At 41.3% G+C, this 72089-nt stretch overlaps 1 long non-coding RNA gene across 3 annotated transcripts; it reads left to right on the top strand.

Moving 5' to 3' along the window:
* The first annotated feature begins 23841 nt into the window (after positions 1-23841).
* LOC128071607 (uncharacterized) lies at positions 23842-64168 on the top strand. Of its 3 annotated transcripts, none has more exons than XR_008201901.1 (5): positions 23842-23973; positions 25198-25295; positions 54148-54288; positions 54646-54845; positions 60879-64168. It is a non-coding gene; the product is annotated as an uncharacterized LOC128071607 (long non-coding RNA). The 3 variants fall into 3 exon arrangements; XR_008201900.1 differs by having other exon boundaries at positions 54408-54845; XR_008201899.1 differs by having other exon boundaries at positions 54148-54845.
* Positions 64169-72089: the final 7921 nt, after the last annotated feature.

The raw sequence follows: 72089 nt of genomic DNA, 5'->3' as shown, positions 1-72089 counted from the left end.
ATGTCCCTGTTTCTTTTTTTGCATTTCCCAGCCAGTGAACTTAGGGCTGTGAGCAAAATCATTCCAATGGGTGGGCTTGCTTTTGCCCAAGGCTGGGGTAAACCAAAAAGTTTTATGTCCCTCATACATTCTTATGTACTACACGGCCTCTATCACCTCCTATGGTAAGTAAGAGGCTGGATTGGGCTGGGCCATCTCAACTGGCAGATCCCAGAGTGTTGACTAAGGAGGAGACTTGTGCTGTATGTCTATCCCAATGCTTGAATGTTCTGCCAACTACTGCTTTCAGCATTGTTTTTAGCACTCCAAAATATAAATTGACTTTTCAAGAAGCTGATGCATCATAGAGTATATGATATATCCACTCAGTGCCATGCTCTTTGGCCCAGGTACTTATGAGGGTATTTTTAAAATGAATTCCTTTATCGTAAGGTTTGCTATTCTACCCTTTTTTTTTTGGAGGTATGTGGTACAGGGTGTGTTTCCAGACATCAGGTGTTTTATTCCACCATTGCAAGCCCACTACGCTTTCCATGGCAGATTTGAGGCAGTGTGATAGAATCCACCTCCAGGCCTCCCCATATTTATATTTCATCCATTGTCCCCCATACCAGAGGCTTCATGGGCTTGGCTTGCTTAATTGAAGCACCAGTTTGACATTCACCGATAACGTGTGCAATAGTGTCTATGGTCATGCCCATGCCCTTGATCCTGAGCCCATCCGTATGTTGCACATCTTCCTTGATGGCTTCTGGTGTCATGAGGCCACTGAGCTAGAAATAGCTTTCTGTTACGTTGCTGGTGCAGATCTAGAGCATGGGACAGTCGCCACACCTTGTGGACAGTTTCACATTTGAAAGCCTTTCTTTGGAGCTGTTTACTTTCAAACAGAAAGGCCTAGGAATGTTTCCTGGCTGAAGACTGGCTGGTGCACCACTGCTGAAGATCACCACTCCCTGACTCCAAGACAGTGCTGGATCAAAGAGTGGTTAACTGCTTTGCTTTGGTGTCACTAGGAAAAATTCTGCTCCAAGAAGCTTGCTTGATCATCTTTATTCCAAAAAGTGACAGAGAAGAGTCCTCAGCTTTAATTCAATAATGGGAGAGTCCACTGGCATACAATAAAATGCTTTATACAGCTTCTTGGTGGAATGTTAGATGAAGCTGCCGTTGACACGAGAAGCAAAGACCATGCTCAGCTAGAAGAATAGCCAAAATCAAGAATTACCATAGGCATTGAAGATCTTTCATGCAAGTCAAGCCCACATCTGAAGGCTCTTCTCAATGCCACGTTCTCAGCACTCTGCCCTGTTTTTTCCATCCTCACAGCAGTCCTCTCTGCCCAACTCACAGGCAGAAAAAAATTGGTGAGCTCTTCTGCTTAGGTGCAAGCAAGCAGACGCCACGTGTGGGAAAAGCGAGAAATGTGTGCTCCTGTGGAAGTACAGAGAAGTGGGCTGCACGAGATACCCACTAGCAGACCAACCCCACGGCAGCATGACAAATGGCAGCAGACACTGTCCTCTTTCATCACCACCAAAAGTGCAGAGGAGATCCATAGTTAATGTGTTTCCCAGATCCGTTGCCTAAATGAACATGTCTAAGCCAAAGAGAAGGTTGCCCAGGAACTAACAGAAGTGACTGATCTAGCTTTGGCCTGCTTGGTTTATGTTCCCACTCAGTCCTTGATTTTCCACACAGGAACTTCTTGGTCGGTTTGGGCCATCTCTGAATTTAGTTGACAGACACATGAGTTTTGTGCATCAGTTCCAACTGATGAACTTGAGAAACTTAAGAAAACCTCAGGGTCTTCTGGAGACGAGGTCCAGGTGCACTCAGCGACCCTCTGAGTGAGGCCTCTTATGAGGCCCTATCTGGAGTACTGCGTCCAGGTCTGAGACCCACAGTACAACAAAGACACAGAATTCTTGGGAAGAGTCCATAGGAGGGCCACTAAGATGATCAGAGGGCTGGAGCTTTCTCTCCCATGAAGAAAAGTTGAGGTAACTGGGATTGTTTAACATGGAGGCTCTAGAGAGACCTCAGTGTGTCCTTGTAGTACTTGAAGGGAGCATATAAACAGGAGGGGAAATGGCTGCTTAGAAGGGTGGATAGTGACAGGACAAGGGGGAATGGTTTCAATCTAAGACAGGGGAGATTTAGATTAGATATTAGGAGGAAGGTTTTCACTTACACGGTGGTGACGCACTGGAAGAGGTTGCCCAGAGAGATTGTGGATGCCCCATCCCTGGAGGCATTCAAGGCCAGGCTGGATGTGGCCCTGGGCAGCCCGGTCTGGTGGTTGGTGACCCTGCACATAGCAGGGGGCTGAAACTAGATGATCTTTGAGGTCTTTTTCAACCCAGGCCATTCTGTGATTCTGAGATTCTAGAACAATTCAAAACTAATTGGGGTAACAGCTGCCTCTGAGACAGCTTAATCTTAAATGGTAGAAGACATCTGGACCAGTTCTGCAGTCCCAAGTGCCTGGAAATTGTGACATGGAGCGTCATTGCAACCTGGCTCAAATTAAATCACTACTGTTGAATATGCAGCTTATCAACAATGGTTCTAAAACCTTGGGCTTACAAGTCTTCCAGTTAACACAGTCACAAACAGACCCACTCTGCTATCCCCAGTTCATACCACATCTCCTCTGTCATTTCAGCTGGCAATTCAAATAAATATTCATTATTTTACCAAGGACTTGCCTCAAGTCAAATAATTACAAAAATTATTCTCACTGTACGTTTTTTTTTTTGGTAAATTATGAAATATTTAACATGGTTCTGTAACACTGGAATTGAAATAACTGCACTTGCATATAGTGTGGTATTGGAGATCTTTTAGAGTGCCTGTGAATAAATTGAGGGCCCTGGAACGGTGGAAGAGAGTATATGCTAAAAACCTGAGTTTCCTGTTACAGAAATATCATGACAATACAGAAGTGAACTTTGACATCAGCAGAAATGTATGGAAGGTATGGCATGAATCTCTTGTACAACTTGGAGACCCTTGTGACACAGAAGCAAATCCTAAAATATGATACCTAACAAAACCTCAAGAGCATGTGGCAGTTATTACCAGCTAGTTCAGTTAGAAGAGAAGCTGGGGGGGAAAACAAGGCACAGGAGATCTTGCCATTTGATGTCACTCAGGGCAAAGCATCACACTTGCACAGTTTCTGCTGTGTAACACCGGAATTAACTGTGTTTGGCCAACACAGTATCACTGACCAGAACAAATCCAGTTTATGAGATTATTGCATTATATTGTTCCTAGCATACTTCTTCAGCCTTCACAGTACTTTACGAGTGTGTGCCCATTTTGGAATTTGCCTCCATATGAATGAAGAGAGAACCTCTCCAGACAGAATGTCTTAACCCTCGTTAAGTCCATGTTCACTTTTTTTGATCATCTTCTTCTCTTTATTTGCCCAGAAATGCTTTCCATTATGGCTTGCTCAGATTTTTCCTAGGGACACAAAAAAGCCTGACCTATGTGTAGTTTCTCAGATCTTTCTTTTTACTGTTTCATAGATGAACATATTGTTACTTTTTTCCTACTTGTCTGGTTCTCTGACCTGCATGATCTGTCGTAGATGATGTCAGCCAAATTTTTACCTCTCTCAGCTGCATTACCTCAGGTCTCATAAACTTGTAAATACTGAGATTGTAATGATGGTCCCTAGCTCAGCCCATCTTTACTGTTGGTAAGAATTGTGTATCCACATATCCCATTCTTCTAAAATTTCTGATAAATTGTGCTTTGATTAAGTGAGCATTTCCTCGAATCTTTTTGTCCAAATATAGCTTTTCATTTTTACTTTTATTTTATTTTGATTGTGGTTATATATTTCCCTTGTTAGAGATGACTTCTCTACCATTTGACACAAGTACAATGCAGCTGCAAATAAAAATACTTTTTTTCCCATATAGATGTCATTAAAATATTTTTTGTAGGTGAATGAATTCAGGTTCTGCACCAACAATGCAGAACCTGATTCAAACTACCAAAAAATCTCAGAGGAAATCCTAAATCGTTAAGTGAATAGATAGAATAAAAGCCAGTATTATTCATCATTGTTTGAAGCACTATTTGTTGCTCAAAAGTGAAATTCAGTGGAGAACGAAACAAAGCAAAACACACGAAGTAGTGCATTCTGCCAGAGGTGCGTGTGAGCTTTCAGTGCGTACGGATGATTACATGGCTTCAGCGACACTCGCAGAAAGGCAAGGCATCAAGTACCGATAGCTGTGGAAGATGTGCCACCTGGTGGAAAAACAGCAGCAGCTCAGGGGGCAGACAGCTCTTCAGAAGCGATGTGGAAAACCTTTTGAAAGCTTTTTAAAATCGCGGGTTCTGACACGGAAGCAGGCAAAACACAAACCAGTGAACAGAGGAGGAGAAGAGGGAACACAGTCACTGATGTTGCCGTGTGTAGCTCACACAGATAATGTGGCAAAAGCAGCAGTCTTCAGCTTTCAGGCCTGACTCCTGACTTCAGGCAAAATTTCCCTTGAAGTGAGTGGAAGTTCTAGCTGAATGAAAAGTCTGATTTAACGTGAGTTTGGCCTCACTGTACCCTTGCAGAGCAACACATTGCATTCAGGAAGGATATGCAAGTTCCAGCACTAAACCAATGACAAAGCTGATTTTGAAATGGTTTTAATGATAGAAAATCTGCATACCAATTGACTCATTTGCGTATACGAATGCTTGGAACAATACCAGAGAAATATGTAGAAAGTCTGTAATGCTCTATGACAATAGCTTCCAAGTATGCTGACCTTTGGTAAATGAAACAAACAGAAAGTACAGTACTCTTTTGATGAGGCATTAATGAAAGATTAAGAACGGATACAGCTGCATCACACGAGCACTTTGTTAGATGTACTATTTTCCCTCCATGCCTTTTCCATAATTACAAAAGAAGCACTCTGCAAGGCCATCAACAAGCATATGGTGTACATGTTTCCATTTGGCTGCAAGCAGGCTGTACAGAGCAGCACAACGTGGCCTGACCCCAGGGGTGCAGGGGAGGCCATGCCCAGAATGGGCAGTGCTGTAGCTGTGGGTGCTCCTGTGCTGTGCTCAGGGCATCCTAGCTGGGAATGAGGGAGAAGTCAGGATGGCAAGCGGTCCTGTACGCCTCTGTGGGTAAGACATCAGAAATACATCCCAGCCAACCACATTGCTGTCATGCACTAAAGTAGGGTACACAGGAGACACGAATACAAAACCTAGGGAAAAAAAAAAAACAAACAGTAAGTGAATGGAAAGAACATGAACACTCATACAAATACTGTGTCATCAGGGCTGTGATGCTGCTTTTAACAGTTGCAGAGAGCTGGAGGGGTTTGTTGGCTGTACTGCAGCCTTACTATGTGCAAAGCAATCTTCTAATGTAGAGCTGACCCCATCCATTCAAAAGATGCCAGCTGTTTGAAGTAGTCCCCAAATCCTCACTGGGTGAGCAGTAACTGTACATTTTTGTTCTTACCCCATTGTGTTCCCTTGCTATCCAATTCCAGAGCAGGGAGGCATGGTATGTATCTATGAAAAAATAAACTATGTGTTTTTTTCCTTTTTTTATATCATTGTATTATGTTTCTTGTAAGATTATTTGTAAAAAATGTGTTCTGCAAAATAGAAGCTGTTAATATGCCCAGAGACTTTCTATTTTAATGAAATAACTTTAAAAAGTTCAGTTCAGACACAACTGATCTTTTTCTTGACTCTTCCCACTGCCGCAGACCCAAGATAAGATACCATGGAGCCTGGGAAAAGATTGCCTTTTCTGTTTGTTTGTTTGTTTCTTCTGCAAAGGCAGATTGTCCGGTTGGATCCTGGGTGTGGATCCGGAGTATACAATCCATACTAAGAATAATTAATCCAACTTTTCGGCTTAGTATTTAGTGCTTCTGATTCCATCTCTTGTTCTTGTTTGTAAAAGACTACTAAGGGTCACACTAGCATTTCCACGTTGCTGTACTAAAAGTGGATAAAACACAAGCTTTGAATATCTCATAGTTCTGCGGTCTTTGAGGCCAAGCAAGTTAACTTGCCTCCTCTCCTGTCTGAAGAATCTTGAAAAAGATTGCTTGGATGGTGTGGTCAGCCTCTCATTTTCATTTATTTTTAATGCAGGTTATTTCAGTGATCTTCCTTGGAACTAATCCAAGCTAGCAAAGATGTTGGCACAGGTACATGTGACTGCAGCAAAGAGATGGGAACAAAAAGGTGTGTATCTTAAAAGTATATTATTTTACAATTAGTTTTGATGGAATTGTAGAATCACAGAATGATTTGGGTTGAAAGGGGCCTTAAAGGTCTTCTAGTTCCGGCCCTCAGTCATGGACAGGGCTGCAACCCATTAGCTCAGGCTGCTCGGGGCCCCATCCAGCCTGGCCTTGAATGTCTCCAGGGATCATAGCTTCTCTCTGCAGCCTGTGCCATTGTCTCACCTCTTTCATAATAATTTCTTTCTTTCTACTATCTAATCTAAATCTACTCTCTCCTAGTTTAAAGACATTAGCCCTTCTCCTATCACTGCGCCTCTCTTCACATTTCCTGTGTGCCCCATTTAGACTGGAAAGCTCTTCTTCTCTAGTCTCAATAACCCCAGCTGCAGTGTGTGATGAACAGACCTGACGGCTTCTTAAAGCACCTTCCAGAGCAACACATACATTTTGAAAACAACTTCCTCCCAGTCCCTAGTTATTACACTAAATCCAAATTATTTAGTTATATGTTCAGTGCTTATCCTGGTAATTGTTGAGAAAATCAGATGGTTGCAGTCAACATAAACTCATCCAGAGCTTCTAAGAATTTCAAGTTCTCAACTGAGTTCTCAACTGAGCAAGTAGCAAAAGGTGACAAAATGTACATTTTCATCAAGTGTTGTAGGTTGAAGTGCTTTATAACTACCTATCTAACTAATAGCATCAACAACAGTAATAATAATAATGAATTATAGTCTGTATCTACAAGTTTGTGGCAGAAAAATCTTCTATGAGACAGTGTCAATTCTAAGATACTGTTATCCTTGAGGTGTGCGCTGGGTGAAGTTATAAGAAGTAACTATTTGGGGGCTATCTCCTACTTTTTCAGGGTCTTGGGTTGGTTGGTTGGTTGGTTGGTTGGTCATTTTTTTTGATTCTTCACTTGCATCATCTGCTTTTCAATTCTAACACCATCTCTGTACAGATCCATAGTTCTGTACAAGGAAACAAAAATGCAAAATCAAAAGGCAGTAAGTATCTGTCATTTTTATGAAAAAGAGAAAAAAACTACCTGAGCTGTCTCTTTTGATCCTTGTTTTCATTCCTGTAGAGATGGTAAAAGTGGAATAGAATCAGGTCCAACTCTGTTTTGCAGGCCACCAGATCATTTTAACTTCATTCATGAATCTGTCATGCTTTCCACTTCCTTCCTTCCCTCTTTCCTTTCCTTCTTCCTCCCTTCCCTCCTTCTTTCCCTCTTTCCTCTTCTTCCTATTTCCTTCCTTCCCTCCCTCCTTTCTTTCCACCCTCCCTCTCCAAAGATACTTTGTCTAATAAGGTTTTTAGCACATTAACAGGTCTTTGGTAAGAGGTGTGTACGGTGCTATCAGAATAATACTGGATAATCCATCCCACAGAGAGTTTATAGTCTAAGAAAAATGACTACTAGAAACAGTAGAAGTGTAATTTCTGATCTCGACTCAGTGATGGGATTAATTTAAAAATATCTCGTCACTGAATCCACTGGAAAACTGGAATTGGAGATTGTATAATTGTATACATCCAGAATAAAGATTCTGCAAATTGCAAATTTGGGGAGTCAAAAGAGGTGAAAGGTAGAAGTCATATAAACCTAACATATCAGAGCTTTATTAAGAGGAAATGTAGGATTAGTCACACCAATAGTGAAGACTGATCCTGAACATCCTTGGTCAGTGTTTGTAAAAATCCTGTATTTTACAAGGCAGTATTTTAGAAGAGCATGCAGAAAATCTCAGAACACACTTTTGCCTTAAAAATGGGAAACAAATTCTGACCATACATTTCGTATGTCTCACTAGCTGGAATGCATAACTGAGAAAGAAAGTTTTCTGCAATGTAGACTACCTTTGTTCTTTACAGATGCCTCCATCTGGGCTGTCTTTTGGAAATTGGTATCCCCTTTTTTTTTTTAAACAGCCTGCCTAATGAAAACTGGACTGATTTTCTTCCTCACTTTGAAACCCTCTGAAATACATAAATTGCCATACTGGCTCAGCCCCAGTCTTGGTTTATTGCAGTGGTCTGTGCTTGCATACTCCAAAGGAATCGTGGAAATGCAGCAGATATGGAATGTCATTCTGTGCACTAAAACAGGACCTAGGATACTCAAGCTGTTCATGAGAAATGTTTGTTTCTCCTATTCTTAGAGAGCTCCAGCAGTAGAAATGCTACAGTGCAGTGATTTACACCCTTCCAGTATTTTGCCATTGGATTATAACGTTTATTGGCTTCAATCTCTGGAGCAGAATAATCTGCAGGGGTTCTCTTCCCTCACTTGGGGGATTTTCAAGCCAGCTGGGGATTTCCAAGTAATTCAAGCAGGAAGGCAGCCCTGAAGGTCAGTAAATTATAGCTGTTGAATGTCCAGACAAGAAGAGACAGTGAATTGCATAGTTGGAGGTAAATGGAAAAGAGAAGGATGGAAGTGATTGATTACAATAGATGGTGAACGGAGACTGCTGTGACTGAAACCAAAGGCTTTGGATTCCCACGTTTCTTTCTAAGCCATCCCACACTTGTTTCAAGTCCACCAAAGAGAAGCAAACTAAAGCTGTATGGACGTGGATCTGGACATGCTCATGCATTTTGGTAAAAGTGAGTGTGCTACTCTTAGATACAATTTATGATCCTCTAATTCATGTAGGAATTAGGAAGAAGGCTAGGAGAAAGTGTCTAATGTCACAGAGAGTAAAAGTTTGTTAAAGCTCAAACATTTTTTTCATAGAAAGCCTTATTAAAGATAACTTGCATTACAGATTGCTGATCTATTTAACTTTGAAAGTATACTTAGTTATATAAAGAGACATGCAATTTGGCAATAGATACTGCATATAACATAATCACTTGTTTTAAAACACAAATGATGCTGACTATTATAATGTGAACTGTTTTCCAGATGAAAAGAATTAAAGGGATATAATTGGAGAAGTACGCAACAGTGGCTAATATGCTATTATTTGCAAAGAGATATTACAACTTATAATCTTCTTTCATGGGTTTGTGTTGTTAGTGTTTAATCAGGCGAGTGAGTTTATTCAGGTGTTAAACCATTCTATTAGCAAGGAAAATTGCACTATTATTTACTGGGCTGCTTGTAATATATTGTTGGATTTTTTAGTTTCTGTTTCTCATCTTTGTGCCATTTATTTAATTGTCCTTTCTACTTTTGCCTTGTAGAAAGGCTTGTAAAGTGTCACTAGGGCAGATTAGTTATGTCAAATTTCAGAGTGTTTTTTCAGATGTTCTGTGAATTAACCTTGTTTGCTATCTTTTTTTATTGGAAGGCATCACGGCTACAAACTTCCATCTTTGATTTTTATCAGCTTTCCACTGACATCCCCAGTCATCTCCAGCACTCAGTAACGATGACAGAGTCAGAGAAGAATTGGTAAAGAAGTGCTTTCTCCAGAGCCCAGGTATCAGGAAATTTGTAGTGATGAGGCTGGGCCAAGTCAAGCCAGAAGGTCAGCCTACAAGTCAGGGTCTAAGTATGTTCAGCAGCAGTGTGGTGGGGCAGAAGCTGGACTCTAGTGCAGACTGGGGATGAACTCATGGGGTTTCTAAATGTAGAGCCTCAGTCTCGTGCTTGAAGGTAAGTGGTGAGTTTCCACAGCTGCCTGAGAACTGTGCTATGTGCAGACATAGAAGGTCATTAGACAGCCTGCAGTTCTGAGCAGCCTTCCCATCTCCTTGGAAGAAAGGTGGTGGGCTTATGGACCTGGTTCATCATCATGCATGTTCACATTTTAATTCCTAACACAAATGAGAGAACATACTCATTATTTACTAGCATGCAATAAAATAATTGAAAACACTAAGTTTTAAAAAAGATGTACAATACACATTATAGAAGGGAAAGAACATGTTCCTCTCCATTATTCTAGTAAAGGAAGAAATGTAGAGGCCTGGCTGTGGATTGATCATGTGTGGGTGGAATAGCTGGCAGAGCAATCTGGCTGTGGAGTTAATCTACTTTGTGGTGTGTTTTGAAGACAGTCTTGCATAGAGAAGTTCAGGGAAAGCTGTCAAGAAAGGGCAAGATTCAGCGTACTGTTACACACAGTTTTAATGACCCATAACCTTACAGGGGGATACTGCTAGATAAAGCATCTGCTGTGGTACCCATCAAAATGCTGCAGTGTGCATTAGGTTAGTGAACATCTCTGACCAAGAGATCATCGCTGTCCTTGTTTTAGGTTTTCTCTTGTATAGGAAGGATGCATTTCATCCAAAGTGAAGCCATTAGTATTTAATTACCAGACACTACTCAGAAGACAGATAGTTATTTTTCCTTCTAGTGTTTCTTCTATTTTCTTCTAGTATTATTCAGCTTGGCTGTAAAAAAAAAAAGTCTTCTCCAAAATAGTGGTCAGGTGCTGGAACAGGCTGCCCAGGGAGGTGGTTGAGTCACCGTCTCTGGAAGTATTCAAGAAACATTTAGATGTTGTACTAAAGGACATGGTTTAGTGGGGAAATATTAGTGGTAGGTGGGTGGTTGGACTGGATGACACTGAAGGTCTTTTCTAACCGTGGCGATCCTATGATTTTATGATTCTATACTTACAGTTGGAAACAGCAATTCCTCATTAGGATTACATCCACTGCTGTTAGCAGGAAAATCAGAAGGGAAAATCCACAGGATATGAACAATAGAAAAAGCAGTCTGGATACAAGAGCAGACAAACTGTCTGCACATATTATAGAAATGAGAATAGCCCTTTTCTATGAAAAAGAAAAGCAGTGCTATACCATACAGTTAACCTGACAACATGAAATTAGAGTATAAAATGATTACCAGTCATTTAGCTCACTTTTGTCACCTTTAAAGATGTCACAGAATCTCCCATTCTAGTTCTGTACGTAGAAATGCAGCCAGTATGGACTTCATTCTGAAATAAACTGGCAAACTGGATTAAAAGGACCAAGTGTAATGGAAGATGAAAAAGATCTTGATAAATTAAATATAGGTATATTCAGTCACATAGAGTAAAATGAATTTTCATTTAGAAAAGGGAATTCTCAGTGAAGTCAGTGAAAAGACTCCTGTTGCTTTTTGTCAAGTGAGAAATTCACTCAAAATTATTGAATATTTGTTAGGAACTCTTGCAAATGTGAGATTTTAGGGCTTACTCTTGCAAAGTGTTGAAACATTTGTGAAGATTCAGTGAGTACATCAATGAACGGATCCTCTTGTTTACATTTTAAAACATGTTGCAGAGCACTTTTTTAGAGCTGGCTTAAAATCTTTGTTAAATGCATTCTTTCCAACAGAGAACAGATCTGTATTATTTCCTCGGACGTCATGATTTCAGATCAGATGATTTTGTACAGATTTAAAAAAAAAAAACAAAACAGCAGATGAGCAGGATCACATAGTTTGGGGATAGGGCTCAGTAGGTTAAGTCAGGATATCCTAACACAGGGCCTTGGGTTATAAAATCATAGAATCAAAGAATATTCCGAGTTGGAAGGGACCCATAGGAACTCCTAGCTCCACACAGGACCTCCCAAAAACAAGACCACAATGGTATCTGCTTCTTTGTTTTGCCTGTGTGGCTCCTTTGAGAAGGGAGGTGATGAGAAAAGAACTTTCCTTCCAAACTTGCTCACAAGGTGAAAAAGTCTAGTATGCTCCTTGTGAACATTTTTAGCGAATATGTTTAGACCATAATGCAGACAGTCCTCCAAGTCTATGGATGTTGGCTCTTGATTTTTATATGGAAGGGCAATAAGACTTTGAAACAGGTAAGAAGCTATTGGTAGAAGTTCAGCTAGTTGGCAAAGCAAGTGTTTTAGCAGTCAGAGTATAACAATCTTGAAAATGAACTCTTACGAATTTCAAACTTGTCTTTGCTGATAGCATCCCATCCTCCACATATACTTTGCTAGGAACATCCACTGAAATGCAAACATTTCTAGAAACTACAGGCATTGTCCTTTATAAACTTTACACTCCTTTGCTACACCTTATTTCTATCAAATGTGATCCTAATTGTCTGATGTTTAATGCCATCCATCAAACCAATTTTTAATTCCTCACATAGTGTTTCAAGAACTCTGATCCCTAATTTAATTAATGAGTCATTGTTTTCTACAATATTAACTGCATCTATTCCTCTTCTTTTTTTTTTTTTAACAAGAGCAAATTGTTTTCTGTCTCTGAAAATAAGTAGCGCGAATTGGTTGTGATGCTCAAAAGTTTTGCTTTTAAGGCACTCTATCCTCCCCTTCTCTACCCTTAGGCAATGAGCTACATGCGACCCCCTTTAAAACCTGCAAAGCTCTCACTTGGACAGAGCCTGCTACAAACTATTCTACCTGCAGGCTTTCTTTTATGTAATGACATTAAAGTCTGTCTCATCCCGCTTGGTGTGTTGCAAATAAGGTGAATCTTTGGAATCCCATGGAATAGGGCGCTCCCTGCTCTCCAGAGGTCATCAGACCAGTGGAGTCAGACAGTGATCCAGAGGGATAGTGCAAGACAATGTATTCAGTGTTCTAAGTACAACTAATCAGCTACTTTGAGGCAGAACTAGGCAATTTTCTAAGAATAGTTAGTAAGCATCATGAAAAATAGTACTAGCCATAGATGTTATTTCCTTATCAACTACTTCAAAGCAAATTTAGGAAATGGCTACTTGAAGAAAAGTAAGTGAAAAGAGATTGAGAGAAAAGAGGAGAGGAGAAAGAAACAGAGAAAGAGAGATTTCAAGGATGAGATATTTCATCAATCCTGGATCCAACACTGTTCTGAGTCTGGAGTCTCAATCCAAATGTAAACGTATATGTTCACCATTATATAGTCTCACTGTGCTGAGACTGCCCTTTGGGGTAGCAGTCCACTTGTGTATTCAGGAGTTTTCTAACAAGGGTCTTTGTCATGCCCTTCCTTCCTTTTCTGATGTTTATCATCTGTGAGGAGCCATGAGAGGAAGTGAAGAAAAACATTCTATCACTTTGTCTTTTCAGAGTGATGTTCAACAGATCTTCCAGCTTCCATCTTGAGTCCTTGAGGCTCTATTCCATAAGGCTCCATTCTGTCAAGTTGTTTGAGTCAACGAGTTTGTTGTAAGGCTCAGAGAAGCTTCCAGTGACATCTGATACTTTTACATCACAGCTCATTAATTCATGCCTGTGAAGCACTTTGAAACCCTACATACATTTACTTAATATTTTTTCTTTTTTACATTTCACCATTCCTAACTCACTTGAGTATCAATTTAGAGGATTTTTCTCTTTGTAATCTGAAATTGATCTTCTCAAAGATTGACAAGCTTTCTACTGTTCACATCATGTCTCTTCAGTTTTGGTTTAACTTTGATATTCACTGCAACACACTGCAGAAGTGTGACCTCAACAAAGTCAGTGGGATCCATGATCCAATCCAGAGAACATCACCTCAATAAAACCTAAACTAATGCATGTGCAAGAAAGATGTTAGGATGTTGTGTGAAGAGATAGGAATTAACTTCCCCACAGTGGATTCCTATCAGCCTTCTTGCCTTTGCTTGATCAGTCTCTTACTCCAGCACTGCATGATGCTGGTCAAACTCCACTAGCTGTGATTTGCCATCTGCAGTATAGCAGCTGAAGTAATTTATGAGCAGTATGGCTGAGTTCCTTGTAACAGTAAAACCAGGATTAGGCTTAATTTCATCAAGAAGTTGTGGCTTTTTTTAACCCAGTTGCCTTATCTATGTCTCACCACCAGGGTGAAAGTGGTGAGATGACAGAGTACACTGTGCTTAACTCTTACCCTTTTACCACGCAGAGATTGGATGCAGTGGAGGTGGATGAGGGATTACAGATCACATGATTCACACCATTACTTCTCAAGAGGCTGTGTGCCCCAGCTTCTGAAGAGCTTTGATCAGTTTCTTTAACTCTTAAACCAGGTAAGGAAAACTCATACTGGCTCTTCATGACAGCTTATTGATTTGGGATGAGGTAATAATAAAGTTCCCAATAAGTGCAACATGCCAGAATGCCTCAGAGTCCTTTAGTACTTGTTGGCTCTGAGGTAAACAGACCTTTTTTGTCACTATGAGGAGCAGTGGGGTAGGGAGTACTGGTGACACAGAGTAGGCCTTTTGGAGAGTGACCGCTCTGCTGCCTGTTGGCTGTGAACCTCCAGCATCACAGCACAGCAACCCTGAGGTCCCTTCACTAGAACCAGGACATGTAAGTTCTATGCAGTGGAAATAAAATTCGCCCTATTCTCCATTGAAAGATGATATTGTATGTCTTTGAAGTTGATTTTATGACTTGGTGGCCTAACAAACTCACGTGATTGAGTAGGTATCATTTCTCTAAATCACTTTTAACAGATGTTGTCATGAATCGATGCTGATCTCACCAGCTTGATCCCATTACAGCACATAAAGCATGCATTCAGTGACCGACTTAGTTATGGAGTCACCATTTAGTCCAGAGGTTAAATGCAAAGTTGTATTACATGTAGAGTATTGCAAAAATAATCCCAGGCTTTTACTTTTGATTTTCATTCTATTGATTTGCACCAGGTAAATTTAATTCCAAATCATACAGATGGCTGAGATAGTCATTCAATTTTGTCATTGTAGTGAAGAAACCATTAGGAAAATGGAGAAGTAAAGGTCACAGTAATTTCTTCTGGAATGAAGAATGAAGAACCAATTTTATTCAGAGGTCAGATTCATACCAAGAAATGCGAAGCACTCACACTATGCTATTGTTTAAGCATGTGCAAAGTGTCACTGAAATGCAATGTTTGTGAAACACGACATTGCTCAACATTGCTCAGAACATGAGTTTGTGCGAGACAACTTCTTTCTTTCCACACATGGCTTGTGAATTACAAGAGTACAAGATTCCCATGTTATATGCAAACAGAGCAGTTTTCCACTGACATTTCTTAACTTCTTCAATCCTCTGAGTGTGATGTGGAAAAAAACGTTGGGCCTGCCTCACAAATAATCAGTTTTTAGTTCTGAGTAGTCACTTTTCCCTCCAGGGATATTTAGAAGAAATACTTTTTTCTATATGAGACAAAGTGAATTTATTGACAGTATTTTTAAATTTCTTCTTCTTCCACGTTAAAGATATTCAGTAAGTTTTAGAAAAGCTGCTTCTCATGTCAAAGCCTCAGGTGTCTGAGCTTTGGTGGTACAAGGCATTCAGTTTAGGTGCCTACACCACTTTCCATAGGAGCTCTGCTCTAAAGGAGAGGGAAAGCTGAGAGCAAGCAGCCTAGAGTTAGGGCTGTCAAACCCCAAGGTCAGGCATAGCAGACAGGTGCATTTCAGAATCCCCTTAGTTTAAGGATTAAATGCAGCCATTTGCCCAAGGGGGCCTTCTCCACTTACAGGGAGCACAGCCACACCAGGAGATGAGTTTAGGCAACTACAGAATAGGACAGCAAGAAATTCCTTTTGCATCTCATTTCCAGTGTGAACAGCAGCTGCAGTTGCAGCTGCAGCTGAGCTTTCCAGGCACCCCCAGACTGCAGTAAGCCTGCTTCCCACAAAGCCTGCTACTAACAGCACGCAGAGAAGGATGCTGCAAAACCAGCTGTATGGCACTGGGTTTGTGTTCCTCTGTGACTGTAACCTTGCTGAATCAGCAAAGGATGGCCAGAGACATGCAGTATTTGAAGTCTGCTCATCTCACTGTGGTACTTAACAAAGGGCCAGCCATTACTAAACGCTTTTACCTGCTCTTCTCATACAAGTCCTCACCAACAGCTCAGCGTATCACTGTCTACTGGGGATAAGAATGCATTTAAGTAAATGGAGCATTCTGAGTGTGAATTCCCACCTCACTCTGTCAGTCTTACAGGAATTACATTGATTTCCCACTTGTTGCTTTAAAATCTTTCACTATGAACATCACGTCCCTGTGCCTCATTTAGCTTCGTTTCTTAAAACTTTTTTATTTTCAAGATAAACACTGATATCCTTCCTTAAACTCCTCTTTGTGTCTCTGTAGTGACAGCAACTTTGAACCTGTGCACACCAAAATTCACAAAACAGAGATGTTTGAGCTCTGTGGTTACAAGAAAATACACCTATTTCCTAAATAAATAAGAAAACCCAGTAGTTTTATGCAGATTTTTTCCCTAGAAGTAATCCATGTGGATTTTTGAATGATAAGCCCCCTGGAACAGGCTGTGCAGGGCAGTGGTCACAGCCACAGGTTGTTGGAGTTCAAGAAGAAGCTGGACATATTGTCTGATTTTTGAGTGGTCCTTTGTGGAGCCAGGAGTTGGACTTGATGGTCCTTGTGGGTCCCTTCCAACTCAATGTATTCCGTGAGTCTATTTGTGAAACACTAACTAAAAAATGTCATACATGAAAAAAATATCTGTAAAAGACCCTCTTTCCCTTTTTCATACTGAACTGTCACTGTGTCTTGTTATTTTTATTCTGCCTTTTTTCCCAATCTGTCTTCCCCTATCTTCTTACTTCAGTCCATGTCTCAACCCAAATCCGTTGTTCTGGTTATTCTCTGCTCACACTAAATGCTCATGTGGCACGTTGTCGTGAGTGGCAGCAGAAGTCATAATTATTCACTTAATAGAAAGGTCATGTGCTGAAGATCTCGTTTTTTGCTTACTGTTTCTTCTGCCAGTGTCCTTTCCTAAACTTGCATCACACAGCTCTGATCCCTTATCTCTGTTCTCACTTGGCACAGAGGCAAGTAAATGTTCCCATTTCTTTCGCTTAGCGTGTCTTTTTATGGGGAATGACATGCATTAAGATGAACAACCTACAGAAGTTTCATGAGAAATTTTTCCCAAGTTTCTGTGGGTGCCAGCATCAAGTGCCAAGGAGCTGCAGTGTGTGAGGGAACACACTTTCATGAAAGCTCCTAAATGTGAAAAGTGATTTGTTACTGAGCTAGCTTAGAGTAGGAAACTGTACCTGCAGTATAGTCAATGCATTCACTTCTTCAATTACTTCTATCTGAATAAAAACATTAATATTTTTGCATTCTGTCAATACATTTTAATTAATAATATCTTGCACAAAAGTTTCTCATTTCAATTTTAAGCCCTTTTATGCCACTGATGTGATTTTCAAATGTGGCTCTGGCTGAAATACACAGCCGAACAGAAAATGACTTCAGAATCCCAGATCAGCTGTCACTGATGGCATAAGTCTGTCAGTGGCAGGCAGCAAATGCAGGAGGCTGACTTTTTCCTCTTATTTTTATTTATAAATTCCTTTTCAGAATAGCAATAAGACACTGCAGGCCATGCATTTTGAAAGGATTATTGCACTTCTCTGATGACAGAAGTCACTTGCCCTTTTGCCTGGTGTCTTATAACACCTCCCGAGGTGTTCAGTAGTAGTCCAGAAATGCATGGCATGCTGCGCCTTATAGCTTAAATATATTTAGCTTGATCATACAGGAAAATAATGACTGAGTAAGAGAATGCACAAGGAGCCTCCTCCCCCCCCCCACCAGCAATTCCATTCTTTTTCCTTTCTTTCTCAATCAGCTCAAAATTATAATAATTCACAATTGGCCAAACGTTTGCTAAAACACGCGTGCATGAAACACGGAGCGATGGTTTCCCTGTTATGGTTGTGGGATCTCGCAGCATATATGAAACAGAAGCTTTTTAATACAGTTTGGATTGTTGCATAATATAGAAATACATCTAAATTCTTAAAAGGGTTAAACAGTTCCATTCTGCCTTAAATTACCACTGTCATTCAATTCATTAGATGAGTTTATGGAGTTACAATATGTCTGTAATTTATAGCCTGCTTACTGACAAAGCTTAATGCTAACATATGCCTAATTTGCCAAGGTTATCTCGAGCCCCATTCATCTCCCCCACTAACAATATGCTGCTGATTCCATGCTTCATGGATGAGGTACATGCGGTTTCATATTTAGTGCTATCAATCACAAGTAATTGCCTCCAGCTCCCCGCCTCAGTCTTCAAAGTGATTTCTCTTCAGCCTCTGAGGCTGATGAAAAAGGGGATGCGCAGCCAGAGGAGGGCATCCTCCTCCAGCCTTAGCGGTGCCGAGTTGGAGGAGCCAGAAAGCAGAGAGGCAGAGCTGCAGCCGACAGCTGCCAACTTTGCTGGGGCACATGCTTTTTGCAGCCAGGACAGTACTGTCCTGGGTGTAAGTTTGTGCAGCAGATGGCAAACCTGCGGTGGTGAGACAGCTGGATTTGTATCCTTGGGTTTTCCCAGGGCACAATCGGAGTAGGTCACATATTTGGAATACCCAAATGCATTCTTGGTGCGAATGTTACACTTCTAGCAAGCAGTACCCTATTTAGCGCAGTGTTTTTAAATTGTAGAACCTCTGTCCCACCTTCTCTGAAACCTGTGCTCTGCTTGGTACCCAGGAGGGGTTCCATTGGTTTGCCCTGTGGAAGTGTTTACAGCCTCAGGGCGCAAGGAGAGTGATTCATTCGCAATCCCCTGCTCTGTTCCTCTTTGTTTGCTTGATGGCATTTTCTGAAACTTCATGTTAATTTGCAATGGCCACTTGTATCACCTACCTCTTTCTCTGTCTCACTACGCTTTCTTTTACGTGGCTTTAATCATTCTAGAAGCTGAATTCTGATCAGAAAAATTCAACTGATGTGTCTGATCCTGGGCTGTTTGTGTATGTTCTTACAGTAAACTGTGGAGATTGCTTGTATTCCTGTCTGTAATACATGGATCTATACTTTAGATTTCATAAATGCAAACAAACACACAGACACACACACAGACACACACACACACACACACACACACAGTCTCCCAAATTAGATGCTTAGTTACGTAGTTTTCAGCACCCTTAAATACATTCCAAAGATATTTTAGATCACATTAGAAAGCACAGAGAGTGAGTTAGCAAATACGGCTTGCTAAAATGCATCTCTTTATTTTGGGATTCTACAAGAGTATCTAGGGGGCAGTTAGGTCTTAGATATCCTGCTATCAGCGGGCTGTAATCTTGGATCTGTCAAGGCTGTTCCCATGCCCAATATTAACACCTCCCCGGGAAAGCAGGAACTGCTTGGCAGGCCAATGAAACTCTTCATGTGAATTTACTGCGATCTGCTGTACTGAAAGAAATGAGTGCAGCTGAAAAGATCCTGAGTGAATAAATGGATTTCTAGTTAAAACCAGGGTGATGTCCTCCTGTTTTACCACACAGGAAGACTAGAATGTTAATGTTCACATCAAAAATGAAAAAAAAGGGTAAAAAAAATAAGTTCAGTTGAATCCCGATGATGTTTATTCTATGAAATGAAAATCTCTCTCATGCATGGAAGTGACGGTTTGCGGTATTAAAACCGATGTTCATGTCTCACATGTGTGGTGCAGTTTTTCGGCTTGTCTTCTGTGTAGTGCCAGGATGCAGGAGATGCCACGAAAGGACAGCTGCTGTGAGCTGCAGACAAGTTGGGTGAAGGGAAGAGAGAATTCCTGCGGCAGTCAGGAATACTGATACACGTGCAGAGGAATACACTGACCCTGCGGCTATGCAGTTAATTGATGTTACACTTGTTATGAAGTGACACTTCTGTGACTTTAAAATGGCAGTGATTCTTGCTAGCACTTACATAACCTTTCATTTCTAAAGAATCTGACAGGACAGGGTCAGAAAATCTGCTAAAAATCTGAATTCATTTTCCATCTTGCCCTCAGATAAAAGGCCAAACATTTCATTTTTAGAACATTGTTCTGATTTTTTCAGGTTTACTTTTTAGTCAAATCAAGTGAAAGACAAGAAATATAGTACACTTTTCTATACAATTTCTGTTAGCTTGATTTATAATTCAGTAATGTGCTAAACAGGAACAAAAAAACCATTTTTTTGGAAAATGCAATATTAGCTATTCTTTAATTGGGATCGGGACTTTTTTCTATTCGGAACAGCTGAGATAAACACGATGACAAAACAGTATTTGTAGAAAACATTTTGGAAAGGGACAGAGGAAATTTTGATTTTTTTTTTTAACAATTACTTGAGACTTCTGAATGTGCATTTAACTAAACATAACATAAGCAGTAGTAGCCAGTAGGAGAAGAGAAATAACTGGCAGAAGTATTCAGAAAACTTATCTTTTTGTTTTATAGACTGTTTCTTAGTCAGTGGCTGGAAGGAAATTTCTTTGTTAATCTTTGCATATATTCAAAAGGGCTACAAGGCTAAGTGGATGCACTTTGCATGGCGTCTGCTGACTTCCCATTCAGAGCGGCTCTGACAGGCGGGGGGTGGAGTGGTGCTGTGCTGCGGTTTGTGGGAATAGGCTCTTTCAGTTCTGGTTTATTACATGGCTAATTAACCAAGGTCACCGAGCTCTTTTATAAGTCTGCCAATAGAGACATCATTGGTGCTTTAACAGACCTGTTTATTATATTGCACACCCTGATAATATGGCAATGATTAAAAAAAAAAAAAAAAAAAGCGTATGGGGAAGCATTTACCTGGAGCATTGTATAAATGTGCAAACACAGGAAACAAAAATAAAACTTAAAGAGTAGGTTGGATATTCTGGATATTTTCAATTTTAATCTTAAAACCATTTATTTACTACGTTACTACACAATGGATATGAGTAGCAAATACAAATGACAACTACAGGAATTCATAAGCTGTAACATGTCACAGTAATAACCTGATGTACCTGTGGCACAGGATCTCCAGTGAGATTAGCTTTCTGTATATAAATTAACAAGGAATGCATGGCGGTGAATAATTAAGGAGTAAGACAAGGCACTGTGCCTCAGGATTATGCTCTAAGCCACGATAAGCCTCAGTGTCCCCATTGCTGTTGTGAATGCAGAAGAGAGCTGCTTGCGGACAATGCTGCACAGAGCTGTCTTATAAGGTGTTATCAACTCCACTGAAGTAGCTAAGTGACTTTCTAGAAACTAATGAGAATAGAATTGTGCCCTGAACCAAACTTTTGGTCGTCAGAGGCCTTCTCAGACCTTCCTCAGACTGCTCAGCCCCAGTCTAGCCCCATCTGTAAAACAGGTCCCATGGGAGCTTTGGTGAAAGCCTATCAACACCACACAACACCCAACATGTACCTGCCTCTGGGGAATCCAAGGGCAGCTGTGCATTGCTCACCTGGTAAGATGTTGGTGCATAAGCAAGATGGTAACACATGTAATAAGAAATTACAGATGTAAAGAGATCTTAAAAGCAAATCAGACAAGAAAAAGAAAAGAGCACTTCTTCCTGTAGTTATTTGTCCAGCAGAATTTGCTTCTAATAAATGTTGTGCTGCCTGGAGAAGCTAAAAATGGCTATCAGTGCCTTTTCAACAGTATCAGAGTTGTCAGTGGTGGACAACGTTTGCAGTGGTCACAACCAAGAACAGTCATCAGGGTAATCCTCCTTACAAGGACCTCCCTCAATTCTAAGCAAGACGCAAATAATGACCTGGACTTTTCATAGTCTTGTGCAGTCTGTGAGTAAATCATATCATTGTGAATCACCTCCGTATGACTTGATTCCTGCTTCTTCCTGAGACCACTTCTGGTCTTGTCTCTCAGGCAAAACCGTTTTTTAAACACAGTTGACAGTGTGAAAGAAAGCCCATAAACATAAAGAAAAAAAATATACTTCATTATCACTATGTACTTTCAGAATACCATCCTGATATCAGCAGGCTGAGTCCATGAGTATCAGACAAGGAAAAAAACATCTTGCTTTCTGTCCCCTGCACTTTATTATTTGGCTCAGCCTGTAACCTTATTGGATGAATCTGGAATCATATGTTGTTCTTTGGCTGTTTAATGTAAACTTAAGCTAGTGTTGTAACCAGCAGGCTATAGAGTTATGTTGTCGGCTTTGGTTAGGTCAGAGACATGCTTCCCAGTCTGCAGCTCTTGTGTCACACATAGATTTGTTTCCTTATTGCCAAGAAATAAATTCAAGCATCTAATTCGTGTCCTGGGTGACTGAAAGGATGGAGCAACTACCTCTCACATTCTTAAAAATGAGAAGAGTGATGTGTTCTCCGTTTTTTTAATGAAACAAAATGAGATGTGTCCTACTCTGTCTGATTTTATTTCAAATTTATTGTTGCTCACAGAAGCCTAAGTATTTGCACATGTAATGAAGGCAGATTTCTGAATAGTTTAAATCAGGAGCAACCTAAGATAATGGTTTCTTTATCACAAATATAAAATAAGTCTTATCAGGATAATTTTTCCTATGATGTGCCATATTTTTGATTGTGAATCCTCAGATGTAAAGATTGAATGGGCACTTCGTTCATTTCAGCTCTGAAAGGTCAAATAGTAGCACTAAATACATTCAGTTCTTACTCTCAGGTATGGTTTGAAAGGGCATCTCACTGCTGCTGCTCCACTTGTAAGGGCAGTGTATTTGTAAGCACTTAATTACCTACTCTTGGAAACCTAAACTAATGTTTTATAGGTGAAAGCTAACCGTGATGTTTGTGGAGAGAAGAATGTAAAAACTTTCATTGCTTTTATTTTCTTCCAGCAGTGCCTAATATCTAAATGGCATAGATTTAAATCACTTCCACAGAGCTGCTGAACTGAATAGGCCGCTGAACCATTTTAGCAATAATTGCTTTTCTTTTCACATCTATATTTTTGCCAGTCATGTGAAATCTGCTCTGTTTTGTATTAACATTCTATATTTCTTTGGGTAAATAGAGCAACAACCGTTTTATTCTCATATTTTACCCTGAACATGATCAGTCACGCCTGGCTAGGAACTTCATGCAGTATGAAAATTCAATCAGTTAATGTTTGTTCTCAGTGTTTTTCAAGAATTTATTTGGTTGTAGACACCCACATGAGGTTTACGTGTATAAAGAGGAGTACTTTTCCTCTAAGCCCCACACATTGCTCATTAAATCCTCAGCAAGTTGAGGATTAAACCAGCACGACTGGTACACCAAGTTCTCTGAAAGCTGCCATTAGAGCACTTCATAAATGGGAGTAACAGTATAGCAAAATCACTCTGGCTTGCAAAATACCTTCACCTCTTGGACGTAAAGCTAAAGCACTCCATAACTGCAGTTTCAGCTTCATTACCGGTAACCAAGTGGTGAACATTATATCACTTTAACAAACAGCTTAACCAGCTGCTTGAGAAGTTCTTTAAGCCTCTCCATCTGTAACTTCTAAGCTTCTCTCAAGGAAGAAGAAAAAAAAAAAAAAAAAGTGGTTTGAGAGACCTCAGAGCCTTTATTGCCTTTTCTGTATGTTAATCCTGCATCTCAGGAGCTTTTATATAGCAAGTTTTTCACTCTTATGACATACTTGAAACTAGAGTTGAACAGCATTTCCATAAAGTGGTCTTTCCATTGCACAGCTGCATATAATAGTTTTGTTGCTTTTAATACTTGAGTTATCCTGTGCAAGGTGGAGGTGTCTGCTTTCATCAGCCAACCTTCTGCTTGATGGAGCTTCAATGCTGTATTGCATTATTTTGCCATTTTTGAAAATTACAGCTCACCACTCCAAAACCACCATCAGATGAGTACAAAATTTACTTCAACAAGTAGTGGAAATGCTAAGTCATGGCCTGAAACAGTGATTGAGCACCCAGTGGGAATCAGGACCTACCCAGAGGAGCACAGATGCAAGCAGTGTGCCTGACTATCAGGAAGGGGTGGAACCAGGATCCACCCCTTCCCAGACTTCATTTAAGGGTTGGCAGTGGAAGTGTAGGTGTTTTGTTGGAGGTGTCTGTATATCTGAGGTGTTTTAAAGGTAAGTGGCTTCTTTTCCTTATTTGTCTGCTGGTGGCTGCTGTGTGAGAGCAAAACCTCTTGCTGCTGCATAGGATTTTGCTGTCATTGCTGTATGCTCCATTGTGTTACAGTCCTATAGCTAACACTAAGCTTTAGTAGTCATCTTGAAGGAGAATGAAGCATGTGTTGAGAGGAGCTTTCCTGAGACACTGAATCTGTTGAAACCCTCTGAAAATATATCTCTATCTTCTTTTCTTGCAGTTGTAAGAAAAGGTGAGTGGGACATTTCTACTCAGGTACATCCTGAGGTGCAGAAATGAAATTGAGGACCTTGTTTATTTTGACACACCGGCAGTGGCTAGTAGGTCTGTGCTGTAGGCTTGAGACAAAGGGATTAGGGACTTTTGTTAGCCTTGATTGGAAAGAAGGGGAACTTCGTACTGTATAGGCAAAAAAATGTATGCCCGAAGGCTTTATTTCTAACTTAAATTGTCTAGATTTTTGTCTAGGAACTAGATGAAAAAATCTTTCTGTGGAGAGAAAGTTTCTGGCTCAGATTAAGCTTCATGAGGCAGTGATGCCTATACTACCTGTGAACAGTACATAATCCTTCTCATTGTATGTCATTATTTCTTTCTGTTCATGTTTCTGTTAAACTTCTGTGACTTGAGATGAAATTTTCTTGGCTTGCCCTCTGCCAGTCCAAGCAATTATTTGTGGAGAGATGCAAGACTTGTCTATTAACAAAGTTATAAGAAGTGTTAGGCTGTTTTTGTGGAGTCTTCATCACTTTCATGTAAATTTTCAGTGTATTTATGTCTCTGAGTGCATATTTGAAACTTGTCATCATAGATGACCTAAGGAAAGGAGAGTAAATTGCCCTATGAAAACTGCCCTGTGAAACTGTGGGTAGATTTGAACAAAACAGGAAGAAATTCAGTGTGGCTTCTTTTCTGTCGGAGGAATCAAAAATGGTGATTCAGCTGCTTTTTCAGATCTTGTTTAACTGATTTAAGACACTCTAAGGAGATTAGGAATCAGGAATTTGTTCAACAGGGACACTTACTTCTTTTGAGAATTTTTATTTTACATAAAAGGGAACTTTCAAGATATTTCCGTGTTCTTATCTGCTACAATTTTAAATTAATTTTCAATTTTTTGCTTTACCTACCTTTTTATATAGCTTTTCCCTTTAGTTATTTTTGTTTTAACTTTGGCCTCCCTTGTCATTTTCAAATGGAAGGATGCCACACTGTGGAACAAGAATGCGTTTTCTCTTGAAGCTATTCCACCTCCAATTATATATGAACATGTTTCTCTCTACATGAGCTTGTTTAATAGGTAAGTGTCTCAAAGTGCTAAGCAAGATTATTATTCTCAGCTACAAAGCACTTTTTCAATGTAATCACTGCCATTAGCTATGTGCTTCTGCCAGTGACAAACAGGAGTCTGCATGCTGTGCTCATAAAAATCTGTGCCAGCAGAGATGCTACTGCTGAAATGCACCACCCACCATTTCACTGTGATCACATCCACTGTTTGGTTTCAGTAACTTTTCACCAAGCATCAATGAATGTCAGTAGGTGCCATTTTTTTCCACATGGAGGAATTCAGTGACACACCTTTGCTTTATACCCACTTCTATGTCAGATGCTACTTTGTTAGGGTGACCCTCTGCTGCCATCTGTCACGTAGCAACAAATGTTAAAAAAAAAATACTGGTGGGAAGGTGCAACCTGTACTGCAATACCACCAGCATCTGCCTCTGCTGTGGGCCAATATTGTAACATAGGAGGCATTACTTTTGGAGCAGCCTTCATACCTAAATCTACTCTCTTCAGAGGCTCATTAAATCTCTCCTAGTTGCGGAAGTGAGGTTCATCAAGCCAGGAAGTAGTTGTGCCATTATGACTAAACTGAAATGAAGGCTCACAGTTGAAATTCTGTCTATTGAATATAAGATGTTTTAGCAAAGAGTTCACAAACACTTCAGAGTAAACAAATAATTCACATTTTCAGTTACATAAATTCACAATTAAAAACAAAAATGTGAGTATTTGATAAATCACAAAATGGGCTTTCTATTTAACTAGTAACTGTGAATTCCTCGTCTCCATGAGGAACTCTTGAGACTTATGTTTGTGTGTGTGTGGTTTTTTTTTTTGTTTTTTGGTGTTTTTTTTTTTTAGGTTCTTGGCTTCTGCATGTTTTATGAAACTTCATACGAATTACTCAAATAGCTAATTTTTAGACTTTTGTTATTCCTTCCTACTCCTGTGAGGAGTCTTCCAAAATGCTGCTTGGAATATTTAAATCACACTGCCATTCTGTACATTATCTCCCTTCTCAGTACTTCACAGGTAGCATTGATCTCCCTCTGTCTTTTGGCCAGAGGTGCATGTTTATACTCTAGATGCTTCAGTGCTGACATTTTTTCAAAACCTGCCTGTAGCAATGTTTGCTCAGCTCTGTCTGCAAGAGGAGGAAAGTCTCTGTCATCTGCTGTGGATTTACACTCTGTTATGTGTACATTTGCTAGCTGTTTCTATTTGTTGTACTTCTATTCTGGGCTTTCATCCAGTACCTTTTATTAACATCACTTCTTGGCTGTCTTTCCCATTCCACATTCTATTTTTTAATTCATTTTTGTTTTTAACTTGTTTCCACGCTTCTCCTTTTTCTTCCTTGTCATCTCCTGCAGTCTTTGCCTTTCTTCATGAAGCTGTTTTCTTCATTACGTCCCTTAACAAGGGCACTGCATCTAAGTAATGGTGCTCCACAGAACCCTTCAGAGAAGTTTCTTTCTGGATGTTCTAGGATGTTCCTTCGCAAAATACTTTGCTATGGAGTGTGGCACAGTTGGAGAGAAAGATCAGTCCAATAAGAACACTTCTGACCCTCACCAGTCAACCTCCATCTGCTGTTAAGTTCTCTCTCCATTTCCTTGCACGCTAATAGTTGAGTTACCAGAAAATAAGACACTTGAAACCCAGTAAACTGGAAGACATTAGTGCATAGGCCTGGAAGCATACATGTTCTTTACGTACTGATGGTTGTCTAATCTCTGCTTGACACACTCTTCATAAAGATGGCTTTCTGCAGAGGCAGCCACCATGGAGACTGTTCTCCACAGGAACGCTCTTTGTGGCCTCGCTGGCTCTGGGCCCTTTCTGAGGGTAGGAAGGCATCTCTAGTGCTGAGTTGTGGTAGGTACAGCCTGATGCCCTAACACCAGCATTACAGAGACCATTGGTGCCAGTTCACAATTACTGTGAGCTCAGGGACTAATCGCTGCCTGGGTGACGGATTCCTACCCATGTATGAATGCAAGCAGCTATGTGTGCTTCAGGCTGGCAGGAGCTGTGCTGTGCGCTTGTCAGGCCTGAACATTTTTGAGCACTAGGTGATTTTTTTCAGACTTCAGTCCTTGTTTGATCTTTCAATTGGCAGCTCAGTTGAGTTGGTAAAACAGTTGAGCATGGTAAAAGAGAGTTGGTTGGTTTTTTTTTTTTTTTTTTCCCAGCAGTTTTGTTCTTTTTGCTGCTGAATTCTCACTGTTCTTGGTCTAAAAGGTCATGGGTGACATGAGGCACAGCAGAAGCAAAAGCTATGCCACCCTGGCTGTTACGTATCTTATGTTCAGAGCCAATGAGAACCTGTACAGTAAATGGAGTTTTGACCAAAATCCTCCTCCTTTCTTCTAAAAGCAATTTGACTTTTGATTAAGCAGAGAAATTGTAGTCGGAGAGCTCCTGAATGTCCGAAGTTAAGGAGCAGCTGGGGAAGGTATCTAAATAGGATGAAGATTTTTCATGGGAAGCAAATAACAATTTTGTCTGCCTTTCATCCAGATAATACTCCAAAACTGTCTTTTCAAATGGTAAAGGTAAAACAAGTCAGTGTGTCAAGAGACAGTTATGGAGCATATAAAAGTGGTGAAGTGTGTGCACAAAATTCATTTAACAACCATTAGCAATTGAAACAGGAAGAAATTGAGCTGGTAACCAAACCATGTCACTGAATTGTACCTGAGAATTGTGGAGGTAAATGTGTTCCTTCAGTACCAGATAGGGGACTGAGAGAGCAGTGGCTAGATTAAGTCACAGTATGTCAAAGATCTGATATCTGACAATCAGTAGGAGAACATGGGCATGGTGCCAAATTTCTTCATATTTTTGTTTCTTTTTAGGGCCAGCAGAAAAAAAAACCCAGTTAATATGCATTTGGACTTTAAAAAAATAAAAAAATAAGAAGAATAAGAAGAGGGAATTGACATGATGGGGACAGAGTAAATTTTGGCTGTGTAGAATAAATATTGCCAGCACATTAGTAATTTTCTGTGCTACTGCTTTACTCTGGAGATTTCTGGGGATGAACAGAATCATCAGTTGAAAACAATGTGAAAACGAACAAAATAGAACAGGAATCTCGACTTCATATTCTTGATTTCTTTTGCAGCAATTTCTCAGCTGCCTATTAGCCCTCTGTATCATGCCAGTGAAGTGCCTTCATGCTTATTCAGGTGAAATATTTACTTTTCTGCAAAATCTAAATTGCTTGGTATGTTCATGTTCTAACAATACAAACTACGTTCCCTCCATGATCCCTTTGCTTATCCAGTAAATGAATGTATGTCATTCAGATGTCATTCAAAAGCCCACCTGAGCTTCAGAAACATGAACATGAGAGGGGAAACATGGAAAAAATGCACTGAGGTTTTGATTTGGGTGAGATGGTCCTGGTGTTTAAGGAGTATGACTGGATGTGTTGAACTTGAGGGAACACATTTCTCAGCAAGCGCCTGTCTTTCCACAAAGCATTAGCACCCTATGTCCATCTTGGGTAATGTGGTGGAGATAAGCATTATATTCTTTATTACTAGAATGGGATAATTCCTCTTCCATGGGCTAGCAAGCTGTCAGGGAGGACAGCAGCAGGAATGCCCTATGAGGCATTCTGCCCCAGGACTGTACTGCTCATCTGCACTTCTAATGGAGCACAGCATTTAAATAGTTTGGAACCTCTCTTTTTCCATTTTGTCTTCCTCCCCAGGACAGAAATGGTCAGCAGGCACTTGAGCAGGAAGTCCCCCTGGTTTAATTGTCTAGCAGTTACTGGTGAGACATTTTCAGTGGAGGGAACTTGACTCTGCAGTTCTCTTCCAAGGAAGCCTAGAATGGATTCACTGACCTGTGTGGCATAGTGAGGCTTTTACCTGGAAGAAGAAATGGGTGGGTTGATTTTTGTTTTGGAATTACACAGAAAAGAGAATTATTGTGCAGTGATGGTTTGGTGAACTTGTGCACCCACTCTGTTGTGTACATATTATATGTATATAGGTACATATGTGCAACAAAATGAATGGTTGACTGGCAACACAAGCTACTTGTTATCTCACCATATCACCATTGCACCGTGCAGTTTTCAATGGGTGGTCAATATACTGCTCCATGATATTTTTTTTCTTTTTACCTCTCCCACTACTATCTGCTGAGATTCACCCTCTCAAAAAGAGAGCAAAAATAAAAACAATTGAATGTCTTATCCCTGATAACTTTTTCATTAGTTTGTCATTTGAACAATGTTTTTTTGTTCAGTGCAATTGTTGCCAATGTCCATTATTTCCATAATGTCACTGGCCACTATTTCCCCATATTTGAACAAAACTTTCTAAATTCCATTGGCATGTTCACAGACTCCACGTGTCAGAAGAGTGTCTGAAAAGCTATTCCTGCTTTCCATCTTCACATTTTTAATCACCTCTTCTAACCTAGAGAAGAGTCATTCAATGTAACTTACTCTACGATGGATAGACTACACAAATCTGCTAGTGTTCTTTTCTGCTATGGATCATTATTGAATTAGACGTGCAAGCAAAAGACACTGAATGTTATGCAGTGTCAGAATTTATAACCCATCATTCCTAGTGCTAGTCATCCTAGCCCTGCCACTGAAGGTATGGAGGAAAACACCACCTGCACGCCTGCTCCATTCCTATCCATCCATTCTTAGTGCAACCCATCATTCTAGTGCTTGATCGCCGAGGATCGCTGATTCAGAGCTGCTCCAGCCTGACCGCGAGGTACAGCGGGTTTCGGTCGCTTCCCTCGCTCAGGGATCCCCGAGAGAACAGAGCAGGCAGGCAGCTCTCGGCCGGGCAGCTCTCGCCAGAGCGGCCGACGCGGCGGGGGCGTTGCCAGGGCAACGGCTGTGCACCCACCCCTCTTGCCTAGAAATAGCCTCGGTGAACAAGGTGTGAGAAACACCGGGGCTGTGATTTATCGAGGAGAAACAGTAAGCCACTCCTACACGGGACTGCCCCTCAAGGACGGCTGTTATCGCCCTCGGCTGAGTGATAAGCGCGGGGGCTCCTGTTAAGGACCCGGCAACTAGGCGTGGGTAGAGCCAGCGGTGCCGGCAGCAGGGCGGGGCTGATAAGGCGCACCTCATGAAGGCTGTTTAGTAGTGTTCATACCTGCTGGTCTGCGATGGCTGCACCCCGGAGGAAGGCTAATGCCACAGAAATTATGGAGACCCAGAAGGCAGTCCCATGCTCAGGCAGAAAAACGGCTGCAGCCAAGAAGAACGTGGAGAGCCAGAAGGAGGTCTTGTGCCTGCTTGAAAGGATAGCCGGTGCAAAGACGAGTGTGGAGACTCAGACTGAGGCCCCAACACGAGATGCTAGTACACAGCTCACTGGCTGTCACGAGTGCCGGAGCCTGGCCTTTGAAGTGCCAGACGATGGTGGTGGTAGTTGTATCAGATGTGACCAACTACAGGACTTACTCAGCCTGGTGGTCGACCTAAAGGAGGAGGTAGAGAGGCTGAGGACCATAAAGGAGTGCGAGAAGGAGATTGACTGGTGGTGCCAGTCCCTATCGGCTCCAAGATCTGGGAGCGTAGCTGAGGCACCGCGTGGAGCATCTCACCCCCCGCAGCCTCATAAAAAGGCGAGAGAGGGGAAACGGCAGGCCGGCGGTGTTGCAGTGAGCCTCCTGTCCTCTCCTCCACCTTTAAGCAATTTGAGAAAGGGGGAGGCGTGGAAACAGGTACCGGTTCGACAAAGCAGGCGTCCCCCATCCCGACCATCCTCATCCCCACAGGTGCCTCTGCCTAATAGGTTTGAGGCCCTGGAACCTGAGGGAGAGGAGCGTGGGGATGTGGAGGGAGGTCAACCCATGAGGTTGCCTCGGGTACAGCGGTTGACCCCACGCCTCAAGACTGCTTCCACCCGGAAGGACAGAAAGGTGGTGGTTGTGGGAGACTCCTGCTGAGAGGAACCGAAGGCCCTATATGTCTCCCTGACATATGTGCTGTAGCGACCAGGGGGAATGGTTTCAAGCTACGGCAGGGGAGATTCAGGCTGGACATCAGGAAGTATTACTTTTCAGAAAGGGTGGTCAGACACTGGAATGGACTGCCCAGGGAGGTGGTGGAATCACCGACCCCGGGGGTGTTCAAGGAAAGACTGGATGTTGTGTTGAGGGACATGGTTTAGTAGGAGCTATTGGGAATAGGTGAACGGTTGGACTGGGTGATCTTTTAGGTCTTTTCCAACCTTGGTGATTCTATGATTCTGTGATTCTGTGATTACTGGTGTTAAGGTTGGAGGCAGCCTGGGTTGTAGCGACCACGTCCTGGTTGAGTTCGTGGTCTCGAGGGAAGTGGGCCTTGCAAAAAGTGGTGTCAGGACCCTGAACTTTGCAAGAGCGAGCTTTAAGCTGTTCCACGGACTGCTGGCTGAGATTCCCTGGGATACTGTCTTAAAAAACAAAGACGTTGAGGAGAGCTGGCTATTCTTCAAGGATGCCTTCCTGAGAGCACAAGAACTCTCCATCCCTCTGAATAAAAAAGCAGGTAGAGGAGGTAGGAAGCCGGTGTGGCTCAGTAAGGACCTGCTGGGCATGCTGAGGGCAAAGAAAGGTGTATACAGGCTCTGGAAACTAGGGCGTATCACCTGGCAAGAATACAGGGGTGCCGTCTGGGCTTGCAGAAGTGCGATCAGGAAAGCCAAGGCTCAGGCGGAACTGAACTTGGTGAGGGTTGTGAAAAACAATAGGAAGAAGTTCTACAGGTACATTGGCCACAAGAGATGTGCCAAAGCCAGTGTGCCTCCTTTGGTAAATGTAAAAGGAGAACTCGCTTCAACGGACAATGAGAAGGCTGAGGTACTGAACGAGTTCTTTGCCTCAGTCTTCACTGGTGGACAAGATTCCAGAACTTCTCACGTTCCTGAGCCCTGCATCCCTGAACCCCTAGGTGGAGACTGGGGTGACAAATCCCCCCCCCGCTGTAAGGACAGAGCAGGTCTGAGACCGCCTCGTAAGACTGAATGTGTACAAATCTATGGGGCCAGATGGCGTGCATCCCAGGGTTCTGAAGGAGCTGGCTGAGGTGGTTGCTGAGCCACTCTCCATCATATTTGAAAAGTTGTGGCTGTCAGGTGAGGTCCTGGGTGACTGGAGGAAGGGTCACATCACTCCCACTTACAAGAAAGAGATCAAGGAGGACCCCGGGAACTACAGGCCGGTGAGTCTCACCTCTGTGCCTGGGAAGATCATGGAACAGATCATACTGGATGACATGCTCGACCACATGAGGGATGGTCGTGTCATCCGTGACAGTCAGCATGGCTTCATCAGAGGAAGGTCGTGCTTGACCAATCTGGTGGCCTTCTATGATGGAGTGACGGCATCGGTGGATAAGGGAAAGGCGACTGATGTCATTTACCTGGACTTGAGCAAGGCCTTTGACATGGTCCCCCACCACATCCTTATCTCCAAATTGGAGGGATGTGGATTTGATGGGTGGACCACTCGATGGATAAAAAAAACTGGTAGAGAGGCCGCAGACAGAGGGTGGTCTTCAATGGCTCTGTGTCCAGGTGGAGGCTGGTAATGAGCGGCGTCTGCCAGGGGTCTGTCTTGGGACCGGTGCTCTTTAACATCTTCATCAATGACGGAATCGAGTGCACCCTCAGCAAGTTGACACCAAGCTGAGCGGTGCGGTCGACACGGTAGAAGGAAAGGATGCCATTCAGAGGGACCTCAACAGGCTAGAAAGGTGGGCCCAGATGAACCTGATGAGGTTCAACACGGCAAAGTGCAAAGTTCTGCACTTGGGCCGGAGGAATCCCAGGCATCCATACAGGCTGGATGGAGTGGTCCTTGACAGCAGCCCTGTGGAGAAGGACCTAGGGGTCCTGATAGATGAAAAACTTAATATGAGCCAGCAGTGTGCTCTTGCGGCTCGGAAAGCAAATGGTATTCTGGGCTCCATCAAAAGAGGGGTGGCCAGCAGGGACAGGGAGGTGATTGTCCTCCTCTACTCTGCTCTTGTGAGGCCCCATCTGGAGTACTGTGTGCAGGTCTGGAGCCCCCAGTACAGGAAAGGCAGAGAGCTGTTGGAGAGGGTCCAGAGGAGAGTCACTAGGATGATCAGGGGACTGGAGCACCTCCCCTATGAGGACAGGCTGAGTGAGCTGCGCTTGTTCAGCCTGGAGAAAAGAAGGCTGCAGGGTGACCTCATTGCAGCCTTTCAGTAGCTAAAGGGAGCCTTCAGAGGGGAGGGGAATCAACTCTTTGAAAGGGTGATAACTGCAGGACAAGGGGAAATGATTTTAATTTGAGGGAGGGAAGATTTAGGTTGGATGTCAGGGGGAAGTTCTTTACCCAGAGAGTGGTGAGGTGCTGGAACAGGCTGCCCAGAGAGGCTGTGGATGCCCCGTCCTTGGAGGTGTTCAAGGCCAGGTTGGATGGGGCCCTGGGCAGCCAGGTTCAGCATTTAATGTGGTGGTTGGTGGCCCTACATGTGGCAGAGGGGTTGGAGATTCATGATCCTAGTACTGAGATGATTAAGAACTGGAAAGTAATGAAGAATATGCCAAGCATGCAAAACTTGAAACAGAAAATTAAACTTCCTCTTCTATCCCCTACAAAATGAAAAGTCAGTGTGGAATATGGGGAATTTTTTTGTCTGTTCTATTATGTTTTGGGAGTAGGGAGGTGTTTATTTTCAACACTGTTATCTGAACTTTCATTTAAATTATTACAGTCAGCTTTCATAAAGAGTACTCATGTTTTAAGAACTCCTCAGCTGCAGCTGATCTGGATGACCTTGAAGTGTTTCCAGGCTCCTGTGCTGGGATATAAGCTCTGGCTATGTTATTACCTCATGATGGAGTGAGATATAGGTGCCCATTGTAAAACTGTTCCTTCGTATTGGGGTTAAACAAGAGCTGCACTGAATTCTGAGAAGTGTCCTTTGTGAACAAGAGATGTACTGCCAGGATGCAATGTTATCGATGCAAACACTGCAGAGGTGCATCTTCTTACTGCTTTATTCATGACCTGCTCACTTGTGTCTAAACCCAGTAACTTAAAGTAGTTTGGGAGGTGAGTTTATGAAAGAATTAGGAAGAGAGAGAACATGTTGAAGTGATTTTGTTAATGCTTTTGGTTTAGTAGGTATCTACTGTCACGACAGCAGTGTTCCTTCCCGTTTTCAAAACTGCTCTTTTTGCCACAGCACAAAGATGTACATGAAAGTGTTTGGAGAACCTAGGGAGCAAAAGGGATGGCATGTGCAAATCAAAGTGCCCCAAATTGCTGGTGTACTTAAATATGTATGCTGGGAGCAATCCTTTGTCCTTTCACATTGCAACTCCAACTTGACAGATCCCCAAGAGCCCCTTTTCTAAAGGAAGGGATGAAGGCTACAGTGTTTTGGTTCTGCACCCCAACTGCTCCAGGATTTAACCTCCATTCGTGTGCCTGTTGTTGAAGGAATTTGCATTCATGGGTGATTAAAGGATGGTTTGTCCTTCAGGTTTTGTAGGTCATTTCATTATTAGAAGCCTGCAATATTTTTACTAGATTACTTCCTTTTCTCAAAAAAGGAAGAAAAAAAAAAAAAAAAATCGATCTTTTAATCCAGGACCTTATAAGAGTCATTGGTGAACTCGGAGTTTTAATGGAGTTGTTTATTATAGTTCAAATAATGTCTAGCAACAGCTTCCTGGAGCAGTAACAATGGAAGGGTATTTTATAGCTTTGAGCACAATAGCATCCTATGGAAAAAAAATCATTATCTCAAACTCTCTATCTCAAGCTTAGAGCACATTAGAGAGACATCTTTATATCTTTAATTCAATACTTAGTAAGAACAGAAAATACACACCTAATAAAGCAGAGAGAAGTCTTTGTCTAAATTAGTCCATCTGCAGGACTTGTTACCTTTCTGAATATGAATGCTTGGAGTTTGAAAGCATGCAACCACTCCCAGGAGGAGGAATTGTTTTAACTTTTGTTCTGGAAGCTGTGTTTACTCTTTGGTGGCAGGGGAGCCAGTCTTGAGTCGCACGCAGCTCGGTGTGCTCTTGAGGAACAGGCTCCCTTGTCTTGTCTGCAGGACTTTGGCAGGAGCCCATCAGACACCTGTGCTCCCCAACCTGGCCTGCCAGAAGTGCCTGCTACAGATGTCGGAGCTCTTTTGTTGACTTCCTATTAGTCGCCACTTAATGGATGTGAGCCGAACACAGCTTTGCCTAAGCACTTATCAATAGACAGCAAACATTCTTCTTTCAGTGGGCAAAGGGTCAAACTGTTTTGCCTTGCTATAAAGCTGTGCCAGATAATTGCTGGTGATTAGCAATTTTAATTACCAGGTGCTAGGGGTCGTTGCTTGTGGAGCTTTTTTTTGCTGTTGTTGTAATTGGGCAGGCTGTTAATAGGTATGGCTCATTGTATGTATGCTGTATATTATACAGATACATCGTGCATCCTTTTTAAAGCAAGTGAAATAAAGTCAGTAACATAACCTGCTTGTTTGAATCTGATTAGCTGCATAGTGCTCCAACAGGTTTTTCGATAAAAACTTGTCTGATAAAGGAATCTTTAATACAACTCACTAAAGCAGCTTTTAATCCTCTTGTAAACACTTGTATGTACTATTGTTACTGAAGAGAGGCAATGATTTTAAAATCTTTTCCTGCTACGTTGGTCGTGTTGGAACTAAGCTTGTCAAACATGTTCTACCTCATTGGTTTTGCATGCAGACTTTTAGGGGGGTTTCATAGAATCACAAAACCAACAGCACAATTAGCAGTGAACTAATCTCTTCCCATATTCAGCAGTGAAATGGGTTCAAAATAAAACTGACACAAAAGACTCCTCTCTGATCTTCCTCGCAGCAGTGAGAGAGTAAGCAGCTATAATACTTTGGTTTCTTTTTTCTTTCCTTATTACTTTACATCCCATCATTTACTTCCTTTTTTCCCCTCCTTTTTACTTTTTTTTACCTCACAAGCTCTGTAGACATACTGAAGGTCCTTGAAAGCTGGATGTGCTGTTTACTAATCTACTTGGGCTAGTAGATTAGGTATGCTCTTTGAGAAAATACAAAGGATGAATATCTGCAGTATGGTGTCCAAGCTTTGTTTTTATTTGTTCTGCAGTAGTACCTACTGTCCCACCTCACAGCGTCATTTATTCCCAGTAGCCAGACTGTCATTCATGAGCTGCATCCTGGCCAACAGGGTCAGTTGGGCAAACCCTCCCCAACATCTTTCCTGGGGTGTAAGAAGAGAGATTTATGTAAACAGGGTGGTAGAAAATGTGTAGATTCTAGTCTATTATTTTTTCAATAACAAAGACAAACAAGCCCACTCATTACTTTAAAGAGCCAAGTGAATCTCAGAAGAGCCACTGCTTTCTACAGAGATGACAATTGCTTGCAGGCAAGCAACAAAGCATGGTTTGGGCCGGTGCAGCTGGTTTCTCTCACACAGCACCAACCAGTCCTGATGGTGGTCACAGTCACAGCTCCTTTTGTCATTTCTTTATCCCAGCCTAGAAACCTGGCAGCTTCCTTAAAGGTGTGGTTTGTGCCGCCAGGAGCTAGTAATACCTTGAAAGTGTTACCAGTTCCTGGCTGTAGATGTAGACTGCAAAACCCCAGTGCCAGGCCTGACACAACTCTAGAGGAAGCTGCAAATGACTAATATCTCTGAGAAGGGGGCAGCTTGGGGCAGAATTTGATTTCCTGGAATCATTCTGAGCTGTGAGAGATGTTGGCACATTGTGGCAGCTGTTTTTAACAGGGAGTAAAAATTTTGGTTGCAGGACTAATGCACAGTCTTGACAGGTCAACTGGTTTTCACAAGCAACCGTTGCTTCCAGTGTCTGAAATGTGATCTTCATTATAGAAAAAAAAATCTTACTTGAGATGTGCCTAAGTTTACTTTGTTTTTCTCTATGTTTTCACCTGGAAACAGGTTATTTTATTTGTTGCACTATATATTTTCTTACCTACAACGGCAGGCCAAAGTAATATGTTCTTAACATAGAGTGCTGTTGATACTCTTTTATTTTGATTCCAATATGGACGCATTCCTTTTTCAGGCTCTCAGTAATTTTTATTTCAAAAAGATGCAGAAACCTACAGAAAACAGTTCACTAACCAGATTTTTCCCTAATTTTGCTATCACGAAACTCCAGTATATTCGGAAGAGCAAAGAGGAATATGCATGCATATAAATTCTACTCGTCCCAATGCATTTGTAATTATTGCAGCCTGCTGAAAAAGTCCCAGTTTTCACACTCAGGTAAAAGTAAATATTAAGTAACATTATTTTTACCAATATATAATGATCAATTGGAATCTGCATAAAAAAATAACAGTGGTTTGCTTTCTCTCCCCATCCATGTAGCAACATGTAGCCACACATAGCTGAGACAAGTTGAGCTGCATTCATAACGCAGTTCCAAAGCAGAGTGAATTACGGGTAGAGTTTTAGCCTTAACTTTGAATTGCCTTGCTTTTGTGGATTGAGGTTAGACCTCTATAACAGTATTTGAACATAGTCTCTGGTACTTTGTTGATATTAGTTACCTGCTGTGACACACTGCACATGGCAGTTTCATTTCTGTACTCTGTAAAATACAGGTATTACACACCTGAATTATAATCTTGCTGTGATAATATGCCTCTATTGATTCAACAAAACAAGTTGTCTATTCTGTCTTCACTCAACCATCACTGTGAAGGAAAGACTGACAATCAGAAAGGTAAATATTTTGGACTTCACATCTCGTGGCACGACAAAAAAATGTGTAAGTGCAATAATTCTGAAATAAGACCTCGCAGACAATGCCATTCCATTTGAACCAGTGAGATGAACTGCATACAGAAAGTGCTTAGCATAAGCAATATTAAAATGTTGTATATATTTAAAAAAGTATAAAGTGAAATTTTTAGTGAGGTACTGAATTATAAATACAGCATGTTTGGCTACTCCCAAAGAGGCCAGGCGTGCATCACATTGTGCTGCTATAAACCCCAGGGTATTTAGGTTTCTTTCCAGGGTTGCCAGATGCTGGGTACAGGGACCAAGCAGGAGCAAGCTGGGGAGGCATTTTGATTTGGTCCTGGGACTTCCTCAAGGACCATTGCTGAGTCTATATAACCTTGGGAAATATTTTCTATTCCCATCTTCCAGCTCTCTGTGCCCAGTCTGTCTCTGTCACTAACCTTTCACTGTGCGGAGTCTTTGGGGCACACCAGTTAGGATACCAGATACCCTTCCAATGTTTTACTGACTCTTTTAGTAACAAGTGTTATAAAAATTACGTGAAAACTTGAGGTAGTCCAGGAAAAGTAGCACAATAAAGGCATTTATAACAAAGCAATGAATCAATAGCTGTTGATCTTTGAATACAAGACGAAGGTGATGCTTAGGTGCTGTGAATACTAAGAGGACTTAACACTCCTTCAGAAATGAGAAGGCATGATTATGAAACTATGGGAGATGGAGTGCTGAGACCTACTTTGCCTTTATAAGTGTCTGCTGAAGTACAAACGTTTATGGTTCACAAGCTCTTTCCTTACAGCTGTTTGTATCCAGTGCTTACAGACAGAGAGAGAAGGCTGGATCGTTAGTGCTCCTCTGTGTACTTAGGTGAGTTCTAGCAATCTAGCAGCAAGTCTGGCACTGGGCAAGCCTCAAGGACAGGACAGAGGAATTCTCACCTCTGTTATTCCATAAGTATGAAAGCTGCTCTGAAAATAATGTCTCCTATTTTATTATTTTGGCCCATGACATCAGAGGTGGATGCTGGTGGCATGCCTGTAGAAGTTGAACTTTCCCACCAATTTCCCATTACATGTTGCTGTGTGAGAGATGGCTGCAGAGGGGCAGTGTGATACGATGGTGCCTGACATGGAAGTGTGTGTGAAGCAAAGGTGTGTCATTGAATTCCTCCATGTGGAAAAATTGAGCCATCACCATCCATTGACCTTCATCCACACTTGCTGAATGTGTATGGAGACCAACAGTGGGTGTGAGCTCAGTGAGGTGGTGGATAGTACATTTCAACAGTGGCAAGACAAGGCAGTAAAAGACAAGCCATGTTCCCAGCTGACAGTGTTTCCAGCAGATTTTTATGAGTGAAGCATGCAGGTTCTTGGTGATCACTGGCAAAAATGCATAGCTAATAGTGGTGCTGTGTTGAAAATAGTGCTTTGTAGCTGACAATTTGCTGTCTAAAACAGTATTTTGTGCTCTTTTTATCTGTAGCAGTTTCCATGGAAATAAATAGAAGGCATTACTTTCGGAGCGACCTATGTACTGTGGAAAGGTAACTTGTGGCAGGATAGTGTCTGCTAAGAGGACATGCCCTATGAGTTCTGTTACACCATCTCAGACAGGTAACTCCACTTAAACATGTTCATATGTGTTTCCATGACCACAGATCTTCCTGACAGGCAAATTTTTAACTGAAGTGCTCATGAGGTAAAAGTGGGGGAAAATCATATGTACCAGCAATGGAGGTGCTTATACGAGTGATTCAACCTTAATCCCTGACCTGGGGGGCCTGTCCCAGGAAGACAAGTTGGTACTTCTGCAAATGGTTAACACGATCTGAATCTTGGAAGTGTACCAGAAGAGTAAGTGTTGTAGCCTATGCATGCCAAAGGAAGCTAAAAGCATCTAAACACAGTCATGTGGTGATGTGTTGAGGAGATCAGAACGTGCTGACCTCCCAGGATGCCTTCTCTCCCATTCCCTGTGTTGAAGGAAATGATCGGGACACCGGCAGCTGGAGACTTGGGAAAATGATGACTGACTGGGTCCACAGCAGGAGAAAATCACAATGAAATGAATTAATATATGAATAGGATTTTCAGGGAAAAAGACGGAAGGCCGGTGATACGCAGACATAAAAGTAGTGTGATTAAAGATATGAGTGTAGTAGAAGCCTGTGAGAAAGGAAAAAAAAGAAGGCACGAAATGGAATAACTGCAACATTAAATTTTGATTGCTGTTCCACAAATAATGTCTAGACAGATGGGTTTTTTTTGCTGAAATGGTATGAGTAGCATGGAAGTTTGCATAGTAAGATAATACACCAATGACTTTTGAAGCCTCTTGTGTGTGTGCATGATGTAGGGACAAAAAAGTGGCATGGAATGAGTTAACTTAAAATACATCAATCACATTCATCAAGGAAATAGTGACAATCATCTAAACTGAGCCTACTTGTTGCCTTACCTCTTGTCTTTCTTTTTTTCATTGCCCTCAGTCTTCTTTTCTGGCCATTGCAGTCTTTTCAGTGACTCTTTTCCAAGACCCCTTGTCAATACTCATGTCCCTCTAGACTCTTTCCAGTGAGCAAATGACATCATGAAAACCAGTGCCTGTAACTAGACCCTACACTTGCCAGCATCAGAGAAAGCAGAGGGATTACTTCATGTGTCTTACAGATGTCCCGATCCTGTTTACACACTCCTGCATGTTGGTTGGTGTTTTCTTTTTACTGCCGCGTGATGTCTTTGGCTGACATTCAGCTTGTGATGACTCCAGATCCTGCGAAGCTACTAAGCAGTTAGTCATTTCCCATTCTGTATTCATGCAGCTGAAACGAAGAAATGAATGTAGAACTTTGCATCCAAATTTTGTCAGAGCATTCCTGTTTCTCAAAGCTTATTCAGCCTTCACCTCCTGTCCTCCAAAGTGCTTCCAGCTCCCCCTGGCCTGGAGTCAGCTGTAAATTTACAGAGTACACTCTATTCCATCATCCAAGTTGATAATGCAAATATTGAATAGCGTCAGTCACCAGACAGACTCCTGGGAAACCCCTCTCAATGCACCCTTTTAATGCGATGGTGAACCATTGATAACTAACTTCTTAGCACAGCTTTCTGGCCAGTTTTGCATCCACCCTATGGCTGCTCTTTTGTTATTGTTCTGCAGTTAGGGCTGTTTCTGTAAGCACCTGCTCTTTTGTCAAAAAGTGTTTGTGTTTTCCCTCCTGTATTTTCATGCTGGTAACCCTGGGGAACAGGGCCAGACAGGCAATGAGCACACAGCATCTGAGAAGTTCCTCTGAGCCCTCAGACAGCAATTAGCATGGGATGAAAAGTTGGGGTGCCCACGGGCAATTTCTCTTTTCATTCTGTCATTTCTATTCAGCGTTCTGAAGAAATGCTCTATATGCTTATGCATTTTTTTCATATAATGCTCTCGTGTCCCTCAGAGTAAAGAGAATATTTGATGGTGAGCTAATGTTAAACACAAATGGTTTTTTTAAGCTTCAGTACTAGGAGACTATTCCCCTAACATTGATATTTTAATACTATGTATAATATCAAAAAAGAATGTAAATAAAAGATTTGTGAACCCTGATACCAAAATAAAATTTGGTCTGCCAGCCTCAAACAATCGTTTTGAGGTTTGTTTGGTAAGGTAGGGAATTAAAGCTTTGGAAATGAGAAGAATTCTTTCAACTGGAAAAACAATCTTTTAAAATGCCAACATTTTTCTTACTCAACACTTTTTTCTTTTCTTTTCTTTTTTTCTTTTTTTTAACAAAGTAGATGGTGTTTCCCAGAGATACTCAAGAAGCTTTGAAAGTTTGGATATAATTCAGCGATCATGGACAGTATCAACAGACGGACTTGTTATAACCTTGCAGAGCAAGGTTATGATGGTGAATCAAAATCTCTAACATATTCAGAGGTGCACTTACCAGAGAGTTGGATCAAAGCATTTTGATTCCTCATCTTTCAGAAGAAGAGTGGACACAAGGTGATGGGAGTCATTCTTAGACACGCCTCAGGAGTCCTTCGCAATTTGCCTGTGAGAACACAGCCTGTTCTGGGCCCAACCTTGAGAGGGTAAGTGTTTGTGAAATGGGTGGATATCTAGAAGTACCTTGTATCTTGCCATTACAACGTTTTAGGTGTCAAAGGCAAGGATAGATAAATGTGAATAGGCTTTGAAAAACACTATTTCAGATGCAGTGCCCTACTGAATGAATAATCCACTCAATAATTTTGGAAGATATTTTGTCAACAGCTTGGAGTGGGTTCAACACTGATTTAACAGAGGATAGAGGTTAGCAAATGCCAACTATCTTTAAGTGGGGACATGAAAATTAGTATAATTAATCTTTTTTTTTTTTAAATATAAATCACCTGGTTAAAGCAAGAGAATTGGAGGGTAATTTTCCAAGATTGAAAGCTAAGCTAAGTGAAAATTAGGAGAGCAACCATACGAATTTTGAATTGTGAAGAATATTTTGGTAGCAGCAGAACATACCATGAGGCTAACGTGAGTCCTGGCTGCAGTCTGAGCAGAGTGCAGGACTGACACACTTATTTTCGCTTCACAGAAGCTGCTCGTCTATCAGTGTGGCAGAAGTGGCAAAACTGCCACCTGCAAACGTTGCTCCAAACCCAGTGCAACAGAGCAAACCTTCACGTGTGCTGTGAGCACCGGTCAGGTGCACCTGCTGGTTAAACTGGTTGTGCTCTGACACTTCCTGCAATTTACTACAGGTTTTCCTGTTTTCCTTCTGCAATGATTTGGCATTTCAAAAATGAGAAATACAGAGGCTTGCACAAAATCAGCAGTTGTAAATTACCACCAAACAAAATAGTAAAACTACTTCCAGCCTTCCTAATTTCCAATCAATGAACAAATGATGTTATTGGCTGAATAAGGGATAGAAGATTGTCAGGCTTTTTAATTCAACCATTCTTCTGGTCTGACTCAGCTGTCAGAGCTGACTTGAAGGGAACCGTTGAGACAACACATAATCTGAGTTGTTGGAGGGCAAGGAAATCTATAGAATGAAAGCAATGATTATGACTTCCCAGGAACATTGATATGCTAAATCTGTGAGCGAGAAAGATATCTTGGATGAGCTTTAAATAAAATCAAGATTTTTATAAAAAATTAGCTTTTGAGGCCTATGAGAAAAGCTTGGATTCAAAATGCTGGCAGCTTGGATACCCCTCACCTTCATGAATTGTCTTGTGCAGTTTTTGGTTGCTAAGGATGTTATCGCAAACAGACGGAATTTCAACTGCAGCTGGGAGCAGGCAGCCTGCTATTTTTGGTGGGGTGCAGAGTAGCCTTTCCTCTCATCTTTTCACGATGTCTTTGGAACAAGGTATCAGCTTCTGAAACTGGCAAAGTGGTGCTTTTTGGGACAGAACATCATGTTTGTCAGATGGGGGACTTCAGAATACCATCGTGGAAAATGAATTATTTGCCAGACCTATATCAGTAATCTGAGTACAGTGTGTTTTCCCCAGTCCAGATTTTGCTAGGCTGTGTCCACATATGAGACATAGAAGCTCAAAAAGGCATTTGGGTTAGCATTAGTCTGCATAATAGGCTATTATCAGCAATGGAGCTGGGTCAACCCAATGTTCAGTAGAAGCCACAGGCAGGAGAAAACTCCCAATAAACATTATGACATGGGTTACATTAGATATCATGGTACCACAATTATGCATCAAACCAAGATAACTGCAATGTAGACATATCTTTAGTGGGAATTTGCTAGGGAGGAATGTTCTCAAACAATTTCTTTTGAAAATAAAAGAAGTGATGACTCCTAAACAGTTGTTTATAGAGATACAGTTGTGTCTGTGAGATTCAGTCTCACATGGCGCCTTTGAAAGCCTTCCACACAGCCTCACTGCCACTTAAAAGGAGTAGGCTTATTCTGTCAGTAGATGTTAAGAGGTCTTGTTAAAGCACTTCCCAGTATTTATTCCACTTCTCTTGCTCCAGTGTTTTCTAGTCAGGCAGATGCTTCTCTCTATATATAAATTTAGACCTAGCAAGAGAATGAAAGAAATTCCTCTCCTTGCTTCAGTGCTGGCAATAGGGATTCAAAGATTTTAAATAAATCTGTCTTTCCTCTTTTAACACCCCTCTAATCCCTCCGTGGTGACTCCTTCCATTTCCAAAGACCTTTATGGAGGGTAGGAAGGAGGAGGGCACCCAAACATCAGACGGAGACTGTGGATGAGGTTCGGATTGGATATTAGGCAAAATTTCTTCTCACAGAGTGGCCATGCACTGGCACAGGCTGCCCAGGGAGAGTGTGCAGTCACTATCCTCAGGAGTGTTCAAAAACCATGTGGATGTGGCACTGAGTTAGTGGGAATGGTGTGATGGGTCGGTGGTTAGACTGGATGATCTTAGTGGTCTTTTCCAACCTTAATGATTCTATAATTTGATGGTTCCCAGTCATTCGGGTCACCTCTCACACTGCCTAGCCTGCCATCTGCCCTATGTGCTGAGTCTTGCAGCAGGATGCACATCAGCTATCGCTCCTTTTAAAACATGAGATCCATTGATGGGAATTTTAAAAGTTAAGTTGCATCTGGTCAGTCTGTATACTTCTGCTCTACCTCTTATTTTCCCAGCCTCTTCCAGGTGTGCTGCTGAAAGCACTTGAAGAAATCTTGTCATTGTTGGCAACCCAATTTCTTAACTAACAGTGACTCACTACAGTGACTCCAGAGAGATAGGGTTACTTTTATTTTTATAAAATCCAGATAAGTTTATATTTTATATATCCATTTACTGGTATCCCTCGTTATTCACTGTTATTCACTCAGAATGTATGTAATTCAGCTTAAGTGAGGGGAGGGGGAATCAGAAGGAAAAGGATGCATCCTGTTAGGAAGTGGGAAATACTGTATATATAATTTTTAAAAGAACAAAAAGATCTGCAAGTTGTGTGGGTTTCTGTGACAGTAATTATCCTTTTATTCAAGAATGAGCAATTACATTATTCTGCACACTAAACCACCCCCCTCCCCATGGTCATGTGGCATGTGCTGACACACACACACACAATATGATCGTATCCAAATGAATAAAAACAAGGTGCACCAGAAAGGATAGTTATGTTATTTTCTTGAATAATAGTGATAGTGGTACTTTTCTGTTTATGTGAAACACCACTGAATGTGAGGAAAGAAAGCTGAATTTTTATCCTTTTTGTTATGGAAGCAAAATGTTGCTCTCTGCCTTGGCGTCTGCCAATGCAGTGTTTCGGTGGTGTTTGCTCCCTTCCCTCTGCACTGAGAAATAATCACAAAGTATTAGGTACTGAATAACTTAGAAGACCATTTTTGAAATACTTGTTTAAGGGGAAATTTTCTCCACCGCCTAGCACTTCTGAAGAGCACTTTTCCTTGGGTGGGAAAGACAAGCTTCTCTCTCCTTTTGTATGCACTGACTCATTGAAGGTGAACAGTTCTTTATGCTTGCCCTTCTCCAGCAGTTCAAATTCAAGTCTTCTCTAAGATTTTTAAAGTGTATAATCTAAATTCAAGGCTAGGTAGCTTGTCACTACCAAGATTAAAGCTTCTGAGGAAAGTTTTGCCTGCTTTTATAGACCTCTTCTTCGTTTGTGTCAGGATGTTGAGTAGCCTCCTATTTAATCAGTAATACTCACTTCTCTATCCTACTCTCCCCGCACCTTCAGCAGCTCACAAAAACCTTAGGCAGAGTCATGGACACGGCCTCAAGGGCAGAACTAGACCTTCACAAGTCAGATTAACTTACTCCAATTCTTTAGGTTCTCTCACCCAATCTTTTCTTAAACACCTCTGATGCTAGGAGTTCCATTGTCTCTTCACATAATCTGTTCCTCTGCTTCTCCAGTTTATCTGTTACAAAGTCTTTTTCTGTTCCTAACCTGACTTCTTCTTGCTTCCATTTAACTCCAGTGCTGTCCAGCCTTCACAGACATGAACACATATCAATAAACATGAGCATTTAAAGGAGTCCTTTACATATTTGAAGACTGCTTCTGTAACTTCTCTAGATAAAACCTTCTTCATTAGGAAGTCTTTTTAGTCTTCTGAACATTCCTTTGCCTTTTTCTGGTCAATCTGCAAATAACTCACATCTTTCAGTAACTGAGGAACCCAGAACATGGCACTGATCTAGGCGAGTCCTCACAAGGCTGCCTAGTCTAGACCCACCTTGAAGCTGTATTTGGCAGATAGAAAGGCAGCATTCTTAAAAAAATTTTCTAAATATTCTTAATCTCCAGAAAAAAAAAAAAAAAAAAAAAAAAATTATACCTAGTGTGCAAAGCAAGTTTTTGCAGGGATGTTCTAAGCAAGGTGGAGTGCGACAGAAGGATCCAGCCTTGCTGCAGTGCCTTCCAGGGCATCTGGTTGGAACACTCTCTGAGGGAAACTGTCCTTCACAATGCACTTGATTTCGCTTTAAAGGCAAAAACTGGAATTTAGGAGTACAACACCACAATCTGACAAGATTAGTTGACAGCATGGCTGTGCACATGGTTAGGAGAAAAAGACTGTTCAAAGCAATTTTAAAGACATATTTAAAAGAAAGGGTTGAAGGACAAATCTTGTGCCATCTCATGATAAAATATTCTTTCTTCTTGTTTACATATCTTTCTCAGGTGTCCACTTAGGGAAGAAAGAACACAGCCTCCTACTCTTTTTTTTTCCTGTGGGAGTTTGATTTTACTATGAAAAGATAATGGAAAAATGAACTGAGGTGTCTGGTGAAATGTTTTAAGCAAATGCTTTTTAATGCTTTGTATTTAAACCTCAGCTGTTTTAATATATTTAAACATTCGTTTTACCTACAAATAAATTTGTTATGGAAGGATTCCCCCCTGACATCCATTTACATTGCAAGATAATTTTTTCTTCGTATAGGTTGCAGAAAATCATTTCTGTTTTCTTTTCATTTCTTATGATAATTTCACTCTTGCCAATTGGAAGGACAGAACATCCTTACATAACAAGTCTCTTCCTCCTAGCCTTGGAAGTATTTACCAAGAAGTAAATGTATTTAACAAATAATTCTCACATCCCATGTAATAAGTCCCTTCATCCTTTAACTTTAATGGATATTCCCCTTGATTGCACTCATTCTGTACAGAAAAACAAAGCAAATAGAAACTAAACTCTATAAAGAGAAAAGCCAGGCTTCAAACCTTACATTTTGGTAAATTTGGGATTTGAAAAATGGAGACCTACTGCAGGTAATTTCATTACAAATAACAGTGTAAAGACATAGAACAGATGACACATATAATCAGATGTAGAAAAGAAAATAGTATTTTCTGTGTTCTCCCACCATGAAATGACATGTTTCACTGTATTGAAAAAGAGCAGCTGAGTGTCAGTGACCCCAGTCGGTTTTCATTAACAGTCTCAACTAATAGAAATTCTGTTCAGCACATCTGAAAACAAGCAAATTTGAGAGGGGCTGCAGCATACTGAGCCAGGAACAGAATTCAAATTTCTTCACAAATTGGCTATAAACTGCCACAAACAAACAAACAAGCAAAAACTTCATCATCCTGGGATATAAAAATATGAATCCAGCATGTATGACATGTCAAGTTCTTTCCTTTTGCTCAGTACTAACAAGGTCTCTTGTTTTGCCCATTTTGAGGTATTGCATCTTCAGAAGAAAATTGGAAGGACAGCAGCGAAAATGATTAAAGCTCCAGAAAATATGGAATCTCTCACCTCTCTTGCCTGAAATAAGGGAATTCTGAGATATGATATAGTAGGTGCTGAAATAAGGGCTGCTGCACGGGAGAGAATAACGTGTACTTCTTCACTAAGATGGATAGGAGAGAAATGACAGGCTTAGGCTGCACCAAAATGAAATTCAGATCAGACAGAAAAACTCTAAATCAGTGTATTACTGGAATTCACTGGAAGAATTCCTGATTGCTGAAAGTATTATTTTAATATGTTAATATGTTACACTGTCGACACAATCTTAAAAAGGGATTAAGATGCTTGAATTTGCTTGGACAAGAAAGACAAGAACAACTGGGATGCCCCAGTCCTATGCTTTCATGGCTATAAATGGTTGTTAGGACAGGGGAACAAACACCAAACTAGGATGTAGGTTCAACCTAGTATTTAGTCATGTACCTGCTGTCAGAAATTAGCAAGGAAAGGAAAGCTTTTTTTTTTTTCCTTTAAAAGGCATCGGTGACTGGAGTATTTGAAAGCTCCACCCTGACTTGCTAAGTTGCAAAGACAGAATTTGCCTTCCTGCAGCTTTCATAGACATTATGTGACTGTGCAAACGAATTTCTGACTTTCCATATGAGAGCATACAGGATAAAAATAAAATTACATTATATCTGTATCCATGAAAGCTGTGGGTGGGTGGGAGGGCTGCTGCCAAAGCCCTGATTTTAAGCTTCATGGGAGAACTGGGGAGCAATTGCAGCTCCTCAGTGAGATTGATTCCACGACTGCTCAGCTTGATAAGCTCAGTAAAAGATCAGCAGAAGAAAATTCCTAAAACCTGTGGGGTTTTTTTGTTGGAATAAAAGACCGTGTTACAAAACTGTAGTGCTTCTCGTTGGTAGCTTTGCAGTTTGACACAAACATTAGCTGTCAGCTGATAGTGGTAGTGATAATTTAGTATTTCCGCCTCTAATTAGCAAACACAATTTTCCACAGAAAATAGGCATATTTTGCACTGTGTACATTTTTAAAACTTGATATAGGTTTTCTAGATAGGCATATAAATTGGATTCAGCAAATGAGTGGTTGTCTATGTTTTGGGGATATTAAAAATGTTATTGTGTACGTTTACTTCACAGTTTGAGAATTGAAGGGCACAGAGGAGCTTTTGGCTTGTACTTCTTGGCTTTAAAGGCAACTGGAAAGGCTACATCAGGCTTCGTTGTGTTTTTCGTGTAGATCCCCATTTCGTTTGCCATCTCTCCTCCCTCTTTTCAGTCTGGCTTTCAAACTCCTTATGGACCTGATACAGGATTGCTTTAGGAGTTTCCTTATAACCAAATCCTGTCACATGAGGATACTGCTAAGAGGAGAGAAAGCCCTAATAAGTTCTAGCAGTGCCAAATTACATTCAGTTCTTGAATTTTTACTTGGCATGGTAACATTTCCAAAGAGCAATTGTTTTACAATCAGAACTTCTGCAGCCTGTTCGCTTCTTTTTTCTTACTTAGCTGTTCAGAGACCATCAGACACCAAGCAAGCCAATAATGTCTGTCCATCCAAACAATTATATAGCAAAAACATCAAATGAAACAAACTGTCTTTTCTTGCAGGTCCAAATTAAAGAGGCAAAACTGACAGTATCGCTAGAGATAATTCATTTGCATGGCAATTATTATCTCTTCAATAAACATCAGGTGTTAATGCATTTAAAAATCCTGATTTTAAGAAAGATTTTCTTCCAAGATAATCTTTCAGTACTGGAAGATACGGGACAGAATTTTTATTAAAAAAAACTTTTACAAGTACTCAAGAATGTGTTAGTTGTTCCTAGGTGCTTGTATATAAAGTTGTGCTAAGGGTTGTGTTTATAAGTCATGAGCTTGTGCCTGCAACATTTGGATGAGAAGCTAGTCTCTTTGTAGGCTAGAAAAACACTGTATGGAGTTTTCAATTACTCTAACACTAGAAATCTCCTGTAGCATTTTTGAAGATGCTCTCAGTAAAGAGATTAAGTCATTTACTGCTTTTCCTGCAGATCTAATTGGAAAGAAAATAAATTCCTTTACACACAACTACAAATGTGCAAAAAGATCACAAACACAAAACATCCTTCCTAATATCCATGTTACCTGTGAAAGTCCTGAGTAAGAGCCATTGCTGAATCCCCGGGCTCTGATGGAAGAAAATATACAATTTGCTAAGAAACTGATTTTGGTATGATACTTGTGAAAGAGATCAAAAAGAACCAGTTAATGCATCTCTCAGGATTGAATAGATACCTGCAGGCTCCATCCTTTGTTTCAGGGCTTGTGTGCAACGTAGAAGTGAGAAAATGACATTAAATGAATATTGTTTGGAGCCTCAGATTAATTGTTTTTATTAACAGGACATTGGCATTTGAACATTTCCATCCCTGTAATCTCCAGATATTCAGCAAAGTTTAGACAGTATAAATTGTCCTTATGTGTGGACAATGTCTCCCTTGGTTCTCTTTATAGCTGGAGGAGAATACGACCCTATTTTATCAGCCTACTTTAGGTGGTATGATTCATACCTTTAAGATGCTTTCTTCTCCTTCTTGATCACAAAAGCAGACAGTGACCAGCTCAGAAGCACATATTTATATAACAGATTGCTCAAGTTAGGGGGAGTGATTCCTACACAAAAGCACAAGCGTACACACTACACCTGGATGCACATCCCTTCTCCTGTGGTCCACTGCCGATCTCAAGTGACAGCTGGTCAAGCAGTGCCATAAGGCCCTGCTGGGCTGCAGGCAGCTCCCAAGGCCTTGTTTTAGCAGCGGTCAGGACCCCTCAGAGGTTTCCTCTCTCCCTCTTCATCCATTCTTGACCTGGAAAAAGAAGATACAGATTTCAGGACTGAAAATCACAGCACCATCTTTTCTTCCAGTTTTACTTTACTGTTGTAGAAAATTACTGCACAGTTTTAAAGCAAAACCTCTACTAAAAACCCAAGAGCCTTCTCTAGTTACAGCCCTATCACTGTGTTAACACGAGCAGTTTAGCAGTGCATGGCACGTTGTTCCCACTAAACACAGTTGGTGGGTGCAGCAACAGGGGGACAGGTAACCCTTCCTCATTGTGCTTTGACTTTGCTTTCAGGTTATTTCAAAGAGAGGTTAATAAAGGCTGTTTCTCTTTGAGCAAGGCTTGCTTTCTGTGATCATTTTCTGATAATATCATTTGTTTTCAGCCTGGTATTAGGGTTGTGGAATGAGGTCCCCCTGGACACCCATGACTTTGTGCTTTACCTGGCAGTAAACATCTCAGATCCTTCCCTTGTCATTTGATCTGGGATAAAAGAAATCTAACCCTTTCTCAAGGAAAATTAATAAATAAATAAATAAAAGGGGGAAAAAATCCTTCACTGGGGGAAGGAAAGCTTATAGCAAAGATGGGATGCATACTGCGGTGGTGGCCATTTCCTGGCAAGGAAAATCAAGCCCGAAGGTCAGGCTGTTTATTAAGCCAACGAAATGTTTCACTGTGTGCCTTGTGCCTGATTCTGCAGCAAATGGCAGAAACAACCTTGAAACAACCCCATGTGCCATGAAAGGGCTGAGAGAGCAATACAGCGCTTTAAGCTCTAAGAAGAAACCTCTGTGACAGCTCTGGTGCACATTTGGTGTGCTTGTAAAAAATCCAGTCTCAAATAATTTATTGTGGGTGTAATGAAATATGTTTAATTTGATAGAAAGTTTTTGATAAGATACCCGCAGAGGCAGCATGTGAATGTTTCCTAACTGGCATTTGAGAAAGCCAACATGATTTAATCAGCACTCATTTTAAGTTGACTTGTAATTGCCTGCACAGGAAAGGTAAAAACTGAGTTCCCCTGTAACTGTGCAATTCTGTTCTCAACATCCAGCTGGAATATAATATTGCTGCATTGGCTTGCAGGCCTGTGGGGTTTAAATAGTGTCTGCAATCTGGTGCCATGCTGATTTACTAATCCTTGATCTTAGTTGAACATGATCACAGTCCCTGCTTCTGTTCATAAGGGATAGGCTTACTGTTAATTGACAGGCTTTGGCGTCCTACCAAAAGAACTGCAATGTAGAGAAGGAACTAAAACTGAGCAGAGGATGTATCTGACAAGCCAATTTGAGGGGAAAAAAAATCTATTTAGAAGATCTTTTTGCCAAAAATTATTTTCTATTTTATTGTTTCATTACAACTAGGGTATGTGATTTGCATTTTAACATGAAACAAATAAAAACAGAGTCATCTGAAATGTGTTTGCAGGGTGATTAAGTAACTAAGACGTGGTGTTTGGAATCTTCCCAGCTGCTCTGCTTTCCATGTATTTAAGTCTTGTGTGAACTTCAGTGCTCGTGTTTGCTTGCAGAGCTAGTGTGTCATTCTGCATGCTATGCATACGTACGCAGTCTCACACTTCTGATATTGCTCAGAGATTTCAAAGTGATTGTATCCATGGGTTGGGGCAGCTGCCATTTTATTCCAAGTTTGAAATTTGATGGAAAAACATTAACAGGCTGTAATTTCTTTTCCAGTTACACCCCCCTCCCTCCCCCCCAGAAGACTCAGGCTTATTTATTTTTATTCAGAACTGTTTTCCCCAAGTTTTGAACCCTTTCACTAGCTTTCTAAACCTGGCAAAACTTCAGAGAAAGCATATTGTGAGGGCAGGCTGAAATCCTCTTAAATACATTTGTCTTCATTCCTGCTGGCCTTGCAAACCTCAGACATATTAAATTGAAGGGCAGTGCTTAAGTGAGTGTGGCATTCTAGCAAACTGATATATTCCACCGGACAGCTTTCTAGCCTTCAGTATGGCTGAATGTACCAACATAGGTATGCCTGTTTGAGGGCAATGAGATGCTGGCACAGGCTGCCCAGAGATGGTGTGGATGCCCTACCCCTGGAGATGCTCAAGGCCAGGTTGAATGGGGCTCTGGGCAGCTGAGCTGCTGGGGGGCAGCCCTGCCTACACTTACAGCAGGGAGGTTGGGACTGGATGGTCCTTGAGGTCCCTTCCAACCTAAGTCATTCTGTGATAAGATTCTGTGATGATACTTTTAATTCTGTCTTGTGTTTTGGGTTTGTCACTCACACTAACTTTGAGTCCACCAATGTAAGTGGTTTGAATTGTGTGGAAACTACTTGCACTGTGAGTCACACTCTGGGGAGCTTCACAGTTATGGTGATCAGCTTTTAGGTAATATTTTGAGGGTTTTTGGTGGCAAAGGCTGTGAAATAAGAGTCGTCTCATAAATTTGTGTGTAACCCATCTGTGAAGCTTGTGGATAGTGAGAAGAGATGTTCACATCAACTAAATTAGGTTAAAATTGTATGTGGACATTCTCATTCAAACTTAACATAGGCTTAATTCTTGGTTTCACATATTTGATGCCGTGATGATTGAAAAGTGTTTCAAATCAGGGCAACTTTAATTCTGAATAGGAATTTGCCTACATGGGAGGCAAATATGCACCTACAGTGCATTAAAAAAAAAAAAAAAAAAGGCTACATTAGCTTGTGTACACTAAAAATCTCTTATCTTGAGTGAGAGAAGAACATATTTGCTTAATGTTAGAGGTTGAAAAATGATTTGCTATGAGAGGAACTTAAAAACAAAAGGTGAAAAATAAGGCCCATTCTCAATAAGTGATTTAAAAATAATCCCTATAAAAGTTAGGAGAGTTTCTAATTAAACAAATTGTCTGGAAAGCTTAGACATTCCCTAATGAGTCGTCGTGTGAATGTGGAGACAACACTCAGCCATTAAAGCGCAACACGGGTTTACTTTATTTGCAAATCTCAGAGCTGCCTCCTCCAGGAAGTTCCTTCTCACCCTTCATTAATAAGACCTGCTCGTGAGGGCCACCTGCAAACGACTGACAACTTATAAAAATATTTTATTGTTAAAAGTACTTATTTCAAAAATAGGTTTGTGCATTGGCAGAGGCTTTTGACTAAAGTTAATAAATGTTAGGTACAATTAAGTAGCTCACTAATAATTCGAAAATGGGGAAAGGTATCGGAAGGATGCTTTAAAAGTCTTGAGTTTGAAATGAGGGCATGTATGTTCAAAGACAACCCTGCAAAAAAAAGAAAAAAGAAAAAAGTATTGTGGGGAGAATGTAATGTATTTACAGAGCTCAAAAGGGTGTGCTCTGTGAAGGTATTGATAGGCAGTCTGTCCTTTTTTCAAGTCTTATCTTCAGGGTAGCAGAGCTCAAATGTGCCAAACACTTCTCGTGTTCAACTCTGATTGCATCTGTGCAATTTTCTCTGAGATTTATGTCTGGTGTAAATGAAAGCAGTGGGCATTTGATCTCATTGTCTCGTTATATTTAACATATTTGTTAGATTAACCGATTGCCTAAATGTTTTTATTCTTATCACATCTGCAGTGCCAGAACTTCATGGATCAACAAAGGGATGTTGGCTGGACAAATAACCAAGTGACTGCTGCTTCAGGCAAGAAATGCAGGCTCAGAAGTGTGCCTACTCCATCCAGAGAGAACAGAGCTCATGTACCTACTGAATTCATGGTACTGTGAGGGAGGGACAAACATTGTTCTAAGATTTTTCTCAGAACTTGGATGTGCATCACATTTTCACAGTTCTTGGATGTGCATCCCTCATATACATATTTTGCTTCTTGTTTAAGGAGAGACCTTGGAAAAGGCAAAGGCTTCTGAAGCAAGGAAGGCAAAAGAAGCAGCAGCGGGGCAAAAATAGTGATTTTACTCCTTGACTTTTGTCTCTTAGAGAAAATGTTCTAGCAGAATATTTCTGTACCGTGGTACTTGCTTGTGCTCTGCTACCCCAGCACGCATCCAGCTTATCTGAATGTAGCTGTAAATCACAGAAATAGGAAATCAATTGTTGCTGTCTTTGTGTTGCAGTTCTTAATTCTAGAGGCTTTTGGTACGTGGTGGTTTGCTGGAAGTCAGATTTCCTTAGCTCTCTGAAGGGACTCATGGGGTCTAATGTTTTTCTTGGTGTACATCTGGATTGGAAGAAATAATGTCTGCTCTTGCCTGGATGCTTCTCTCTCTGATGTGAATTGGTGTTTGGGGATACCGCTGCTGGCATTCCAGAAGAGGTGAGTTATTTGGTCCTTGGCTGTGCTTGGTCTTAAAAAACCTTTCAGCATCACCCAGTGGGACTATAAGTTCCTCTGTAGCCAACTGGGCCATTCATTGGGTCATTGAAGTGGTCTTTATTTATGTATTTGTTATACTGCACTTGCCAGGGCAATGTCAAAATAAATTAAATATTATATTTTCTCTGAAAATGCTGCTCTGAGACCTGAGTGGTGGATGTGGGAGACAGAAACCAGTAATGTGCCTTCCTACATGTTTTTATTTGTCTAGTTTTAGTCTATCTTCCTCAAATGTTATCTCTACCATTAATCACCTGTTCATTTCTCATGATTGCTGTGGCAGAGAGAAGCTTCAGAAGGGTTTTGAAAGAGAAGAAAACATGAACCTTATGAATCAACTCAGGAGCTCAAACTGAGGCTGCAGCCCAACCAGAGAGGGGGTGGGATCGGTGGAGTCGAAGAAACAAGAGGCAGTACAGAGAATGGCATAGGGTTAGATGGGAAGGACAAGACAAAAGCACTGAGCATGGCAGAGTGAAACAAAAAGACTGGTAAACTGGTTATAGGGCAGAATGTCAGACAAGGAAATAGGCATTTACCACTTTGCCTGTAAGACAGCTGTGTAAGCTGTCTGTTCTAGCTTCACAGTCAGACATTGGAGCAGGAGTTTTCTGTCTGGGTTGTCCTGGAGTGTGCACTATTCTTTGGTTGTTCAGAATGACCAGGAATTTTCAATCTCTCTAAATTTTTGAAGTATGCTTTTCTACTCATGAGAAGAGAAACTCCTGGACAAATAACAGATCTTATCACTGAAGCAGCGCAGGAGCAGAGGCTTCTTGTCTCAGCACAGGCACTGTGCTGAGATTGCCAAGCTCCATGGCCACATGTGTGTCCCCGTCATGCTTCTTTCAAAGCGCACCAAGAAGCTGGAGTCTGCATATTATAAAACACTGGTAATTTTTAATTTTCCTCTTACCCAACTTGAATGTCATTGTTTCCCTTACGTGGGCCTTCTTTGTTCTCCCTCATGATGTATTTTCTTACCCAAAAAACAACTGGGAAAGTTTGAAACTGTATCCATCTCACAGTGCCTACAAAATCCACACCAATTAGACATCTCATAAAGCACAAATCCATGCTCATTTAAAAGTGGGTGGGGGGAATTGCCCAAGACATAGAGTATCTTGCCAAAGTTTTGTTCAGAGCTAATTTTTTTAATGAGGCCTTTGTTGCTGCTATTATTTTTGTTTTAAATCTTTGAAAATAGGATTTGACGCTGACCTGCTGAAAGGCCTTATCCAGCGGTACTGCTGGCACTAAGTCACAGGGTAAACACAGTCCTGCAGTACAAGTGACAATGGACCACAGCTTGAAAATTATTGGCCCATCCGCCCAGGAGTGGGAGCTTGTGAACCACTGCCTTTGAATCTCCTTCCTGTTTCCTTTATGAATTTCATCATGAATGATATTAAAAGCAGCACTTCTTTGCTTTTGGCCGTGTAACTGGAAAAGCACGAGCACAGAAAGGCATTACCTTTAATAATCATCCTTACTCAGACACTCATCCTGATTTTCCTTTCCTTCTCTTTGCACACAGGCCTCCAACTCTCCTTGCCCATACCCTGTAATTCTTCCAACATTGATCCTTTCGTCCTGCTGCAGTTTCTCCTAGCAATGTGGCCCACCAATGTGCTGAGCAGGGGTTGGAGCAAGCAAGAGACAATGGTGTCCCTCCATCCAATGCCACCTTTGTGCACTGGTTATCAAGAAGCACTGGATCTACTCAGTGTGGTGTGATAGTAGAGCATCAGGTCTAGGAGGAACTTCATGCCCCAGTGAGCCTTGATTCAAGAATACATCCCATGGCAGACAGGGTCTTTCTTCCCTTCTGGCCAAAGGGGGCTTGGCTCCCTTTGTGCCCATCCAGCAAGATGCTTCTGAGACACAGTAGTTGTACTGTATCTTTCATTCACCTGGAAGTATAGAGAAGGCAGTGCTGAGGGTCTGATCTCCTGCATTTGTTCCTTGGATGCCCTCCTGAACATGTGAGCTCAGGCTCTTGCTTAGCAACATCATCCTGCATGGAACATCCCTCTCCTTCTGGAAATGCTGGAGCATTTCTCCATGGTTTGGGCTGCTGTGACTGCTGAGATACACTGGCTTGCTAAGCTGCCACACCTAGTTTGATGGGTTGATGGTTAGACAAGGTGATCTTAGTGGTCTCTTCCAACCTTAATGAGTCCATGATTCTGACTGCTTTTGTCTCTGCCAACCATTGCTTGTTTTTACCTGCAGTTTGCAGCCACTCAGACTGAATGTGTTGTGAAGATATCTTTGTTGTGCCACCACTGCCACCACAGCCACCCAAAAGGCTGACAGATCTGTGTTGGCCTTTCAGTCCCTCTGATCATTTGTGTACTGTTTGTAAGGCACTTTATCATCTTGGTCATTCCTTGGCTTTATTTAGCATTTATTTCTCCTCAACTCATTCCAAAATCTAATATTATTTGGTCTATTGAGATTGCTAAGTGTGAACAGAATGTTCATTTAAATTTATGATTGGAATGTTAATATTTTCCTGTATTTGCTTTGTCAGAGGACTTTCTGGAAGTATAGCCCCTATTTGATGAAATAGATTGCTGCTAAATTAACAAAGGACTATCAAGGATACAATTATTTGTTTGTGACAGAAAACCCATTTAACAGCAACTAGTCCTAATGAACTCTGTAATAAAATAGATTTGCTTGTACATTAGTGTTTTTGTACTGTATTTTTTGCATGAATTGATGAATATCGTGATCTGTGTGTTTGTATCTGTGGGAATTTAAGCCTTAGCATGCACATTTGCTGCGCTTGAACTGAGAGATCCCAAATATGCATGCACTGTTTCAACTAATTGCCCCAAATCAGTTAAGTTTTGCATTTTCTCTGTGTGTAGATGTAGCTCTTAATCATAAACAAAAGCCCTCTGTGTAACGGCACTAAGCAAAAAAACAAGAACCAATGTAATTTGGGCTTCAGGTTTTTCTATGTATACGCACTGTAATTAGTTCATAAGTCCTTGTCACAGCAACATTCTTCATGCACACCTCAGCATCTTGCTTGCTACAGGTTTTGGGCTGCAAAAAGCTGTTTTGAAAGCTCATTCTTCAGATTGAGCACTATCTCACAGACTTACTTAGTTTATCAGACGTAATATCTTCCTCATGATACCATGGTATTGTTGTACTGACTCCTATGTGTATCCCTTTATAAACATCCTAGGAGAGCTTCTTTCCCTTTCAGTATTACTGGCTTTTGTTTCTATTTGTTTGGCTGTTGTTTTTTTGTTTTGTTTGGTTTTCTTTTTCTGGGACCACAAATAGAAAATGGTGTCTGTCTTATCTTATGCTCGTGCTACTTTTTTTCTGCACATGCTGTGACCCTTTCTGCTAGAGCACAGATTTGTCATGGTAAATTATACATAGCTCAATCTCATGTGGATTTCAGTGCTTTAAGCTGCAGAGTTCCTTCACTATTTTCATTAGAGTCTAGCACCCTTCATTAAGCGCTTTTCTTTCTATTACGGTTTTAAAGAGAGTCAATACTGTTCTGATGTTTCTTTGGTTGCTTTGTTGCAGACTCTACAGATGGGTTTTTTTTTGCAGCAACATGTATGCAAGCTACTATTTATACAGTGCATGTGCTGAGAAATATCACAGATCTGTTTACAGCAAGAGATGGGAATTTGAGAAGTACTCTTCATATTCTCCCTTTCATTCTTGACTCTTGCTATATTTCTCAGGCTAATTCTGTGAGGTCTTTGTGGCACGATTCTTGTTATTTGCTATGATTTACTTTGGCCCTGTATTGGTGAGCTGGGGACTGTCCAGATGGTTCCGAAGCCCCTACAGCTTTGTTTGATCAGATGAAGCCGTTCACAGAGATGCTTTTCATTGCGTTACAAGAGCTCTGCCCACACTGTGCTCTGCTGAGCCCATCTTATCTTCAGCAAGTGGGGGAAGCACCTTCTCATTCTCATTGAAATGAAACTACACGAAGGGAAATATGGCACTGAGAAAGGATAGAAGAGGCGGGAATCCATTTTGTCTGTTTTTATCTTTTAGAGCTTGGAAATAGGTGGGTCAACTGTGCTGCCAGACCAAAGGAGAGACAGCTGATGTTTGCTGATGCTAGGTATGCAGTAAGGGAGACTCATAAAGAGTCCTTCTGCAGCTCTTCTGATGCTGAATGGCACTGAGTATAATCCCACTAGAGGCTGCATAAACTATTTATTGAGCTGATGCAAGAGGAAGATGGGAGCTTGGTCCTGCCCTGCCATGCCCACAGACAAGAGTTAGCAGAGCTGATGAGGAAGGGGAAGAGGAGGCCCCATTCAAAACACACGAGGCTCCATCCTCTCAGACAGCTAACCTGATGAAGAATTGCATGATAATTCTGCTGAGTTATCTCTGCCCTTCACACCTTTCTCCACCATACCTGGACTGTAAAAGGCAAATACAAGTCTTTCACATACAAAAAACAAATGCACGAACTCATTCAATAGGTGTGTTGAACAAAAGAATTTTGCGTGGACTTCCCAGCTCCAAATTGTAATTTCTGCCTGTAACTAAGCAGTTCTTGAAATGTTACAGGGAAGAATGGATAAATCCCAGGTTAATGGTGCATACATCTCCCTATTTTGGTACAGCAGGAAAAAACATGAAGTAGCTGCTCCACGTAGAAAAGATGAAGCACTGTGGTGAAAAGTGGAAAAGTGTCCTTGTTCAGTTTAAAGTGAGGGTATAAGTTCTGGTCCTAACTCTCAGAAGGGGGTGCTGTTACCTCATCTGATTCCTTTGTGTTTTATATGTATATCTGTATGTTTATAGGCATATGTACATATATGAAAACCCACTGGGATTTTAAAAGCAAGCCAAAACATTTGTGTCCTCCTATATTCTACTCTAGCTTAACTTTTTCAGAACAGCTCTAAAGAAGTTGCTGCTTTTGTTTTGATGACTAACCAGTGCAGCATGCTAAAATAAAATAAAATAAAATAAAATAAAATAAAATCATTAGATTTACAGCAATATGTGTTTCTTTTGAAAAGTATGAATATCCACAAAAAAAAAAAAAAAGGGAATAAAAGGCACATAAAAATTGGGTTTTTTTCAGACAGTACTTGGAAAACAATCTACTATATTCAGGAGGTGAAAAGAATGTATCAAAGTAAGTGAATATCAATGAAAAAGCACAGATTGGAAGCAATCTCTTTTACTAAGAAAAATATATGATATTTTGTGTTATAAAATCCGGAAATAAAAACAAGTGCATAATGTTGCTGCATTGCTGCTACTTTTTTTTTTTTTTTTTAACTCCAGAGATTCTCTGATTATTAAAGCTGACTTGTTTACTCCTTGCTCCTCACTGATTTAATTTACACCTGTATAAATAAACAAATAAATAAATAGTTGTGTATGTCCATCTTGGGCACATTGCCACTGAATGTGTCTTGTGGCTGACTTTCTTCTTTTATTTCCTGACACCTGCCCAAACCTGTAAGCACTCAAAGATATGCTTCATCTGTCCACTACCAAAACCCTGTTTTGGACAAGGATTCCTAGAACAGGAATCTCTCTCCATTGCAATCCAAAGGAATGGCCAAGCTCATGTGCTCAGTGCCTCAGTTAGACTGAATACAACAAACAGTAAAAGCGATGCTTTTTTCCAAGGGTCCTGCAAAGTTAACCTAGTATCTTTGGCAGGTAGTAGAGCTCACCAGTAGATTTCCATTACAGTCCATTAGGAAACTCTACTCTGCTTGTTGATTGAATGTACCCGATGAAATGAATGTATGAAAAATGAATGAAGTAAGAATGTACTTAACTGACTGCCTTTCACACAGGAATTCTCAAAGTAGCACCTACTTTAAATAGGGACTTTCTTTTGTGGATGTTTGGCTCATGGCACTGAAATGATGTAAAACCACAAATCTTTGGTTTCCTGAGGACTGCCCATCATTCTAATTTTCTTACACTTTGTCTCCATAGCGGCCATTTCAATACCTGACTGCAAGAGAGGGGATATGAAGGCTCGTCATAACACAACATCATCATGACAATAACCCTGGTCTCAGCTGAAGTTTGGATGTAGAAGGAATTCAATGTGGAACTTCAGTAGCTGCTCTCTGTAAGCATTTCCCAAGCACTTGGAGCCCTGTGAATTTTTACTGGTGACACAAGAGAACTGTGTTTGTTAGGGTCTTAGATGCCTGCCTTAGGGTGAGATGAAGTGCCTCTGAAGATGCATGTTTCTTTCCAATGAGATAAAGGAACCCCGGCTTCAGAACAAGACATCTGAATTTAAAATGCTAAAACATGAATCCCAACTGAGATCCCTGGGAAGTCAGTCTGGCAAGGTTCAAGTGATTTTTACTGTAATTGTCTAGTCACAGAGAACTGGATAGCATTACATTGTCTATTCCTTTTTTTTTTTCTTTTTCATGTTTCCGAAGTGACTTTATAACCTCTTCTTGTTGAAGCTAAGCTAGGACAATAACCACACACAGCTTATATATACATTTAAAGTAACACTTGAGAGTAAGCAAGGGACTACTGACATATTTACTGTTAAGCACATGGCTAAATTTCTGAAAAGATGAAACTTGAGGGGATTAGCTTATATGCTTAGGCAGTAAACTGATTTCTTAATGTATGGAGTATGCTTGGGATTCTGGACATGCCTAACAATGCAGAGAGTGAACAAAAAATAGACTTCTTCAAAGACACAGCATCTAGAGAGAGCCAAAGGCAGATGTCACTTCATCAACTCCTTGAAGCCCCTTATGGAAGAAGTGCGGTTTTGAGAACACAAGTATTGTTAGATAGCATTCAGAATAGTTGCAGGAAGACTGGCAAGGAATAAAGACCAGGCATTCAGTTTGATGGCTTTATATTTGTACTTTGTAAAAATGTATTTTGAAAAGCAAGGAGTCTGGTTATTAGGATCTAACTTAATAATGTTTGTAATAATCTCATGTAGAATTGTCCACTATCAAGATTTTAGTGATTTGTTGTAGCCAACAGTGACCTTGCTTGCACTCTGTGCTTGTAATAATCTTCTAATTACTAGAGCTCAAAATCTCTGGGAGTAGTTTTAGAAATGTCATGTTCTACTGTCTAGAAGAATCACTCCATTTTGCATAACTGAACACGGACGCCCAGAGGAGTGGGGTTCGGATGCATGTTCTGGAGGCATCTCTAGGTGCTGGAGGGTCACTGCTGTTCAGGTGGTCGTCATCCTTGGAAGACACTGCGTGTGGAATCCCTTTCTGGTGTGGTGATGTGAAGGTTCACTTTCTGTCCTCATGTCCAGGGTCTGGATACTTTTTCCTGGCACACAGAGCTGAGTGAAGCTAAGGCTTGCTCCTATCCTGCAGCTACCCAAGGGCAAGGGCTGAGGTGCCAGCTGGAGCATGTGACCTGAGCGCAGTCTCCCATGCTCTGAGAGGCGCTGGGCCAGGTCTTGACTCCCAAAATAAGAAAGCAAAGCTAATAAAGTGGATATGTAACAAAATCAGTGTGAAGCAGACTGTGTCATTGCCTTCTCTCTGAATAATGCCAGCAGACAGAAGGAACTAAACCTGCACATCTGAGTGGGGAGAACTTCTCATTACCAAAAGCATTTAAGAGGTGCAGGAATAAAGCCCTAATGATGCCACTGATAGCTTTTTTTGCAAGAGAAGTAGATCAGTCTGTGTTAGAGAAGACTGATATAAATCCCCACAAGAATTTGAGTGAAAAACAGTGATGCCATTTTAGATTTTTGCCCCATTTTAGACCTATGTCATGGTGCTGGGCATAAACATCTTGTTCTTTTGGTACAGGTCGCACAGCTCAATGAATAAAGGTAGCACAGCATCTTTTTCCTCTTTCCCATCCATTTGTACTCTCCCTGGCATCAGCTGCAGCACACATTGCTGTGTGCATATAATCACATACCGGGGGGGTCATTGAGTCCCTCCATGTCTGACACAAGTACAAGGCTGAGTTCTCCAGTACACGTGGATAAAACCATGCTAAAATACAGACCATGAGATTCAGTAGAAAGTGATTTCAGATGTCTCCCAGCACTGTGCTGGTGTATAAACAGCTGCAATTGGAAATTCTAAGCTACAGAAAATGGGAGATGGTAACCTCTTGTGCACAGGATTTAAAACTATAGGATCATTGACCTCAAATGGTTTATGTAGCCTGGGAAATCGAGAGTTAAGCAGCTTGCAAAGCTACAAAAGCCAGCCACTAGTCTGGAGAATAGGAGCCTTCTTCTAGTTTTCCTGCTGATATTCAATGTTGTTTCAATCAAAGTACAGGTAGCACTTGAAGAATGACAGATCTTGTGAGCTTTATATACCAGAATAATGAGATTATGCTTCATGACCCTGCTGCATTTGACTTTTACATTAGAGAATATGATTCAGGAATTCATTTGAACAATCCACAAAAATAAAATGAGAAGACTTGGAAAAAAAAAATGCTGGTTTCTTATTAATTGTACATTGTAACTGACTCATGGGAGAGGAAGAATCATAATGAAGAAAATCAGAAATAAAAGAGACCCACAATGCTAATGTGAATCGGTACTAAAAAATTACAAAAATATCATGAAAAGCATAGAAAACCATATTTCTCTTACTAGATTTATTCTTATAATATTATCACATTTAAAAAAATACAATTTTAGAAAAAAAAAAAATGAACTATAGCTTTTTGCAGTGATAGGCGACAGGTCAGAAAAGCATTTCAGAATAATTTTACACCTTTTAACCTTAAAAAATACTTTGCTGACAATTGAGAAAGGGCCTTAAAAGAAGCGCTGATAGGCATTCTCACAGCAGGGTTGCCATGTCCCATCACATAGCAGAGGGTTTCTGCATAATGTATCCTGTAATAAGAAGTGTACTGCAAATCACAAGGCTTGAGTAGCAGTTTTAAGAAAGTAATCCTTGGCATGAGCTGCTATTAGTGATGACACTGAAAGTTTGTTACGGAAAACTCTTTAGAAGGCACAAAGAAGGTAAACTGTCTCAAATTTCGATTTGAGCCTTGAAAGAACTAGTTTGTCATAGAAATTTGTCTGCATTTGAATATAGATTTAGTGGTCTCTGTCTTTTCATTTTTGCTTATGCTTGGACAGCCTTGTTGAACGAAAAGCACAGAGTTTGGCTAAATGAAGGTCACTTTTCTCTCGTTCTGTGCTGCAAATGGCAATTGTTCAAAAAGTGTTTTAACAATTACCGGTATTAATTATGAGTGCTAATACAATTAGTGATTGCTGAGAGTCCCAGTGTTGCAAAGCCTTTACAAATGGGGTAAAAACTTGGGGGGGGGGGGGAAATCCAGTATAACAAAGAGTAAATCGGCCCCTCAAAGCACAGCAAGCTACATTCACGTTTTAATAGGTAGGCTAATCAAAATGGGATGTGAATCTAGAAGAAACCTTCTGTTGAAATTAATTTTATTTTTGTCTGGAAATGTAAATAAAAGAAAACGTGAAGGGGCCATTTCCAGACAAGTTCTTTTCAGTGTTAATGATGCAAATCAGTGAAGTTTCTCAGTCCCTGAGGGATCTTTTTGTCTTTCTCATTTCCATAAGAATGATTTTTAGGTGATTAAAATAAAAATCTAATGGAAATAAAAATTCTTTATACTTTTCTCACAATACAATTTAGTTGGTATCTGGGAGAAAAGAAAAAAAAAAAGAAAAAGAAAAAAAAAAAAGAGCAGAGCTGTAATTGACTTTAGCTCTATAACAAACCTTCCTAAAAGAGGACTGGTCATAAAATAGTTTTATGTTTCGAATGGAGACATTTTGGTTGCCTTCAGTAGTATATGAGAGAAGTTGCAGCCATCTGAAAGCTTGATGTTTCAGTGCATCCCAAGTGACAGGGAATGAAATGTATCATTGTGCTGTTTTCTAAGTGGGTAGTATCAAAAAGGGACATCCATACATATGAATTAAAACTTTGGCTTATGATGTTTTCGACAAAGGATTTTTTTCAGAGCTAGGTTCTTGTAGGATTGATACTGAAATCCTGAAGGAGTGCTGGTCATTTGAAATGACTCTTACTGCCGTCCTTCTTCCACAAATAAACGACTATTGTGACAGTTAAAAGGTATTTGCTATAAACTATTTGCTATACATTGTTCAGGGCTCAGCAAAAAGCAGCATCACATAGCGACAGGACTGGAAATGACCGCAGCCTGGAGCTGAATTACTCCCCATGGGATCCTCTTCTGCTGCCAATGAACCTACATGGAGACTCACATTGTCCCAGGTCTGTGTTGCAGGGGAACAGAGTACTTTTTGGTATTGACTTGCTGTTTCCCATCTGATGCAATACACAGCAAGGTCACTGTCTCCCAGCTCTTCTCCAAATCCTCACTGGATCATTCAGAGGGTGGTGATGCACTGGAACAGGTTGCCCAACGAGGCTGTGGATGCCCCATCCCTGGAGGCATTCAAGGCCAGGCTGGATGTGGCTCTGGGCAGCCTGGTCTGGTGGTTGGTGACCCTGCACATAGCAAGAGGGTTGAAATTAGACGATCATTTGAGTCCTTTTCAACCCAGGCCATTCTATGATCCTATGATTCTATGATCCCCCAGACACTGAGATCTCTCCACACTCCTACCAGAGTCATAGCTGGTGGGCAGTGGAAAAGATGAAATAGGATCATATAATGGAACAAAGCAGGCTGTAGCACTTGGCTTCTCTTAGGGAAGACTTCCCTTAGCTTCTACTCCAAGATTATATCAAGATCCTTTGCACGTGAATTTCAGGACTCAGCAAAGTGAAAAGATGAGCTATTTGCCAAACTACTCCTTTTGGGGCCAATAAGCAAGTGGCCTGAGATCTCTAAGAGCAAAATGGGAGAATTCCACATATGGCAATATTTTTCCAGTGCAGGACTTACTACTTTGGATGTAGGCATCTAAAAAGATTTTGTATTCTTCCTCTTGGCATCCTTTCTCTGCAAATTTTCATAGAATCATAGAATCATTGAGGTTGGAAAAGACCATCTAGTCCAACTCCCCCACCATGCCCACTGACCGTGTCCCTCAGTGCCACATACACACAGTTCTTGAACACTTCCACAGACAGTGATTCCACCACCTCCCTGGGCAGCCTGTGCCACTGCGTCGCTACTCTTTGTGAGAAGAAATTTTACCTGATATCCAACCTGATGCTGTATCCCCCAGAGAAACAACACGGGCTGGGATAGCTGTAATGAGATGTGCAATAGGGTTGCTTTGGAAGTGTTGAGAAAGAACATCCAGAACTATGAAATTTTCTTCCACAGCTTGCTAAATTGGCTAGAATGAGGAGTCACATTGTAATTCATTAGTGCATTCATTGGTAAGGACTGTGAAAATTTTGCTGCTTGTCCTAGAAAATAAGCCAAAGACAGACAGCACTGCCTAGATTTCAGTAGAGAACACAAAGAAGAAGGATAACGTAGTTCCCAGGTGCTCCCTGAGCTCCTGTTACTGCTGTTTCTCTCACTCTGGTGTTGCCTGGTGTGTGACATTTCCTCAGCACAGCCTTTCATGGAGGGAACTGGAAGCACATCGTACCTTCATTATGTGGTTCTAACAAGGATTTTGACTTCCTATGGAAAAAAATAATAATAAAAAAATAGGTGGTGGACCAGCAGTGGGGCTGCTCTTTGTTTCTGTTTGCAAAATTCAAGTTTCGGGTCTGCACTTCACCTTCTTCCACCATTGGCACCTGCACCTAAACCACCCAACACAACACCTGGCGTGAAAAACCACCCGTGGCACTAAAAGCCACCGCATACCTAGGGGCGCCTGAAAAAGTTGGCGTTGGGAAAGCCTCCCCTCTGCCTTCTCCCTCCCCCCGGAGCCCGCTTTGTCCCCCGGCGACGAGGCATAAAGGCGTGAGGCCGGCCCTGCCAGGCGGCCCGGCGGGCTGATGTCAGAATATTTGCGGGGGAAGAAAGCGGGGCGGCAGCGGTCGGGGCAGCTCGGCCGTCCGCCCCACCCCGACATTCTTCGGGGCCGGTTCCCACAGGCGCGGAGCGGCACCGGGGGTCAGAGTGGCCGAGCACAAAGGGAGACCCCCCGCTGCCGGGGCCAGCGTGCTGGGCTGTCACCGCCGCTAATTCATGGCTTCACCTTTAATCTCGCAGATCCATTATAGGTTAAAAAGAGACCCATTTTACAGCTGACAAGATTGAAGGGAGCGCAACCCAGGAACCAGGGGGGGGAAGGGGGGAGAAAAAAAAAACGGGGGGGGGGGGGAATTTGGGAGCGGGTTGGGAGAGGAGTAGAGAGAGAAATAAACCCAGCTAAAGTTTGTACAATTAGAACCCATCTGCTAAAAGTAGACTTTGTGCTTTTGGCTTCTCCTTTCCCTGCGCTGCGAGGATGTGTGTTGTAAGAGGTAAGCGCAGCCGGCTCAGAAGTGGGGTGCGGGGTCAGGGAGAAAGGAGCGGGGAGGAGAGGGAGGCAGGAAAGAGGAGCGAAAGGACAGCGAGGATGGTTTGAGGAGCAGGGCTGCACCGTGGGAAGGTTGGAGTCATCCAGTGGCTCAGCGTTGCTTCAGCGAGGGTTTGATGAGGTCATCATGGGGAAATGACTAAGAAGCGTATGAAAGGTTGATGTCGAAGATAAGCTGATCAAATCCGCATTGATGCAGCAGAGTAGTAAGTATACATGTGTGACACTTGCAGCACGTTTGTGATGACGCAGTCCCAAATGAATTCTTAGAAATCATTGGAACTGCTGTGCTGCAAACAGTGGCAAACAGAAGTAATGCTTTTTATTTTTGTTACTGGGGTATCCGCTGTCCATTTGTCCATTAGCAAAGATTTGTATGTTGTCAGCATGGAGCTACTAAAATCCGTGTTCTCAGTGAATTTTTGGGAAAAAAATAAAAGCAAATGGGAAAGAAAAAAAGCATGCTTTATCTTCAAAAAGATCAGAGGGGAGGTGATTTGCCACAGAGCTGTGTAGTACTCGCTAGATATCTTTCAGCATTCAGTAAAAAATTCAATATTCTTGCAACTCATGGCTCTGTTCTACACAAATGAGGGTACTGTGTCAAGATGCTGGAGCACGATCCTTGTTTTTCTGCTTTCTGTATCTTTGACATAAATCTGTTACCCCAGGAGCAATTTGCCCACTGGCCTGGTCTGTCCTTCCTCCCACTGTCCTGGAGCCAAGAAGGAGATTGGTGAATTGTCCCCCTTTTTGCCATCCGAACTGCTGAAGCTGCACCTGTTAGAATTTTATGTCAGTGTCCACAGCCAGATGTGCAAAGTTTTTGCACCTGCTACCACACCATATCCCTAACTCTCTCCTCCCTGCTCCTCTCCATGCAGAGGAGCTCTGCGCTGTGACTGCCCCTCTGCTGTCAGGTGAGGCTGGAGGGTGATCACAAGGAGGGAAAGGGCCACCTGAAACTTGCAAAAGTTTAGAGGCGTCTGAAATTCCTGGGTGCAGTCTGTATCAGAGATCGGCTGCCTGCCTCTTTTGTGGGAGGATATAAGAGAGAACGGAGACCTTTGCGTGAAAAACTTCCGTCAGCTGAAGTCAGCGATTAAAGTCCTATAGAAAAGAGCCTCAAACCAAATCAAAACTTGATTTCCTAAGAGTGACACTGCCTGCAAATGGAGGCAGGCTGAGGTCCGCAACTGGCTGGCACTTTGGATGCGTTCTGCTTACTTTAGTCACACAAAATGACGTATTGATGTAAGCTTCCAGGATCTAAACAGGCAGCCCTTTCATAGGCAAAAGCCCTAATGAAGTCACTGGCAAGCAGCCTTGCTGGCCTAGGGCCTGCAGGCTGTTTCCCCAGTCAATACACTGGACCTAATCTTATAACTCTTGAGCATCGAACTCCATGTGTATTTTCCACAAGTATTTGTTCTCTTTCTGCAAAAGTGCAAGATTTGTGTGCTGGGGAGAGTGGTGTCAGTGAGCAGCTGCTTTTCCTTCAGCGTGAGTTGTTTGGGATATAGACTACATTTGGTACTGGTTGCGCAAAACCAAACCGCAGAGATGAGGTGTGGAAAGGCAAGAACATGGACTGACAAATAAAAATCTCCTTTTGTAAGTGCACACTTGAACACAAAGCAAAACAGAGTTAAAAGCAGAAGTTACAGAGTTTCATGTTGAGAAAATATACATTTTTACCTAGTAAGTTTCGGGCTGCTTCTAATTTAGTGGAACACATTAATTGATCTTGCAATTCTGCTGCAGTCAATGGAGCTGTCATAGTGAAGAGTTAGTGCAAGAACAATCCATCCAGTTTCTCAATAATCAGTTGAATTTGTTTTTCTCGTTTCTGAGAGTTTTAGAAATATAAACTGGAATGGCAGCATCGTTTATTTCTATGGCTCCAAAGCTGTCATCAAACATGGCATTTACGTGCAAAAATCCAGGGGATGCTTTATTTTAGGTGAGTAACCTGCAGGCCTTCTTTTCCCAAATTTCTAAATAAAGTTTTGCCATGACAAATATGATGCTCCTGCAAAAAAGAAAAATAAGCTTTTATAGTTGAAAATTTTCTGTCTACTTCTCCACACTCCCCAGAAAATGTTAGAATAAATACAATTCTACTAAATGAGCTAAAATTTACTTTTTCTCTTTCTTTCTTTTCTCTTTCTTTCCTCTTTCTTTTATTTTCCTTTCTTCCATCCTTCCCTCCTTCTAAGAAAAAAAAAAAAAACTCTGCCTCTGACAGTCTCAACCTGTGATTCCTTCAGATCCAGACTAAGACCAAAGGTGGGCTCACATCTCAGCCTGACACAGAACTGGAAATGCAGCAGCTTGGATGCATATGCACTTTGACAGGGAATGGTAACACTGTGAAAAATGCCACAAGGAGGTCCTGAAGGTACCATGAAACGATGCTCTAAAGGAGGAATGGGACATCTTTTTACAGGCTGGATATCCTGTACACATTTCAACAGAGGCTGTGGTTTTGTGAGTGAGAATTTTTGAGTCTCAAGTGCAGGCAGTGAAATCGTGGCCCTTATTTAACCGTCTCTGGGAACTGACCTTCAAGACTCTGCATCTGTGTCATTGTCACACCTGATATGCTATAAATAAATCTATGGTGTTAGATGCCAATCAACTGATTTGAGATCCTTATCATAGCAAACTTACGGTGCCTATTCAATGTGTTCACGGAGTTATCTTTCTGCCTCTTATTTTAAGATGAAACCAATCCATTGTAACAAGAAGTCACTTATAGAGTGAAAATATAAGCTCGAAAGTTAAACATATGAGACTCTTGCCATTAAAGACACAAGTGTGATAAGATGCCCTGTTCTTATGGAGCTCTGCTGTGGAGGTAGGGGAGGATTTTCCTTGTGCTTACCACAGGAGTTGTGTGTGGCTTAATTAACATGTATTATCATATTAAGGATTTTCTTTTTCATAGTAAAGCTAAGTATTCCTCTCGAAACAGGGGCACTCATGCACTCAAATCTGTGTTAGAGCCCTGCTGGCAGTCAGAGCTTCTGCACTAACATCGGATTGCAGAGTTCAGGAAAGCAAGAAAAACAATCTGAAGAGCTGAAAACATCAAGCACTTACTCAGGACTCATGTGTGCAAATCTATATCCATTCAATCAGGGCGTGCATGAGGTAACAAATGTCATCATTTTCTTTTTCATTTATTTTTATTTTTTCCCTTATTTATTTATTTTTTTTCTCTTTCGTCAGTGCTGCTGAGAGAAGTTTTCCTTGCAGTGGGAAAAAATGAACAACAAACCACATGAGATGCAAATAGGGAAGGAGGGGAGGCAGTGTGATAAGAAGGACCATTTTTTCAACCAAGCTGAGCACAGTGCTGTCTGTGTGTTCAGTGTAATACATTTTGTGGAAACAGTTGGGAAGAGTTGGTATGGACACATTGTTCTCCCATACCTCTTCTAAAAGTTCTGATGAGGTCAGGAATAGCTATAGATGGGGGAATTCCTGCTTGCCATGTAACTGACCTGGGGCAATGAGCACATGGTGACCATGATCTTCCAAGGTCCAGAGTCAGCAGAGTGGCTGCATTAGTGGAGCGGCGTGTTTCCTGCCTCATGGGCTGAACCATGTATTGAGGCTGTGTGTGTACACAAGGCAGGTGTGCCCATCTGAGGGTGAAGGTTGCTTGAGGGGTGTGCAGGAAAGAAGTTGTTGCGTTGCGGGGAGTTTACCTGTGTTCGGCTTGAGTTTAAATAGACTTCAGACCAGTCTCCCCTGAAAAACATGAAAGAAATCAAACATGGAATATATCTGCTGATGAAACTTACATAGCTGGTACTTTTTGTGGCTCTTTTCAGCACAGGTGTGCTCCATCACTTCAGTATTTAGTCAAAATTATATTCTCTTCTGAGGGTTAGCTCCCTTTAAAGAAATGTCCCAAACATTCTGCAGTGCAAATTCTTCCAATTCTTCTCTATCCTCTTCCTGCTATACATATGTTCCTCTGCTCTCCAGCGGTCTGTCCTTTGCTTATGTTTCCTAGGATCTCCTATCCCTGTCCCAGCCTGGCTGATGTCTCTGACTCCCTTGCAACTGAGCTGTAATGGAAATAATGGAAAATAATGGAAATAATGGAAATAACACCTTAGAAGAATTCAAAACCATTGTGATTGAAGTCTTCCTGGATGAGGAGGAAGGAGCATGTAACCTCTTGTTACTTGTGAGCTATTTGCAGCTGTAGGTCAAGGAGTTTGCATAGCACCTGCCGAGCAAGCTCTTCACATGCTGGAGGAAGCAATTCTGTGGTGCAAAGTCAGAGGCTCTTAACAATGAAGCAAAGGACAGATGTGATACTTCCATGCACCTGTAAGAATGTCACATGTGAAATCATCCTAGTTTTTGCTAAGCCAGTAGCAGTGCTGCAGAGATTAGTTATCTGGATTTGACGAGGCAGCAAACAGATTGCTACAGCTCTGATAAACAAGGTGATAACACAGTGCCGTAATTTCTGTTTAAATATGCTTCTGAATTGCTCTTGCATTGCATGGAATCAAAAAATAGCTTGGATTGGAAGGGATCTTGAAGCCCATCCAGTTCCCACCTTCTGCCATGAGCAGGATTGCCATCCCCAAGATCAGACTGTGTTTCTCTGACAACATGCAGGAAGAAAAATATTTCAACTTATTACATTAAAATAAAACAAGCAAACAAGTTTCTAGTCCCCACTAACAGCATTGGAACAAATACAGTTGCATCAA

The sequence above is a fragment of the Tympanuchus pallidicinctus genome, unplaced genomic scaffold, assembly GCF_026119805.1.
Source record: "Tympanuchus pallidicinctus isolate F22 unplaced genomic scaffold, pur_lepc_1.0 scaffold6, whole genome shotgun sequence".
NCBI lineage: Eukaryota > Metazoa > Chordata > Aves > Galliformes > Phasianidae > Tympanuchus > Tympanuchus pallidicinctus.
The sequence above is the reverse complement of the archived record's forward strand: the minus strand, read 5'-3'. Positions and strand labels throughout refer to the sequence as shown.